At 32.5% G+C, this 72,089-nt stretch overlaps 3 protein-coding genes and 2 pseudogenes across 5 annotated transcripts; all 5 read left to right on the top strand.

Annotated features, from left to right (window-relative positions):
- Positions 1 to 4,014: 4,014 nt before the first annotated feature.
- LOC107405893 (cytochrome P450 CYP72A219) lies at positions 4,015 to 9,050 on the top strand. The gene is made up of 5 exons (XM_048466177.2): positions 4,015 to 4,384; positions 5,881 to 6,098; positions 7,078 to 7,322; positions 7,753 to 8,140; positions 8,489 to 9,050. Exons 1-5 carry the CDS (start codon positions 4,105 to 4,107, stop codon positions 8,915 to 8,917), a joined length of 1,560 nt encoding a protein of 519 aa, XP_048322134.1. The 5' UTR covers positions 4,015 to 4,104; the 3' UTR covers positions 8,918 to 9,050.
- Positions 9,051 to 17,018: 7,968 nt separating this feature from the next.
- On the top strand, positions 17,019 to 22,066 carry LOC107405958 (cytochrome P450 CYP72A219). The gene is made up of 5 exons (XM_048464818.2): positions 17,019 to 17,432; positions 19,016 to 19,233; positions 19,642 to 19,892; positions 20,486 to 20,873; positions 21,507 to 22,066. The coding sequence occupies exons 1-5, from the start codon at positions 17,153 to 17,155 to the stop codon at positions 21,933 to 21,935; spliced, it is 1,566 nt and encodes a 521-aa protein (XP_048320775.2). The 5' UTR covers positions 17,019 to 17,152; the 3' UTR covers positions 21,936 to 22,066.
- A 5,304-nt stretch (positions 22,067 to 27,370) lies between these two features.
- LOC107414308 (cytochrome P450 72A397) lies at positions 27,371 to 33,548 on the top strand. 3 transcript variants are annotated; one of them, XM_048464803.2, is made up of 5 exons: positions 27,371 to 27,800; positions 29,898 to 30,115; positions 31,124 to 31,374; positions 32,038 to 32,425; positions 33,069 to 33,548. In XM_048464803.2, exons 1-5 carry the CDS (start codon positions 27,521 to 27,523, stop codon positions 33,495 to 33,497), a joined length of 1,566 nt encoding a protein of 521 aa, XP_048320760.2. In that variant the 5' UTR covers positions 27,371 to 27,520; the 3' UTR covers positions 33,498 to 33,548. The 3 variants fall into 3 exon arrangements, with proteins under 3 accessions (XP_048320760.2, XP_048320761.1, XP_024927589.2); XM_048464804.2 differs by having other exon boundaries at positions 27,662 to 27,800; positions 29,898 to 29,984; XM_025071821.3 differs by lacking the exon at positions 29,898 to 30,115 and having other exon boundaries at positions 27,665 to 27,800.
- A 6,380-nt stretch (positions 33,549 to 39,928) lies between these two features.
- LOC107414285 (cytochrome P450 CYP72A219-like) lies at positions 39,929 to 44,802 on the top strand (annotated as a pseudogene).
- An 8,629-nt stretch (positions 44,803 to 53,431) lies between these two features.
- Positions 53,432 to 65,180, top strand: LOC107414331 (cytochrome P450 CYP72A219-like; annotated as a pseudogene).
- Positions 65,181 to 72,089: the final 6,909 nt, after the last annotated feature.

Raw genomic sequence — 72,089 nt, 5'->3', positions numbered from 1 at the left:
CTTCTCAATCTGTTTACGTTGCAGGGTGGAGGTAATTAAGCTACTAGAACTTAAAAATTAATATCGATCTCCCAATAAATCAAAAATTGATTAGTTATTTCCTTCTCAATGTATGTAAAAATAATAATAAACTATAAGCTTGGTTTTGTTGACTATATATGTATAGGTTTCTGTCTACAAAGATGAACAATAGAACGATGGAAATTGACAACGAAATACAAGCTTTCCTCAAGGATATAATCAACAAAAGAGTGAAAGCAATGAAAATGGAAGGTGGACTAAAGATAACTTACTAGGCATACTTTTGGAATCCAATTTCTAAGAAATCCAACAACGTGGAAGCAATAACAAGAAAAAATGTTGGGCTGAGTACCAAAGATGTGATGAACAAAAGAATGGAAGAAACTAACAAACAAAATCGAAATTCACTCAAAGACACAATCAACAAAAGAGAGAAAGCAATGAGAGCTGGTGAAGAGACTTAAGATGATTTCTTAAGCATACTTATAGGATTCAATTTCTAAGAAATCCAACAACAACAACGTCAGGATGAGTATCGAAGATGTAATTAAGGAGTGTAAGCTATTTTACTTTGCAGGCCAAGTGACTACCACAGCATTGCTTGCTTTGACTATGATGTTATTGAGTAGGTTTCCAAATTGGCAAGATCGAGCAAGAGAAGAGGTATTGGTGGTCTTTGGTAACAACAAACCAGATTTTGAAGGGCTAAATAACCTTAAAGTAGCAAGTATATATAATAAAACCTTTTTAATCTAAAAAAAAAAAAAGTCTTTAATACAAAGTAGTGAATATCATTTTCTTGGACATTGGTTAACATGATCTAATATGAGGTTCTGAGATTATACCCACCAATAGCTTATCTGGGTAGAACAGTTGAAAAGGAAACAAAATTGGAAAATTGTCATTACCAGCAGGAATAGAGGTCTCCTTGCCCATAATCCTTCTTCACCATGACAAAGAGCTATGGGGGATGATGCAGACAAGTTAAAATCAAAGAGGTTTGGGGAAGGGATTTCAAAAGCAACACAGGGTCAAGTTCCATTCTTTCCATTTGGGCGGTTCCCACAATTTGCATTGGCTATATATTTGATCTTAAAGAATTTCACATTTGAGCTTTCATCTACCTACCTACCTATGCGCATGCTCCTTTCTCTGTTGTAACGCTTCAACCACAATATGGAGCTCACATTACTTTACACTAATTTTTAAGGCCTAAAAATACCAATTGCTGTGAAGCAATATTTTGGCATTGTAGTTTACTATTCAGATAACCACCCAGATGTAAAAATTCTATACCCTATAGAATAAGTGAGCTACTAGTTAGAATTCATTCCCTTGCCAAAAACATTAAAAATTCATTCTCAATCTTCAAAATTTTTAGTTTTTGGTTTCTCCAAGTTAAAAAATCGAAAAAATAAAAAAAATAAAAAAATAAAAAAACATATACATATAACACAGACATATATTTATTTCTGAAAATAAAAGAAAATAAGATAGAGAAAGAATAAAACCTTTGTATCCATCTAAACCACTTCAACTGCCTTGCTGTGTATGCCAGCAACGGAACATCAGCGCCATTCTTCGTGCTCAGTTCTCTCTCCTTGCTGTGTGTGCCAGCCTCATAGGCACCTGAAATTACAAATCCAACCCCCTCGCCCCAGCCCTCACACTTCACTCTTATTTATGTCTGGGATTCTTTTCGTTGCAATGTCTTCTTTGCCCTTCCTCTTCTCCATAAATCACAACTGTCACCTATCTTCATCTTCTTTTTCTTTTTCTTTTTCTTTCTCTGTTTCTTTTTTTTTCTTTTTTTTTGGGTAATATTCACCTACAGTTTTTCCAGCAAATATCTATTAAATCAGCAAGAACTGAAACATTATTAAAAGCTTTATAGATGAAGGAAATCACTCACTTTTTTTTTTTTTTCTTTTGGTTCTTCTTGTATTTGTATTTTTTTCCCCTTAAGAATATATAAGTTCTAGCCTGGTTTTAGGGAAACTTTTTTTTTTTTCCCATTTTATTATCTATTTATTTTATGTTATTTTAAAAGCATTATTAGGCTATATCATATTTCGTGTTTGTTTAAGAAGTACAGCATCCATTTCCCATTATAAAACACAGTCTCATAAGCTAATCAATGAGCAAGAGTTAAGTCACCTACCTCCAAACATTAATGAGGATATTTGAAGCTTTCTCACCTGTACAATTGAACACCCAGAACTGTTAACAGAACTGTCGATGGACACAACTCTCTTTAATCTTCTTCTCTTCCTTTCACAAAAACAAGCACACTTGTGTTCCAAACCCAAACAAATCGTGTATCTCCTTATGCAAGAGACAAAGAGAGTGTCACACATATGCACAACCATATTTTTATGTCCATAAGATAATATCATATACTAATCACATATATCATTTTTTTTAAATAGAATTAAAATTTAAAATTTAAAAATTCATTTATAATTATTTAGGTCCCTACAAATTTCATTTTATTCTAATATGAATTTCATATATTACTTATCCATATAAAATTATAATATTTTATTGTGTGTTTATCGAATTATTAGAGAAAAATACTACTACAGAGTTTGAATTGTTGTACACCCAATACCAAAAAAGAAAAAAAAATAACAAAAAAATAATAAAATACCACAATATCATATTACCTCGCCACCGATTTAAGGCATAGGCCACTGCGAAGGGGCCCCAAAAATATTATATAAAAAATTATTATATATTGTTTATATATTTTAATCTTTATTTAATAAATAATATAGAATAACCTTTTTTAGAAAATATATAAATTAATTTTTATAATTTTACATTAACTGTAATTTACTATTTATTTTTGGAACATACCATCAATCAATCTATAATTTATAAAAAAAAATTAAATTCTTTATTTTCTATATTTATATTAATATTTTAATAATTGAAAAGAAAAAGATAGATTAAAAATCTCTCAATTTATGAGTTTTATCTCATATTATTTATTATTTGTTATTTATTTAATAATTTTATATTGTTTACTCTCAGGTATATTTTTCTATGAATTCATATATGTAGTTTTTAATATTCTAGTTTTATCAGTGTTTATCATATAAAAACAAACCATATATGTAATTGAAACTTGCATTCTCTAATTTATTTTAGAACAATTGATTAAAACTTATCACTTAAATAATTTATTATCAATAAAAAAATTACTATCAAAATTTTTCCTCAAAAATTAAGAAAAAAAAAAGCATATATTTAAAGTTAAAAATTTCAATTTTAAAAAAAATACTAACAACATTCGATACAGGCCTTCCAATAATTTTTGCCTACAACCACGTAGAGAGTTGTGACTAGAGGTAGCAATTCGTGTTCACGTGTCGGATTCATATCGATCAATTTAATAATCGTGTAAAAAATGCTCAATCTTAATCTGATCCATTTATTAATTGTATCAGGTATCTAAAACACTAACCCGACTTGTTTATAAACAAGTCAACCCGATACGATCTGTTTAACACGATTACTTTAACAGATCGTGTTGACCAGTTAATCTATTAACCTGAATATTGACCTGTTAACCTAAAAATTAACCTATTAATTGAAAATTAACCTATTAATAAAAAAATTTACTTTTAAAAATTTATCTTTAAAAAATTAATAATAAAAAAATTACTTTTATAAAGTTTTTAAATTTGTAATATTTTTTACTTGTTAAATAATATATTATGGCTAAAATTATAATTTAAAATTAAATTTAAATGGGTCATAGCGTATCAATTTCGAGTTAAATGAATCAACCTAAAAATGACACGATTAATAATCATGTTAAACAGATTACTCCGAAACCTATTTATTTTATGTGTTTTTTGAATTGTATCACCATATCATAACCTGCCATTTCTAGTTGTGACACCTGCCTCAATAGATGGTTATACGTGCCTCGTACGTTTCTCCACGTCACCAAAATAAATACTCTCACCCATATGTACCCCAATTGATAAAAACAGGTTCACTGCTCCTTGGCCACTCATATAGAATCCACCTCTGCTTCTTTGCCTCTACCTTCCCTCCATCTCTTATCTCCAAATGGAAGTTTCAGGTGCCAGAGCCGCGGTCTATGTGGGTTTGGTTAGCATAGTGATTGCGTTGGCATGGAGGGTGTTGAACTGGGTTTGGTTCAGGCCAAAGAGACTAGAAAGGTTCCTGAGACAACAAGGTCTTTCTGGCAATTCGTATCGATTTCTATTTGGAGACTTGAAGGATAGCTCCACGATGACGAAGGAAGCAAAATCAAAACCCATGAATCTCTCACATGATATAACTCCACGTGTCCTCCCATATCTCCATCACACGGTCAATACTTTTGGTAACTATTATTCTCTTTCACTTCTCATATATACTTTCATTGATTGCTATATGAATATGTGTGTGTATATATATATATATATATAAAATATTACAGCCAACTAGATGGGTGTCGAAAAATTTCACTAAATCATTTTTACGCGTACGATCGATAAAATAAACCATAATTTTAAAAATTAATTGTATGCTTAATTTGCTCTTCCAATTATTTAAGTTATAAAAAGAGTTAGTGTTTTTGGATAGATCTAAAAGAGTTAATTGAAAATGGCCTAAATTGTGAGATTTCAATTGGGTTGTGTGAATTTGTTCTAATTAATTAATTTGTATGATTACGAGTACTTTTTTTTTTTTTTTTTCATATTGGGGTGTAAAACAAAAAAAAAAAAAAAAAAAAAAAGAGAAAAGAAAAAGTCGTTGGCAATCCCATAGGAACATGTATAAGTATTTTGTATAATTTTATTGTAGAATATAACGTATATGTATATATCCCTTTAGAAAGTCACTTTTTTTTTATTTTATTCGGGGATCCTCTGGCTGCTAGTTTTTCCAACAAAATATTTTTTTCTTAAAACGAAAAGCAATTAATACTGAAATAATAAATTTTATTATTTGATTTTTTTTTTTGGTCAAAGAAGAAATATTTTATTAAAGAGAACCTAAATTACAAAAAAGATCTTAACAAAATATGAGATTACATCATAATATTTTCCAAGATCTTACAAATAACATTAGCTAAAAGCCTAAATCAATACTAGGAACCTCATCCTTAGCTCCTTAGATTATCTTCCAATACTCTAACTTCTGCAAATACTTTAGAACAATAATTTAGCCAGGGTTTATAGGAGATAAGTGTCCTCGAAGTTATGATGCTCATTACTTAAGCTCCTTCGACTAATTACTTTCAAAAAGTACAAGATTTCCAAATGTATAAATAAGGAGAAACATTCTCCAAATATTTGACAAAATAAGAAAACATTTTTTTTTTTTGGGTTAATTTTCTTAATATTGGGTAGGGGATTCTCTTTACTAAAGAAAATTATATAGTAGTTTTGTTATTAGATTGTATTTCTAAAAACAAATAAACATTGATTTATTTTTAAAAGTTAATAAATCTACTGTTTTTTTAAATAAATAATAAATGTATTTTTAATGTGAAAATTTTGTTATTTATTACTATTTGCCATAAGCAAAGAACTCATGTTAAAATGGTAGATATTAATTGGATATATTTAATTAATATATCACTTTCTATGCTAAAAATCTAATATAAAAAATTAAATCCAAATGATTCATTTGTTAAATGAGAATTAGATTATTTTATATAGAATCTAATTTGATTGGATAAGATTTAAAATAGTTTAATCCAATTCATTCTACGTTCAAAAAAGGCCAAATTTATAGGTCAGGATTAATACTCCATACATTTCTTCTTATGTGTGTGCATATATATATATATATATATATATACACGATAACTAATTAAATAAAGTAATGTAGGTAAGAATTGTTTTATATGGGATGGCCCCAATCCAAGGACGATCATTACGAATCCAGAAGATGTTAAGGATGTCTTCGCCAAATATGACGACTTCCAAAGGCCCAATTCAAATCCACTTGTACAGTTGCTAGCAACAGGTCTTTCAAGTTACGAGGATGAGAAATGGGCCAAACACCGCAGGATTATCAACCCAGCATTCCACATTGAGAGGTTGAAGGTATTCCAGTATTTTATTATTATTATTATTATTCTTAGTATTAAAAATTGAAGCCAATTTGACACTTGCTGAAAGGTCTGTTTTTAAATGTCTTCATCTAAACATATCTACCTCTAGATACGTGCAGTAGTTTTTTATATACATACATATTTTACTAGCATATAGAAAGTCTACGGTTGGAATAGAGGAACAGAGGAAATAGAGAGATAGTAGTAGGGATATAGATAAATAATATAAAAATTCGTCAAATATAGCAGGGAGAAAATAATTGGAAGAGAGTTTGGAACCCTTTTATCATCCTTGAAATACTAGCTTAAGTAATGGCTTGTTAATATTTAGAGTTTATGTTATTTGTCACTACTATTAATTATTATCCCTAAAACTTATATATATTTATTAGAAAAATATTAAGATTAATATTTAGAATTTTGTTATTTGTCACTACTCCCTAGAATGTATATATATTTATTAGAAAAATATTAAGTGGTTACATTAATATTGTTTTATTTTTATTTTCTAATACCAAACATTTATTATGAAAAAGTAAACTTTTAATAGTAGCTTATTAAATTATCATATATTAACATAATGTAAGCATTAATAATGGATCACCAATTATGATATATAGTATTGTAGCTGGTTATTTCAAATAGGCCAACCATTTATGGACTTAAAAATTAGATTTTTATAGGAGTTGGTATGATTTTTACCTTGTTGAATTACATAGTATTTTTAAAATCTTAAGCTGCTGTTCAATGAAGAAATTACAAAAATAAGATAGGATCCGTTTTAGCAATCAAAGAAAAATTAATTGATCTAAAGTAAATATTTGACAGTAATATTTACCTTTCTATCGATCCCAATTTTAATCCGAATCTAAGGTTCCCCATGCAGTTGATAATTATTACAATTTTTTTTTTTTTGTTAATAAATGGTTGATTATTATAACTAAGGTTCCCCATGTGTGCGATTAATGTAGAAAATGGTACCAGCGTTTGATGCATGTTGCAGCGAGATGATTAGTAAATGGGAGGTTTTGGTGTCAAAAGAAGGGTCATGTGAGTTGGATATATGGCCTTATCTACAAAATTTGTCAGCTGATGTGATCTCCAGAGCAGCCTTTGGGAGTAGCTACCAAGAAGGACGAAAAATATTCCAACTGCTAACAGAGCAAGCTCAACATGTAATGAAACTTCTTCAGACTGTTTACATTCCAGGATGGAGGTAATTAGTCAATAAACATAAAAAACTAATTAATATCTCAATTCCCTTATCTATATATATATATATGTATATTGGTTATGTTGACTTGTAAGTTGTACGTCCACACCTTATGATAGGCATCGACCATAACAAATTTTATATGTATATATATACATGTGTGTGTATAAAATAATGATTCGTTAGAAATATATTTTTAATATAATATAAGAATTTAAAGACATATCGAATGATGAAAATGTCATATCAATTAATAATTTAAAACTAACAACTTTTAACATTTATCATATCAATAGATGTTCAACATAATATAATAATTATGTTATAGCAATAGATCAAAACTGTACAAATGCATCTATGTGTATGTGTTCAAATAATATTTAATAATATAAAATAACAAATTAATTACTATGGTAGTGGTTTGTGTATATAGGTTTCTGCCTACAAAGATGAACAAGAGGATGAAGGAAATTGACAAGGAAATAAAAGCTTCACTCGAGGACATAATCAACGAAAGAAAGAAAGCGATGAAAATGGGAGATGGAACTAAAGATGACTTATTAGGCATACTTTTGGAGTCCAACTTTAAAGAAATCCAACAACATGGAAACAAGAAGAGTGTTGGAATGAGTACTGAAGATGTGATCGAGGAATGTAAGCTATTCTACTTTGCAGGCCAAGATACCACATCAGTGCTGCTTGTTTGGACCATGGTTTTATTAAGTATGTATCCAAATTGGCAACACCGTGCAAGAGAAGAGGCTTTGCAAGCTTTTGGTAACAAGAAGCCTGACTTTGATGGCTTAACCCACCTTAAAGTTGTAAGTATATTATAATACATTATATATATAGATATAATCTACTTGGCTTCACCAGGCAATTTAGATTGAGTATATATGTGGCTTATTAACAGTAGATGATTTATATATTAGGTAATCTGTACTCATCCTTAAACGTTGGATATGTATAGAGTTATTATCACATCTAGATATCTGGATTTTAACAAATTACATGTAATCATTCCTAAATATATGGTATATTAATTTTGTTACAATTCAAATATCCATATGTGATAATATTTTTGGTATATCCAAATGTGATAATTTATATATATATATATACAGTGCATATTAAGCTTACGAGTGAGAATTGAAAATCGTCACATGCAGGTTACAATGATTTTGAATGAGGTGCTTAGGTTATATCCACCGGTGCTTACATCTGATCGAAAGGTTCACAAGAAAACACAACTGGGAAAGTTGACAATACCAGCTGGAGGGCATATCTCCTTACCAACAGCGCTTTTTCATCATGACAAAGAACTGTGGGGTGCAGATGCAACCGAGTTCAATCCAGAAAGGTTTTCTGAAGGAGTTTCAAAGGCTACGAACGGTCGAGTTTGTTTTTTCCCTTTTGGCGGGGGACCCCGGATTTGCATTGGACAAAACTTTTCCTTGGTGGAAGCAAAAATGGCTTTGTCAATGATTCTACAGAACTTCACATTTGAGTTATCCCCATCCTATGCTCATGCTCCTCATAGTGTCATTTTTCTTAAACCACAATTTGGAGCTCATATTATTTTACACAAACGTAATTAATACTAAAAAATTACGAATAACAAATATATTTATATATGTACTATTCAGATACATGTTTGTATCAATTAAAACATATGGATTTTGGATGTAATTGTTATTATATATATATATATATGTGCATATATTTATAAAATTCTATGTTGTCTGATGTTAAGACATATGTTATCTTTGAATTTGTGAAAAACCACCTCGGTTGTCCATCCAGAGATTGGGCACCAAATTGATTATTCAATGATGTAGCAAAACAAAAGTCATATTAGGATGTCCATATGTTTATAGCATCTTGACAAAAAGGTGTACTTGGGGCTATATGAATTTAATTAAAATACTAAAATCTTTAAAGGGCAAAGTAAACTGGTATAAATTCATATAAATCCCAAATATATTTTTAAATTTCAACCCTCAAAATAATCCAAGACTAATAAGAAAGGTTTTCATAAGAAAGGTTTTCATGGTTTTCTATCAGGATGCCCTAACTTAAGAACTCTGTATGTATGATAACAACATAGAAAGAAGGCAGAGATGGGTTTTATTAATTCATGTATCTTGAAACGTTCATTGATATTAATTAATCCTTATGAATAGCGTGATAAACAAGGAAACTGTCTTATGAAAATTCCTAAAACAATGGAAAGCCATAAAAATTACATAAAAATAAATAAATAAATAAAACCGTCCCCTACATTAATATCATACTAGTTGTTCAGTCCCTGGTCAGCGGTAAATGGAAGTATCAATATCTAAAATCTGTGTCTATAGCATTTGTAATTAGCATACTAACATGGACATGGAGGTTGCTCAACGGGGTGTGGTTCAGGCCGAAGAAGCTCGAAAGATGCCTAAGACAAGGTGGTATTACAGGCAATTCCTATTGGCTTTTCTTTGGGGACTTGAAGCAGAGCTCCATCATGTTAAAAGAAGCAACATCCAAACCCATGGAGTTCTCCGATGACATAGCTCCATGTGTCCTTCCTTTCATCCATCAAACGGTGAAGAATTATGACAAACATTTTTCAGTTTTGTTTTTTTTCATTTTGTCTATTGTCTTCAAATTTTTTGAAATGATACAATGCAGGTAAGAGTTCTTTCATTTGGATTGGTTCCACTCCAAGTGTCAACATCATGAAGCCAGAATATTTGAATGACGTCTTCACCAGGTTTGGTGATTTTCAAAAAGCCCAATACAAATCCACTTATCAAGTCCTCTGCTGCTAGTCTTGCGAACTATGAGGGTGAGAAATGGGTTAAACACAGAAAGATCATGAATCCAGCTTTCCATCTAGAGAAGTTGAAGATGTTTTTACTCTTTCCACTCAATTATAGAACATAATTATTAAAGAAAAATTTCACCAAGAAATATGTAATCGTGCTTGTGTTCTAATTTATATGATCAATGTGGTGCTGACCCTTCAGATTTTTTTTTTAAAATTTTTTTTTTATTTTGCTTAATTTTTTTTTAGAGTATGTTGCCTGCATTTGATCTAAGTTGTAATGAGATGATGAACAACTGGATGAAATACATGTCTAACCAAGGTACATGCGAGTTAGATGTATGGCCCGATCTTCAAAATTTATTGGGCAATGCCATCTCTCGAGCAGCATTTAGGAAGAAGAATATTTCAACTCCAGAAGGAGCAAGCTCAACTCACATTTAAAGCTGTACAACCTGTTTATATTCCAGGATGGAATTAAAAGTACATAAAAATTTAACCTTGTTTAAGTGTTGTATATCTTGTATAAACCAAGTAGGTTTCTGCCAACTAAGATGACCAAAAGAATGAAACAAATTGATAATCAAAATCAAAATTCACTCAGAGACACTGTCAGGACCCGTCCAGAATTCCTTCCCTGGAACCCTAAACAGCCCTGATCCCAGGGAAACCCTACCGAACTCTCCAACGGAAAATCCAGCAGAGCCTCCCCTAAGGGATTTACTTACCACAAACTACCTGCACTGAAAACACACTTCTAAAAATATCCCCTTATTCCTCCCACAATACTACAAATTGATTCCACAAATTGCAGCACTTCAAAATAAATACAGTAATCCAGTGCAAGATAAATACAACAAGAGTGAAAGAAATAGTACAACTGCAATAAAGAAGAACAGGGTACTTCACGAAGTAAAACAGCGATGAAGATCAAGTCCGCTCTGGATGAACACCGACAACCTGGTACCTAGAGGAACGGAATTTAAGAGTGTGAGATGCTAATCATCTCAGTAAGCGACCCTACTACTATACCATATAATATCACAGTAATAAGTATAAATAATAATTATTTGGAAATAATAATTTCTCTCAAAACCCTTACAATTCTCTCAGTTGGAAAGGTTCCCCTTTTAAAATCTTTTCACAAAACCCTTTGTTCGTATTCCTCGAAAACCAAGACATCAAATAAATACCAGAACAATAACAATTATAATTTTAATTCCAATACAGTTTCTAAACATTTTATTTTTAAAACACAGTTCTGAAAATCATTTGATGCACCAACTATATACCAGTGGCACCAACAGTACCCAGCGTCCCAAGGTACCGCCAGACAGGAGGTTATAGAGAGAAACCGGCATACGGTCGCGTGGCGTCCCACTGCGCCGCTGCTAACCTGGTGTCCCGGCCATGGGGGGTGGCCACCCTCTCCGATGGCATCCACAGGACACCCTCATAATATCAACCGCGTGCTACTCACACCCACCTGCACGCTAATCACAACCGCGCGCTACTCACACCCACCTGCGCGCTAATCACAACCGTGTGCACACTAACCATATCACATATACCATATCACATAATCAGAACACCAGTACGTGCACGGTGCATCTAAAAATCATAAAATCCACAAATTTAAATTATAAAACAATTTTCACATTTTTCATAAGCATAGCGGGCATAATCCATCCGCTTGAACCCGGAAATCCTCCGTAATTTCTTTATAATCAACACCATAAATTCCATGATTTTCACATCCACCAACTCCCAAATCCATCAATTCAAATATCCACATTTTTTCCAAACATAAATAATTTCTCGAAATATCATAATCAAATCTCATAATATTCCATGGGCATATTTTATAAAAATTGAAATTACCAACATAACCAAATATTTTCCTTGAAATATTTGAAAATCAAATCGTGCCCAATTTACCATTAAAACCACACCAATTTCAAAATCCTCAAAACCATAAAATAATTTCACATGGCATAAATTTATATAATGCACATTTTCTTAAATCCAATAAATTCATAAACAATTCCACAATAAATCCAATAAATATTTGGCACATAGGAATTAAATTCCAAATATTTAAATCACACATAATATATTCACCAATTAATTTCCCAAAATTAATTTGAAGGTGGGTCACTCACCTGGAGCACGCAATTAACCCACGATCCACTACGGGATCAATTCTACGACTCACCGGTGCTCCTAGAACAAAATTCACAGGCAGTCAAATAAATTAATATTTTATTCGGGTAAATAATACCCGGTACCCGGGGGGTCAAAACACAAACGATATCTAGAATTTACGAGTTATATACCGAATCGAAGCTCGCGTGATGAGGATCACGGATTCGGTCTTACTTTCCGGTGATCGGAATCTCGCCGGAAAGCTTTTCGAGTTTCGGCTCCGCAATTCTCCCAAACCGTCGCGAATTGGCGGAAACGGAAGTCGGATTCGGGTTCAAGAGGTCGAACACAGCGGACTGGAGCTGGCCGGAATTTCGGGTACTCGCCGGAACAGTAATTTCCGGCGGGCCGCCACAGTCACCGGCAACCGTCGCCGGCGGCGGCGCGTGCGGTGGCCGTTGGCTGTGAAATTTTGCAGACTTGTAGATCGTGAGGAGAGCAATCCAACGGGACCGGCGGTGAGCAAAACGGAGGTCGGACGGCGGAGAAATCACCGTTTGAAGATTTCCGACCCCTCGCAGGAAAACGCTCCGATCCCGGCGCGTCGGTGGTCCAATGGCCATGATTTTTGGTGGATAGGCCGGACTTGAGGAGAGGATCAAGGCTAGCTGGCGCGTGTACTGTAGATCGGCCGGAACAGGGTTGATTCGCGGTGGCCGGCGGTGGAGGGGGAAAAATCGCCGCCAAACTTCGGACGTCCGATCCGGGCGCGTCCGGCGGCCGTTCGCCGTGAAATTTGGAGGTTTTGCCGGAAATGAGGTGGGCAATCTGGATGGCCGGCGCGTGTACAGTAACTAGGCCGGAAAACGTGAAAATGACCGGCGGCCGGTGACTCTCTCTCTCTCTCCTCTCTCTCTTTCTCTCTCCTCTCTCTCTTTCTCTCTCTTCCCCGAGTGTTTTAACAAATAAAACCCCTGTGTGACACTGTTCATGCCACGTGGACCAATCAGAAGCTGACACATGGCCTTTCACTGTTCACCGACCCAAAAACATTAAAATAATACGGTATCCGGTAAACTTCAAACGTCCATAACTTTTTAACCGGATGTCCGTTTTGAGCGTGCCGCTAGTCTGTGAACTCGTATCGACGAGCACTTCACAACCACACACGAGTCAAAGCTCAATTCCCCATAAACAAAAAGTCAACTCCGACACCCCCTGGACAGTTTGGACTGCAACTTGTTTCGTCCATAACTTCCAAACCGTAGCTCCGTTTTCGACGTGCTACCAGTCTACGAACTCGTGGCATCGTGCACTTCGCCACGGTACCCTAGTCAACTCAAAATTCTCACGAGTCATAAAGTCAACTTTTGACCCCCTTCGGTCAACGGTCAACGGTCAACCTCGGTCAACGTGCACGGATTCCGGTGCGATTTGGGACGGGGTGTTACAGACACAATCAACAAAAAAAGCAATGAGAGCTGGTGAAGAGACTAAAGATGACTTATTAGGCATACTTTTGGAAACCAATTTCTAAAAAACCCAACAACATGGGAACAACAACAACAGTGTCAGAATGAGTATCGAAGATGTAATTGAGGAGTGTAAGCTATTTCACTTTGCAGGCCAAGAGACTCCCTAAGCATTGCTTGCTTGGACTATGATCTTATTGAGTAGGTTTCCAAACTGGCATGATCGAGAAAGAGAAGAGGTATTTGTAGTCTTTGGTAAGAACAAACCAGATTTTGAAGGGCTAAATCAACTTAAAGTAGCAAGTATATATAATATAACTTTTTTGATCTAAACAAATGTCTTTGATACAAAGGAGCCAGTATCATTTTCTAGGACATAGGTTAACATGAGCTTATATGAGGTTCTGAGATTATACCACCAATAGCTTATCTGGGTGAACAGTTGAAAAGGAAACAAAAATTGGAAAATTGTCATTACCAGCAGGAATAGAGGTCTCCTTGCCCATAATCCTTCTTCACCATGACAAAGTGCTGTGGGAGGACGATGCAGACTAGTTCAAACCAAAGAGGTTTGGGGAAGGAGTTTCAAAAGCAACAGAGGGTCAAGTTCCATTCTTTCCATTTGGGTGGGGTCCCAGAATATGCATTGGACAAAATTTTACAATTATAGAAGCCAAATTGGCCATGTCTTTGATCTTAAAGAATTTCACATTTGAGCTTTCACCTACCTACCTACCTATGCGCATGCTCCTTTCTCCGTTGTAACGCTTCAACCACAATATGGAGCTCACATTATTTTACACTAACTTTTAAGTCCTAAAAACACCAATTGCTGTGAAGCAATATTTTGGCATTGTTGTTTGCTATCAGATAACCCAGATGTGAAAATTCAGCATTTACGAATTTCTTATTTATTTATTTATTTTTATTATTATTTTTTCATAAAAGCTTGAAATAATAGAATGTTAGAATTGATTCCCTTAGCCAAAGACATTAAAAATTCATTCCAATCTTCAAAATTCCAGTTGTGGTCCCCAAAGTTAGAAAATTGGCCCCAAAAAAAAAAAAAAAATATATATATATATATATATATATATATATATATGCACACAGATATATATTTATTTCTGAAAATAAAAGAAAATAAGATAGAAAAAGAATAAAACCTTTGTATCCATCTAAACCACTTCAACCGCCTTGATGTGCATGCGACGGAACACCAGCGCCATTTTCTTTGCGCTCTGTTCTCTCTCGTTGCTGTGTGTGCCAGCCTCATGGGCGCTTGAAATTGCAAATCCACCCCCTTCGCCCCAACCCCAACACTTCACTCTCATTTATACCTGGGATTCTTTTCATTGCAATGTCTTACTTGCCCTTCCTCTTCTCCATTAATTACAACTATCACCTATCTTTCTTTTGAATTTTTATTTTTTCCCTTAAGAATATATAAGTTCTAGCCTGGTTTTGGGAAGCTTTTTTTTTTTTTTTCCCCATTTTATTATCAATTTATTTTATGTTATTTTAAAAGTATTATTAGGTTATATCAAATTTTGTGTTAGTTTAATCTTCCTAAAAAATACAATTTAATTTCATTTTCAAACATCTACTTAATTTTCATCAGACTAATTTTATGAAACTTCAAAATAATATGAATATATTACGATCTCAAATGTAGCATAACAAATTTTTTTCCAAATTTGGCAAATTCATACAAGTAGTGATAAAAATTATATAGTATTACGATGATTATTTAAACACAATCCTATAGCTTATACAGGGATTTCCTTAGATGAGTAAGGATCAGGTTTTAATCAATGTTTTGCCACTGTAATTGGGTTCTCAGGAGAAACAAACTTAAGAGTAGCACTCCCGTGATTGAACGGCTGCAATGCTAACGGGATCCAGAGGGTCCTTTTAAAGAAACATGTTTTTTAGGTGGACTTTGCCATGTGGAATATTTCACACATTAATCGATCCACAAATACAGCATTCATTTCTCATTATCAAACACATAGTTTCATAAGCTAATCAATGAGCAAGAGTTATGTCACCTACATCCAAACATTAATTATTATATTTAAAGCTTTTTCGCCTCCAAACAGATAGTATCTCCCCATGCAAGAGACAAAGAGAATGTCACACATATATGCACAACCATATTTTTATATCCATAAAATAAAAATCATATGCTAATCACATATATCATTTCTTTTTTAAGTGAAAATTTAAAAATTTATTTATAATTATCTAGATCCTTACGAATTTCATTTTATTTTAATAAAAAATTTATATATCATTAAATCCATATAAAATTATAATATTTCATTATGTACTTTTCAAGTTATTATAGAAAGATACTACTGTTTGAATTGTTGTACACCCAACACCAATATATATATATATATATATACAACAAATACCACAATATCAAATTGGCTCACCGCAGCCCGGCTTCAGACATAGGCCATTGGCCCATATGAAGGGGCCCAAAAAATTATATTAAAAATTCTTATATATTATTTTATATACTTTAGTGTTTATTTAATAAATAATGTAAAACAATTTTTTTAAGAAATATATAAATTGATTTTTTTGAATTCTACATTAACTGCAATTTATTATTATTGTTTTTATTTTGGGAACATAGCATCAATCAACTATTCATTGTATTTTATCAAAAAATTAATTTTTTTATTTTCTATATTTATATTAAATTTTTAATAGTTAAAAAGAAAAAGATAGATTAAAAACCTCTTAGTTTATAAGTTTTACCTTACATTACCTATTATTTGTTGTTTATTTAATGATTTTACATTGTTCACTCTCATAATATATATATATATATATATATATTTTTTTTTTTTTTTGCTGTTTACTCTCATAATATATATGCATATATATTTGTTTATTACGAATTCACATTTCTAATTTTTAATATTCCAACTATACCATCGTTTATCATATAAAAATAAATCATATAAGTATTTTTAACGTGTATTATCTAATTTATTTTAAAACAATTAATTAAAACTTGTCACATACATAATTCATTATCAGTAAAAGAAATATTTATTATCAAAATTTTACTTAAAAATTAAACACACAATATATATATATATATATATATATATAGTGTTAAATAAAATTAATTTGAAAAAAAAAATACTAACAATATTTGATAAAGGCCTTGCAACAACTTTTTGCTACAACGTCGTATAGAGTTGTGACTGGCCTGCCTCACTAGACGGTTATATATACCTCTTTATCCGTTTCTCCAGGTCACCAAAATATAAACTTGTGAACCATATGCACCACAATTAATAAAAATAGGTCCACTGCTCTGGCTACTTGTATAGAATCCACCTCTGCTTCCTTGTCTCAAGCTTCCCTCCATCTCTTATCTCCAAATGGAAGTTTCAGGTGCCAGAGCCGCAGTGTATGTGGGTTTGGTTAGCATAGTAATTGCGTTGGCATGGAGGGTGTTGAACTGGGTTTGGTTCCGGCCAAAGAGGCTAGAAAGGTTCCTGCGACAGCAAGGTCTTTCTGGCAACTCTTATCGATTTCTATTTGGAGACTTGAAGGAAAGCTCCATGATGACGAAGGAAGCAAAATCAAGACCCATGAATCTCTCCCATGATATTACTCCACGTGTCCTTCCCCATCTCCATCAAACAGTCAAGAATTTTGGTAATTTATATATATATATACATATATTTGTTTATATATGTTATATATTTGTGATTGTGTGTGCACGCGCGAATTATTCTCTTTAACTTTTCATCTATGGTTCCATTTGATTGATTGCTATTATATATATTACAGCCAAATAGATTGTGTCTAAAAATTTCACCAAATCATTTCTACACACAACGGATAAAATAAACCGTGAATTTACAAATTAATTGTATAGGCTTAATTTGCTCCTCCAATTGTTTAAGTTATAAAAAAGGTAATTTTTTTTGGATAGATCTAATTGTGAGATTTCATGGGTTGTGTGAATTTGTTCTAATCTGTTATGGAAAAAGAAAAAATTGTTCTGATTAATTAATCAGTATAGTTATTTTTTATATTAAAATATGGTGATTTAAATTTGTAACCGTTGGTTGTCCCATAAGAATATGTATAAGCATTTTGTATAATTTTATTGTAGAATAATACTAGATGCGCTTGGTATACGCAAGATAGGAAAATATATTATTTCAATTGGATTTGATGTGATAGAATGGAATGGGATACAATTTAATCCAATTCTCTATTTGAAGTCATTTAGATTGGACTAGTTTTTTTTTTTATATTAATTAATACAATTTATTATTTTTTTGAATTAAGTAAAATGTTTTGAATTGAAAAATTTTTATCTAGAAAGTTATATTATTAATTTTAATTACAAATATTTCAAGCAAAAAAAATTAATTACAAATATTTTATATATTTAATTTGCAAAAAAAAATAAAAATAAATTATGACTCAAACACTGTAGCATAGGAAATGGATAAACAATTGATAAAAAGTCAAAAAAAGGAAAAAAAATGTCCCACTTGAAGTTGTCCGGACATTCATTTTTTCAGGGCTATTTAAATATCTGGAAATTTTTAATCCTGTCACCCACCTTAATTCAAACACGGGTTTGGGAGTATTTTAATCCTATCCCATCTTAATCCTATTACCAAAAACGCCCCATGTGTAACACACATCTTATTTCATTTTATTGGGACATCCTGCCACTTTCTCAACAAAAATATTTCACAAAATAAAATATTTTTTTATTGTTAATTTTCGAATATTGGGTAGGGGACTAACTCTTTATAAAAAATATTTCACAAAATAAAATATTTTTTTATTGTTAATTTTCGAATATTGGGTAGGGGACTAACTCTTTATAAAGATGATTATATAAGTCATTTTAGTGTTAGATCGTCTCTTTAAAAAGAAATAAAAAATTAATTTATTTTCAAAAGTTAATAAGTATACTGTTACTGTCAAAACTATCGTACTTATCACTATTAATAATAAGTATCTATGGAATCTATATTAAAATGACAAGTATTAATTTGATATATTTACTTTAAAAAATTGATATATTTAATCAACGTATAGACTTATTATCAAAAAAATTGATATTGATACTTTTGTTAAAAATCTAGTATTAAAAAAAGTGAATCATTTTAATCAATGGGAACCGCTGATACTCCAACGTGACAAATAGGGTTTTTTTTTTTTTTTTTTTTCAGTATATTTGTTGCCATGACTAATTGCATAAAGTAATGTAGGTCACAACTCTTTTATATGGGATGGCCCCAATCCAACGGTGATCGTTAGCAATCCAGAAGATGCGAAGGATGTCTTTGCCAGATATGGTGAATTTCAAAAGCCACATTCAAATCCACTTGTAAAGTTGCTAGCAACAGGTCTAGCGAATTACGAGGATGAGAAATGGGCTAAACACCGCAGAATTATTAACCCAGCATTTCACATTGAGAAGCTGAGGGTATTAACCCTTGCTTGGTTTTTACCTTGTGAATTATGCACTATTCTTAAAATCTTAGTTGTTTTTAAACGAAGAAATTTAAAAAATTACATATGGATATGTTTGAACAATAATAGAAAAAATATTTGATCTAAATTAAAAATTTGACGGTAATATTCACTCTTCTATCTATCCTAATTTTAGTCAGGAGCTAACGGTTAGTTAATATTATTAATATTTTTTTATTTTATTATCCCCTATGCCCCTACCCGGTTATAATAACATTCCTAACCAAACTAGCCCACTTCATCTATTATTATTATTATTATTATTATTGGTAAATGGTTGATTATTATTAATTTTCTTTTTGGGCTGAATTTGATTATTATTACTTATTTGTGTTATACATTATGTGTGTGATTAATGCAGCAAATGGTACCAGCATTTGATGAATGTTGTAGCGAGATGATTAGCAAATGGGAGGCTTCGGTGTCAGAAGAAGGGTCATGTGAGTTGGATGCGTGGCCTAGTCTACAAAATCTGTCAGCTGATGTGATCTCCAGAACAGCCTTTGGGAGTAGCTACCAAGAAGGAAGAAAGATATTCCAACTCCTAATACAGCAAGCTCAACTTGTAACGACACTTCGTCAGTCTGTTTACGTTAACATTCCAGGATGGAGGTATTTAAGTCAATCAGCATAAAAACAACAAAACAAAAAAATAATAATAATTAATATCTCAATTTCCTTTTTAATATATATATATATATATATATATATATGTGAGAATTATATGGTATGCACGATTTATAAACAGATTATATCAAAAAAATATCAATTTTAATGTATACAGTATACAATAAAATTGACATTTAAAAAATAACAATTTTAAATACATTGCATGCAAACCGTCTGCATTTCTAAAATCATTTATATATATATATATATAGGCCTCGTTATGTTACACCCATTCTATAATTGACATCATTCATAACAAATTATATATATATATATATATCTCTATGTAAAATAATGATATGTTAAGAAAATTTGGAAAATATAATATAATATAAAAATATGAAAATGTGTTAAATAATGATAGTATTGTATCGATTAATAATTTGAATCTAATAATCCTTACTTTTATCATATTAATAATATCCAAGTAAATGAGAACTATATTGACATATATTATAGGAATAGATCGGAACTGTCCAAATGTATATATGTGTATGTGTATAAATAGTATTTAATAATATAAAATGTGCGTGTAGTTTTCTGCCTACAAAAATGAACAGGAGGATGAAGGAAATTGACAAGGAAATAAAAGCTTCACTCAAGGACCTAATCAACAAAAGACACAAAGCGATGAAAATGGGAGATGGAGCTAAAGATGACTTCTTAGGCATACTTTTGGAGTCCAACTTTAAAGAAATTCAACAACATGGAAGCAAGAACAGTGTTGGGATGAGTACCGAAGATGTGATTGAGGAATGTAAGCTATTTTACTATGCAGGCCAAGAGACCACCTCAGTGTTGCTGGTTTGGACCATGGTCTTGTTGAGTATGTATCCGAAATGGCAACACCTTGCGAGAGAAGAGGTTTTGCAAGCTTTTGGAAACAACAAACCAGACTTTGATGGCTTAAGCCAACTTAAAGTTGTAAGTATATTTTGCCAGCCTTTGGAAACAACAAATTTATTATATAATCAATTAGTTTCTTATAAGGATATTTTGATGGAAAAATCATTAGAATCTTTATTTTTAATTTTTAAATTGCTTCATGGATTAAGATAGAAAATTATTTTGGTTATTTTAAACCTCAAATATAATTTTATATCTCATCTTTTGAAATAATTTGAAGGAATCTAGGTTATGATGAAAAACTCATTAGAAAATCTTGATAATATTCTCCATTATATCTATATCTATATATATAATCTATTAGACTTCACTTGATAGTTTATTTTTAATATACATGTGGCTTATTATCAGTAATAGATAATAAGAAGTTAAAATGCCCAATATAAACTAGTTGTTTGCATGCATAGATAATTTATATATGTATACACTTTGCACTTTATACTCATTTTAAAACATTGGATACATATATAACTGTTTTCACATTTAGATATCTAGATTTTAATAAATTACATGTAATCCTATCTATACACGATATTTTGATTTTGTTAAAATCGAAAAAAAAGAAATTCCAATAATATATATGTGTATACATATATTTTATGTGCATATATATTGACTTGACAAGTGAGAATTGAAAATTGCCATATGCAGGTTACCATGATTTTGAATGAAGTGCTTAGGTTATATCCACCCGTGTCTACATTTTATCGAAAAGTTCATAAGAAAACACAATTAGGAAAGTTGACATTACCAGTTGGAGGGCACGTCACTGTACCAACACTACTTGTTCATCATGACAAGGAATTGTGGGGTGAAAATGCAACTGAGTTCAATCCGGAGAGATTTTTGGGAGGAGTTTCAAAGGCGACAAAAGGTCGACTTTGTTTTTTTCCTTTCGGTTGGGGACCTCGGATTTGCATTGGGCAAAACTTCTCGCTGGTGGAAGCGAAAATGGCTTTGTCAATGATTTTACAAAGCTTCACATTTGAACTATCCCCATCCTATGCTCATGCTCCACATGTTATCCTTATTCTTAAACCACAATTTGGAGCTCATATTATCTTACACAAACATAATTAATGCTATAAAATTACAAATAATAAACGTGTTAATGTATGTACTATTCATATACATGTTTGTATCAATTAAAACATATGGGCTTTGGATGTAACTATTATATATATATATGCCTATATTTATATTTATGTATATGTAAAGTTTTTGCCTTGTTGAGTTGTACTACAACAATAACCAAAAAAACAAAAAAAAAGGATTTTGAAATTATTGTTGTGGAATCCGAAAGATGCTAAGAAAAAGTGGTCTTACAGGCAATTCCTATCAGCTTTTTTCTTTGAGGACTTGAAGCAGAGCTCCATCATGTTAAAAGAATCAACATCCAAACCCATAAACCTCTTCGATGATATAACTCCACGTGTCCTTCCTTTTGTCCATCAAACGGTGGAGAATTACGACATCCAGCTTTTGGATTCCTCTTACTTTTTTTCCCCCCTCAAAATTGCAGGTACGAATTCTTTTGCATGGATTGGTTCCACTCTAAGTGCGAACATTATGAAGACAAAAGATTTGAAAGAAATTTTCACCAAGTTTGGTGATTTTCGAAAGCCAAATACAAATCCACTTATCAAGTCTTCTCAGCTGGTTTTGCAAACTGAGGGTGAGAAAATGGGCTAAACACAGAAAGATCATCAACTCAATTTTCCATCTACAGAAGTTAAAGGTGTTTTTACTCTTTTCACTCAAATCATAGAATACAAATATACGAGAAAAATGTCAGTACTAAAAGATGTGTAAATGTTCTTGTGTTCTAATTTATATAATCAATGTGGTGCTGACCTTCCGATCTTTTTTCCTTTTTTTTTTTTTTAATACTTCATTTTGCTTAGTTTGTATTTTGAATATGGTGCCAACATTTGATCTAAGTTGCAATGAGAAGATTAATACATGAATGAGGTCCCTGTCTACAAAGATAAAGGACCTATTACCACTTGGCGACTATGAAAGGAGCCACAAGAAAGAGATTTGTACCAACTCATTATTATAGGTTGCTGCATCAAAGGCTTCAAGCATTATCACAAGGAAGTATGACCGTGGAGGACTACTACAAAGAGATAGAGATGCTCATGATTAGATTGAGCATGAATGAGGATCGTGAGGCAACCATGGCACAGATTTTGGGAGGTTTGAATCAAGATATAGCCAACCACGTGGAGTTACAACAATATGTAAAATTGGAAGAGATGCTTCATGTGGCTATTAAAATTGAGAACCAAAGCAAGAGGAGGGGTACAAGCTCACCGTTTGGAGGAGTTTCCAACAGCAGGAGGTCTAATTCAAGTTTTTGGAGAAGTAATCCCACATATGACGCACGGCCAAAACCAAAGCAAGGAGAAGAGAGCTCCAATTGGCCAAGGAGGGATACAAGGCAGGATTCAATTCAATCACCCAATTTGGAAGGTAAATCTGATCTTAAATCCTCAAGAGCTAGAGATATTGTCTGTTTTAAGTGTCAAGGACTAGGATATATTTCCAGCTAATGTTCGAATAGAAGAATTATGGTGTTGAAAGGCAATGGAGAGTTGGAGTCCGAAAGTGAGGAATCCGAAGCTGAAATTGAATTTGTAGATGAAGCAATTGAGGATGAAGAACAAGATGAAGCCAAGCCTATCAAAGCTTTAAAAGTTGAATTGAGTTTGGTGGCAAGGTGAGTCTTGACTGTGTACAAAGACAATGATTAAATCTTAAGGGACAACATCTTCCGCACTCGATCTGAAATTCAATATAATATTTGTAGCATGATAATTGATAGTGGAAGTTGTGCTAATATAATTAGTAATGTGGTGGTTGAGAAATTAGGATTAACAACTATTAAACATCCTAAACATTATAGATTACAATGGCTTAATGATAGTGGTGAGATGAAAGTAAACAAACAAACCAAGATAAAATTTAGCATTGATAAATATGTGAATATTGTATTAAGTAATTTTGTACCTATGCATGTTGATCATATTTTATTGGAAAAGCCATGTCAATTTGATAAAGACACCATACACTATGGAAGAGAGAATGTCATTGTATTCCGATTCAAATGTAAGAAAATTAAGTTTGAACCATTAACACCAAAAGAGGTATTTAGAGACCAACTACAAATGTAATAAAGGAGGGAGGCTGAACGGCTTAAGGACAAAGCAAGCATGGCACCCATGGCTTCACCATTTGTGAAGGAAGGGAAGGCCGACTCATCCATCCAAGGTAAGTGTTCTAAGGAAGGGAAGGCCGACTCATCCATCCAAGGTAAGTGTTCTAAACTCGAAATTGAGGGGAAAAATAGAGAGGAAGCCAAGAGGGAGAAACAAAGTGAAAAGGCCGAGAGTGTGAGAAAAGGTGAGGTGGCCGAGAGTGGGAAAGAAAAAGATAGGAAAGAAAAGAAAAAGAAAATTTTTTATCTTAGCCTAGGTGAGGTTAAAAAGGCAATTTTGAGTAAGAAACCATTGCTGGTCAAGATTAAAGATGTTTACCTAAATGATCAAGCTAACCTTGAAGAGCTTGAATTGCCAAGTTCTATTTCTTCTCTTTTACAAAGATTTAATGATGTCTTTTCGACGAAAATTCCTACCTATTCGAGGGATTGAACATTAAATTGATTTTATTCCTGGAGCTGCAATTTCTAATAGGCCTGCATATAGAAGTTATCCCGAGGAGACAAAGAAATTACAAATCCAGATAAGTGAATTGCTTGAAAAAAGTTACATTAAAGAAAGCATGAGTCAATGTGTTGTCCCTGTTTTATTAGTACCTTAGAAAGATGGATCATGATGAATATGTATTAATTGTAGAACTATAAATAACATAACTACTAGTCCTAAAATATTGATGATTTTATGCCATATTTATAGTTTAATATTTGTTAGATTGTGTTAATTTGTTATGTAAAGATACGTAAGTATGTATTTTTCTTAATCTAGGTGAAGGAGAAAGAATTTCAAAAAAACAACCATAAAAATAAATTCCTTGGTTCAAATTACGGTGGAAGCAAAAATAGAGCTTAAACAGACCAAGCATTGAAAAGATTTCAAAAAGATTAATATAGATTCTATCAGGAATTTCATGGTGGAAGTGGATGTCATATGAATCATTACAATATGACAATCTCAAATGTCTTATTATTTTTGGATTTCGATATGCGAGCAAAAAATTATCGTCATTTAAAGTTTGGAATTTATAAAAATGAATATTCTAGTTAAATCTCCATCATTGATTAAAAAAGAAGATCAAGACAATTTAAGGATCAAGATTAGGACAAGTGGCAATAATTGATTAAATTATCATTAATGAGGTACATGTCATGTCACATGTTTCATTACAAGTAAATTAGACTAATTAATTATTTTTTTAGAAGGAATTAGAAAAAATAAAAGTAGTGACGAGTAAGTAATATTAAGTTTTCTTTTTACATATAAAATTCGTCCAACCCTCTTGATAGCTTAAAAAAAATATCTTACAAGACTTCCACATTGAAAATAAAAAAAGAAAAAAGTTCACAAGATTCTATATATATAACTCCCACCATATTAAAAGAAAATATATAAATTTAGAAAATTAATTAAGCCAAACTAACTATATCTTTGATCTTACTGATTCTAACCTTCCAACCACAATATGGAGCTCAAATTATTTTACCCAAACTCTAGTCCTAAAATCACCAATTACTGTAAAACAATAATTTTTGGCATTATTGCATTTCAGATAAGATAACTTAAATGTAAAAATTCAGCATTCACAAATCGTCCCCTTATATATATATATATATACACACACATAAAAGGGAGAAATTATTATAAAAACGGGTCAATACAATATGCAAGCTGCCATTTCTAATTGGTTCCCTTCTAAATATAAAAAGAATCGCCAAAAATATTAAAATTCCTTTCTCAATCCAAAGCTTCATTAGTTGCAAAATTGAACCCCCAAAGATAGAACAAAAAAAAATATATAAATAAAAAAATAATGAATCAGTTTCCACTTCAAAGATCTAGGTAAATAAAAGCAGCGGACTTTTTTGTAAAATATAATAAAATTTATTTATTTATTTATGAAAAAAATGAAATGCACAAAGCCTTTGTATTCATCTAAGCCACTACAACAGCAAAGACGAACATTGATGAAAGGAACTTAAGGAAGGTTGCTGTTTGCCCGCTTTGGAACACCATGGCCATTTTCCTCGTGCTCTGTTTTCTCATATGCACTCGAATTCTTTTTACCGTAATGTCTATTTTCCCCTTCTTCTTTTGATTAAATTACAATATTGCAATTGGGGACCTTGAGTTGTGGGTTGGACTCATATTCATGGTCCAAAAGGGCCCAGTTGGGCCTCACAACTTGCACATCCGTCCGATGGTTTTTAACAAATGTCCATGAAATCCACAAGAACAGACAACTATTAAAAATATTTTTTGATTTCGGCACCCACTGACTTTTTATTCTTCTTCTTCTTCTTCATTTGGGGTTTTTTTTTTTTTTTTTTTTTTTTTTTTTTTTTTTTTTTAATAAGTTTTGTCTGATCCTATAAAATACAATAAATCATTTTAACAATTAAGTAACCTTTTCTTATGTATTTTTTTTTTCTTAAGAATATATAAGTTCTAGCATGGTATGGGGAAACCTTTTCTTTTCCCATTTTATTATCTTCTATATTATTTTAAAACTATTATTAGGTTATATTAAATTTCTTGTTAGTTTAATTTTCCTAGAAAATACAATTCAATTACACTTTCAAGCACCACCTTAATTTTCATTTGAAAACAAGATGCAGTAATATGGAATCATGAATAACGATTTTAACAATGATTAAAGGATTTATTTGGTACACAGAACTATACTGAATTAATTATATCATATTGGATAGAATCCTGTTGTAATATACTACACTAGTTTTTTCCTACCAAAAAAAAAAAAAAAAAAAGTTAACAAGAAAAAAATTAGGCAAATTTGATTTATTATTATTATTATTATTATAGAATTTTTATTTTCTACGAATTCATATATCTAATTTTTAATATTCCAATTATATCATTGTTTATCATATAAAATAAATCACATATGTATATTTAATGTGTATTATCTAATTTATTTTAAAACAATTAATTAAACTTGTCACATACATAATTCATTATCAGTAAAAGAAATATTTATTATCAAAATTTACTTAAACAAAATTAAACACATATATATAGTGTTAAATAAAATTAATTTGTAAAAAAAATACTAAGAATATTTTATAAAGGCCGTGCACGCCGTGCAACAACTTTTTGCTGCGACCTCGTAAAGGGTTGTGACTGGCCTGCCTCACTAGATGGTTATGTATACCTCTTATCCGTTTCTCCACGTCACCAAAATAAAAACTTGTGAACCATATGCGCCACAATTAATAAAAATAGGTCCACTGCTTTGGCTACTCAAATATTCTTTGCCTGCCTCACTAGATGGCTATATATACCGCTTATGGGTTTCTTAAAGTCACCAAAATATAAACTTGTGAACCATATGCACCACAATTAATAAAAATAGGTCCACTGCTCTGCCTACTCATATAGAATCCACCTCTGCTTCCTTGTCTCAATCTCCCCTCCATCTCTTATCTCCAAATGGAAGTTTCAGGTGCCAGAGCCGCAGTGTACGTGGGTTTGGTTAGCATAGTAATTGCGTTGGCATGGAGGGTGTTGAACTGGGTTTGGTTCCGGCCAAAGAGGCTAGAAACGTTCCTGAGACAACAAGGTCTTTCTGGCAATTCTTATCGATTTCTATTTGGAGACTTGAAGGAAAGCTCCATGATGACGATGGAAGCAAAATCAAAACCCATGAATCTCTCCCATGACATAACTCCACGTGTCCTTCCCCATCTCCATCAAACGGTCGAGAATTTTGGTAATTTATATATATGTATATATATACATATATTTGTTTATATATATATTACATATTTGTGTGTGCGTGTGTGTGTGCGCGCGCGCACGAGCCCCAAATATTCTTTTTACTTTCATCTATGGTTCCATTTGATTGATTGCTATTATATATATTACAGCCAAATAGATTGTGTCTAAAAATTTCACCAAATCATTTCTACACACGACGGATAAAATAAACCATAAATTTACAAATTAATTGTATATGCTTAATTTGCTCCTCTAATTGTATAAGTTATAAAAAAAGTTAATTTTTTTTGGGATATGTCTGAAAGAGTTAAAGTGAAATTGGCGAAAATTGTGAGATTTCATGGGTTGTGTGAATTTGTTGTAATCTTTTTTAGAAAAAAAAAAATTGTTCTAATTAATTAATCTGTAAGGGTATTTTTTATATTAGGGTATGGAGATTTAAATTTATAACTGTTGGTTGTCCCATAAGAGCATATATGAGTATTTAGTATAATTTCATTGTAGAATAATTCTAGGTGGGCTTGGTATTCGCAAGATAGAAAAATATATTATTTATATTGGATTTGATGTGATGGAATGGAATGGGGTAAAATTTAATCCAATTCTCTATTTGAAGTCAATTAGATTGGGCTAAATTTTATATATTAATTAATACAATATATTATTTTTTGAATTAAGTAAAATGTTTTGAATTGGAAAATTTTTTATCTAGAAAGTTATATTATTAATTTTAATTACAAATATTTCAAGCAAAAAAAAAAATTAATTACAAATATTTTATGTCTTTAATTTGCCCCAAAAAAAATATATATATATGACTCAAACACTGTAACATAGGAAATGGATAAACAATTGATAAGTTAAAAAAAAAAAAAAAAATGCTCCAACTTTAAGTTGTCCGACATTTTTTTTGTCAGGACTATTTAAATATCCGGGAAATTTTTAATCCTATCCCCCACCTTAATTCAAACAGGGGTTTGGGAGTATTTTAATCCTATCCCATCCTAATCCTATTACCAAAAACACCCCATGTGTACACATCTTATTTCATTTTACTGGGACATCCTCTCCCAGCTAGGGATGGCAATGTGCCCTGCACGACCCGATATCCGAGGTGCATCGTCCCTAATAGGGCGGTTTTTTCCCGAAAATTCGGGGATGCAGGGCGGATTCGGTACAAATGTCTAAAAACCGAGTCGGGAACGAGGAATATATATATATATATTTATTATTTTTTTTTTACAAAATTTTATTTATGTAAAATTATTTTCTTCTTTTTTTTTCATTTATTTTTTTAAATATGTATTTTATTATAATTGTAAATTTGTTCTTTGATGTATTTTATTATATTTTTATTGCATTGTAGTCATTTTTTTATATTTTAATCATAAAATAATTTTTTATATAAATTTCTAAAAAAAATATCAATTAAAAAACAAAATGGAAAAAACCGTCCTGCCCCGTCCACGCCCCTCAAAATCTCCAATCCCGCCCCGCACCTAAAAAAATAGAGAAAATCGTGGGAATGAGATGTAAAATTCCCTACGGGGACGGGGACGAAATTTTAAAAATCAGTCCCGTCCCGCCCCGTTGACATCCCTACTCCCAGCCACTTTTTCAACAAAAATATTCCACGAAATAAAATATTTTTTTATTATTAATTTTTGAATATTGGTTAGGGGACTAACTCTTTATAAAGAAGATTATATAGTCATTTTAGTATTAGATCGTCTCTCTAAAAAGAAATAAAATATTGATTTATTTTCAAAAATTAGTAAGTATACTGTTATTGTCAAAACTTTTTTATTTATCACTGTTAATAATAAGTACTGATGGAATGTATTTTAAAATGATGAGTATTAATTTGATATATTTACTTTTAAAAAAATGATGTATTTAATTAATATATTGACTTATTATAAAAAAAATTTAATATTGATACTTTTATTGAGAATCTAGTATAAAAAAAAGTGAATCATTTTAAACAATGGGAGCCACTGATACTCCAGCGTGACAAGTAGTTTTTTGTTTTTGTGTTTTTTTTTTTTTTTTTTTTTTTTGCCATGACTAATTGCATAAAGTAATGTAGGTCATAACTCTTTTATATGGGCTGGCCCCAATCCAACGGTGATTATTAGAAATCCAGAAGATGTGAAGGATGTCTTCGCCAGATGGGGTGAGTTTCAAAAGCCACATTCAAATCCACTTGTAAAGTTGCTAGCAACAGGTCTTGCAAATTACGAGGATGAGAAATGGGCTAAACACCGCAGAATTATTAACCCAGCATTTCACATTGAGAAGCTGAGGGTATTAACCCATAATTTTTTTTTTTTTTTTTTCTGAGCTGGTTTTAACCCATACTTATTATTATTATTATTATTATTATTAAAACTAATTTGACTCTTGCTCAATGGGCAGTTTCCAAATATCTTCATCTAGACATCTAGATATATGCGGTAGTGTTTTTATACATACATATTCTACTAGCATTAATTCACCCAAAAAAAAAAAAAAAAAGAAATTGCATATATAAAATATGCACAATTGGGCTAGAGGAACAGAGGAAAAGAGAGAGATAGTAGAAGGGTAGGGATAAACATAATATGAATCCATTGGTCCAATATATAGCAGGAAAAGATCAGCAGAAGGAAAGTAATTGGAAGAGAATTTAGAATCCTTTTATCATTCTTCATTGGAATATCAGCTTAACTAATTAACTAATGGAAAGTAGGTTTTTACTGTTTATATTTAAAATTTTATTATATGTTATCATTATTATTCATTATGAGACTTATACTCATTAAGAAAAATATTAATTATTTAAAATTGTTTTATTATTATTTTTATAATTAAAAATTTATTATAAGAAAGTAAACTTTTAATTGTAATTTATTAAATTATCATATGTCAACAAGAAGAATCCATTAATCAGTGATGAGATATATGTACATTGATTTAGAACTATTTTTTTCTTTTACGTAGGCCAACTAGTTTTTGGACTTAAAAATTGGATTTTTACACCAGTTAGTTTGGTTTTTACTTTGTTGAATTAGGTACTATTCTTAAAATCTTAGTTGTTTTTAAATGAAGAAATTTTAAAAAATACATATGGATCTGTTTGAGCAATAATAGAAAAATTAGTTGATCTAAATTAAAAATTTGACGATAATATTCAAGTTTCTATCTATCCAAATTTTAATCTGAAACTAACAATTATTATTTTTGGTGAATGGTTGATTATTATTAGTTTTCTTTTTGGGCTGAATTTCATTATTATTACTTATTTGTGTTATACATTGTGTGTGATTAATGTAGCAAATGGTACCGGCATTTGATGAATGTTGTAGCGAGATGATTAGCAAATGGGAGGCTTTGGTGTCAGAAGAAGGGTCATGTGAGTTGGACGTGTGGCCTTGTCTACAAAATTTGTCAGCTGATGTGATCTCCAGAACAGCCTTTGGGAGTAGCTACCAAGAAGGACGAAAGATATTCCAACTCCTAATACAGCAAGCTAAACTTGTAACGACACTTCTTCAGTCTGTTTACGTTAACATTCCAGGATGGAGGTATTTAAGCCAATCAGCATAAAAAAAATTAATTAATATCTCAATTCCCTTCTTAATCTCTCTCTCTCTCTCTCTCTATATATATATATATATATATATAGCCGCGTTATGTTAGACTTCTACTCCTATTCTATGACTGATATAGTTCACAATAAATTTTATATATCTATATATATTATATGAGTTTTTTTATAGAATGGATGGTCCACATGCGAAGGTATTTAAAATTGATGATTTTTGGATTAAAACGTCGGTTTTGCTTATATTGTATACATTAAAGCAGATGTTTTTATCTAAAAAACATTGATTTTAGATGTGATCCATATACAAATTGTCTGCACCGTAGAATTCTCCTATATTATATATATATATATATATATATATATGTGTGTGTGTGTGTGTGTGTGTATGTGTAAAATAATGATATGTTAAGAAGATTTGGAAAATATAATATAATACAAAAATGTGAAAATGTGTTAAACAATGAAAGTATTATATCAATTAATAATTTGAATCTAATAATCTTTAATATTTATCATATTAATAGTGTCCAAGTAAATGAGAACCATATTGATATATGTTATAGCAATAGATCGGAACTGTACAAATGTATATATGTGTATGTGTATACATAGTATTTAATAATATAAAATGTGCGTGTAGTTTTCTGCCTACAAAAATGAACAGGAGGATGAAGGAAATTGACAAGGAAATAAAAGCTTCACTCAAGGACCTAATCAACAAAAGACACAAAGCGATGAAAATGGAAGATGGAACTAAAGATGACTTATTAGGCATACTTTTGGAGTCCAACTTTAAAGAAATTCAACAACATGGAAGCAAGAACAGTGTTGGGATGAGTACTGAAGAAGTGATCGAGGAATGTAAGCTATTTTATCTTGCAGGCCAAGAGACCACCTCAGTGTTGTTGGTTTGGACCATGGTTTTGTTGAGTATGTATCCGAAATGGCAACACCTTGCGAGAGAAGAGGTTTTGCAAGCTTTTGGAAACAACAAACCAGACTTTGATGGCTTAAGCCAACTTAAAGTTGTAAGTATATTTTGCAAGCCTTTGGGAACAACAAATTTATTATATAATCAATTAGTTTCTTATAAGGATATTTTGATGGAAAAATCATTAGAATGTTAATTTTTAATTTTTAAATTGCTTTATGGATTAAGATAGAAAATTATCTTGATTATTTTAAATTTCAAATATAATTTTATATCTCATATTTTGAAATAATTTGAAGTAATTTAGTGATTAGAAAAAAAACTATTAAAACTTTCTGATAGGAAAATTCTCCATTATATATATATATATATATATAATCTATTGAGCTTCACTTGATAGTTTATTTTTAATACATATATGGCTTATTATCACTAATAGGTAATAACTTAAAATGCCCAATATAAACTAAATGATTGAATCAATAGATGATTTATATATGTATACACTTTATACTCATTTTAAAGCATTGGATACATATATACAATTGTTTTCACATTTGAATATCTAGATTTTAATAAATTATATATAATCCTACCTAAATATACAATATCCTGATTTTGTTAAAATTGAAAACAAAAAAAAATATATATATATATATATGTCCAATAATATATATGTGTGTATATATTGTATTTGCATATTGACTTGACAAGTGAGAATTGAAAATTGTCACATGCAGGTTACAATGATTTTGAATGAGGTGCTTAGATTATATCCATCCGCGGTTACATTTAATCGAAAAGTTCACAAGAAAACACAACTAGGAAAGTTGACATTACCAGTTGGAGGGCGGGTCATTATACCAACACTGCTTATTCATCATGACAAGGGATTGTGGGGTGAAGATGCAATTGAGTTCAATCCGGAGAGATTTTCAGGAGGAGTTTCAAAGGCGACAAAGGGTCGGCTTTGTTTTTTTCCTTTTGGTTGGGGACCTCGGATTTGCATTGGGCAAAACTTCGCCCTAGTGGAAGCAAAAATGGCTTTGTCAATGATTCTACAAAGCTTCACATTTGAGCTATCCCCATCCTATGCTCATGCTCCACATGTTATCCTTACTCCTAAACCACAATTTGGAGCTCAAGTTATTTTACACAAACGCAATTAATACTATAAAATTATGAATAATAAACGTGTTTATACATGTACTATTCGTATACATATTTGTATCAATTAAACCATATAAATTATGGTTGTAACTGTAATATATATATATAGGAATATTTTACTGTACGGACCGTCCACAGAATTAGTCTACATATATATATATATATATATTTATATATATGTCTATATTTATATTTAGGTATATGTAAAGTTTTTGCCTTGTTGAGGTGTGTTACAACAATAACAAAAAAAAAAAAAAAACAAAACAAAAAAGGACCGGGGGGGGGGGGGGGGGTGGAATTTTTTTTCCTTCTTCCAAATTATGGTTGTGGAATCCGAACTTTGAATTTGTGAAAAACCATCATGTTGTCCCTGCGATACTAGACACTGAATTGATTATTCAATGATGTGGCAAAACAATAGTTTTATTAACCATTTTGATGGTCAAAAATTTATTATAAATAAATACTCAATTATCTATTAAAATTTCCATATGATTTTAGTAGCATTACCTAAAGTACAATTGATATATATGAATTTAGTAAAATATTAAATTTTTGAAAATAAAGTAAACCTTCAATATAAACACATATAATTTTTAAATATATACTTAAATTTTAATCTTTAAAACAATTACAAAGTAGTAAAATAGACTATGATCGTTTTTATTAGGATTCTTATCTAAAGACAAGTTTTATTATTAACCACATAGAAAGAAAGTAAAAATTATTTTCATTAATTAATTTATCTTCAAACATTCATTGATATTAATCAATCCTCATAAATAGAGTGCTAAACAAGGAAACTTTCTTATAAAAAGGCATTAAAGTAACAATTAAAGCATCCTCTTCATTAATAGCATAATAGCTATTAGCTTATGTTTTGCTTAAAGCTTGCTCACAAATGGAAGTGTCAATAGCTAAGATCTCAATGTCTATAGATTTGTAATTAGCATACTAAGTGTCAGGACCCGTCTAAAATTCTTCACCGGAACCCTAGACAAGTCTTGATCCCAGAAAAATCCTATCGGACCTTCCAATGGAAAATCCGGCAGAATCTCCCCTAAGGGTTGGACTTACCACAAATTTCCTGCACTGAAAACACACTTCTATATTCATCCCCTTATTCCTCCCACAATACTACAATTTGATTCCACAAATTTACAGTACTCCAAATGTATAACAACAATCCAGTGCATAATTAATACATAAATGTCCGAGACCGTATACAGAGCTTCATGAAATACTATTAAGTATAGAAATTACACAACAAGGATGAAAGGAATATTACAATAAAATAAATGAAGACAAGGAGGACTTCTTGATTTACGACAGCGATGAAGATCAAGTTCGCTCCGGATGAGCACCGACAAAACCTGGTACCTAGAGGAACGGAATTTAAAAATATGAGATGCTAATCATCTCAGTGAGTGACTCTATCTACTGTACAATTTTAATACCACGATAATTAAGTAGATAACTAATAATTAATTGGAAATAATATTTTCTCTCAAAACCCTTACGATTCTCTCGGTTGGAAAAGTTTCCCTTTTTAAAACATTTTCACAAAACCCTTCATTCGTATTCCCCGAAAACCAAGAAATCAATTTATTCAACTAAATATCAAATAAAATATAATAAATCAAGCATTCAAAGTTTATAATTAAAAGAAATTAATTTATTGAATAATTTAGTAAAGGGAAAATTAAATCAATTTAAAATCCCCATTCAAATAAATAATAAAAACAACATTAATTATATTCTTAATTCCAATACAATTTCAAAATATTTATTTTAAAATTCCAGTTCTGAAAATCACTTGATGCACCCACTATATACCAATGGCGCCAACACTACCTAGCATCCCGAGGTAATACCCGACAGGAGGTTATAGAGAGAAACCGGCATACGATCGCGTGGCGTCCCACCGCGTCACTGCAAACAGGTGTCCCGGTCATGGAGGGGCGGCCTACCCTCATCCGATGGCAAACACAGGATAACCCCATAAATCACCTGCACGCTACTCACACCCACCTGCGCGCTAATCACATCCATGTGCACACTAATCACATCCATATATCAGAACACTAGTACGTGTATGGTGCATCTAAAAATCATAAATTAATACATCTCAAAATCTCAAATTTTCCATAAACATACTGGGTTTATTCCATCCGATTAAACCCATAAATTTTCCACAATTTCATTATAATCATCACCATAAATTCATCACATAAATACCATAATTTTTTTCAAATCCACCAGCTCTCAATTCCACCAATTTAAATATTCAATTTTTCCAATGGCATAAATATTTTTGAAATACAATAAATTAAATCACATAATGTCCTATGGGCATAATTATAAAAATTGAAACCACCAACTTAAACAAATATTTTCCTTGAAATATTCAAAAATCAAATCATGCCCAAAAATAATATTAAAATCTCATTACAATTAATTAATGAAAATACCTTGCTCATGCATAATAAATATAATTAAATCACAATAATAATAATCAGGAAATTCTTAGTAACCCAAAATCTCGTTTGGCATCAATGGGTATATATATATAAAATAATATCTTTTTCATAATTATATTTAAATTCCACCACATGAGCAAATTCTAGATATCAAATTAACACAAAATAAATATAATTAATCACCCCAAAATAGTTTTAAAGGTGGGTCAGTCACTTGGAGCACGTAATTAACCTAAGATCCTCCATGGGATCAATTCCACGATGCACACGTGATCCTAGAACAACAATTCACACACAGTCAAATAAAATAATATTTTATTTGGATAAATAATACCCGGTACCCGAAGGACTAACGCAAACGTTAACCAAAATTGATGAATAATATACCGAATCGAAGCTTGAGTGACGAGGATTACGAATCCGGTCTTACTTCCCAGAGATCGGATCCGAGGTAGTCGGAATCTCGCCGAAAAGCTTTCGGCCTTTAGAGCCTCGATTCTCCTAAACCGTCATGAATTGGAGGAAAAGGACCCCGGATCTGAGTTTAGAGGGTCGAAATTAGTGGGGAGGGACCGGCGGTGCAACTGGGTACTCGCCGGAACTGGATTTTCCGGCAAGCCGCCGCGGTCACCGGCAATCGTCGCCGCCGGCGGCCGATGACTGAGTTTTTTGGGGGTTTTGTAGATCAAGGGGAGAGGGTTCCAACAGGACCGGCGGTGAGGCAAACGGAGGCCGGACGGCGAAGAGATCTGGGTTTGAAGGTGGCGGCTCCGCCGCCGGAAAAAGCTCCGATCCGGGCGCATCGCTGGTCGGTTGGCCATGAAATTTTGGGGTTTGGCCGAAAATGAGGACGTGGTGAGGGGTGGCTGGAGCATGTGGCCTGAAAATGGTCGGAAATGGGTCAAACGGCGGTGGCCGGTGGTGGAGGGGAAAAATCGCCGTCGCTCCGATCCTGGTGCATTACAGACCGTTTGGCCGTGAGATTTGGATGGCCGGTCGGAATTGAGGAGGCGAAGACAGTGGGGTGGCGCGTGTAGGGAAAGGGTGGCCGGAAAATGGCTAAATGGCAGTGGCCGGGCGTTTCTCTCTCTAGCTCTCTCTCTCTCTCCTTTCTCTTTCTCTCTCCTCTCCTCGTTTTGCCAAAATAAAAGCCACCGTGGGTGATCCTGTTCACTCACGTGGACCTCTCAGATGTCGACACGTGGCGTTTCACTGTTTATCGATTCAAAAATATTAAAATATTACGGTATTCGGAAAACTTCACATGTCCATAACTTTTTAACCAGATGTCCAATTTAAGCGTGTCGCTAGTCTATGAACTCGTATCGATGAGCACTTTACAATCATACAAAAGTCAAAGCAAAATTCTACAACCATAAAAAGTCAACTCCGAGCACCTTTTGGACAATTTGAATATCGTTTTGTTTTGCCCATAACTTTCAAATTGTAATTCCGTTTTTGACGTGCTATTAGTCTACGAACTTGTGCCAACGTGTACTTCGTAACGATACCTCAGTCAACCTAGAATTCCATCCGAGTCAAAAAGTCAACTTTTGACCCCTTCGGTCAACGATCACAGGTCAACGGTTAACCTCGGTCAAAGTTGGAAAATTTCCGTTGTACTTTGGGACGGAGTGTTACACTAAGAGCATCCCCAAATGATTCTTTATATTTTTATTTTGAAAAGCCAATATGTAAAAACAGTCTCAAATCCACTCTGCATTTAACTTTTTAAAATACATAATTTGTTTGGCTTTCCAAAATAATAGCCAAAAACACTTTTCATTATTCAATAATTATTAAATTCCAAGACCACTATGTTAATGTATTTAATGATTTGGTTGGATCTATGAAAAAAAATAAAGAAAAATAACAAAATAATTAAGACAGAATTTTCGTAAAAAAAACATAAAAATGAGAGAAAGAAACATAACAATAAATGTTTATTGAAAAAATAAAAATAAAAAATATAATATAAAAAATGTTGTTAGAAGAGATTTTAAAGTTTAACTTCTTTAAATATAAAAATGCTATTTATCATATAAAAAATACTTTTTTATTTTCAAAAAATACTTGAGGATGCTCTAACATGAGCATGGAGGTTGCTGAACTGAGTCCAAAAAAGCTTGAAAGATGCTAAGACAAAGTGGTCTTACAGGCAATTCCTATCGGCTTTTTTCTTTGAGGACTTGAAGCAGAGCTCCATCACGTTAAAAGAATCAACATCCAGACCCATGAACCTCTCCGATGATACAGCTCCATGTGTCCTTCCTTTCGTCCATCGCTGGAGAATTACGGTATCCAGCTTTTTTTTTTTTTTTTTTTTTTTTTTTTTTTTTTTTTTCTCTTTCTTGTTTTGTCTGATCCTCTAAAATATGAATACAATAAATCATTTTAACAATTAAGTAACCTTTTCTCATGCATTTTTTTTCTTCTTAAGAATATATAAGTTCTAGCATGGTATGGGGAAACCTTTTCTTTTCCCCATTTTATTATCTTCTATATTATTTTAAAACTATTATTAAGTTATGTTAAATTTCGTGTTAGTTTAATTTTCCTAGAAAATACAATTCAATTACACTTTCAAGCACCTCCTTAATTTTCATTTGAAAACAAGATGCAGTAATATCGAATCATGATTAACGATTTTATCAATGATTAAAGGATTTATTTGGTATACAGAACTATACTGAATTAATTATATCATATTGGATAGAATCCTGTTGTCATGTGCCGCACTATGGTTTTTTTCCCTTAAAAAAAGAAAAAAAAAAGTTAACAAGAAAAAAATTAGACAAATTTGATTTTTTATTATTATTATTATTATAGAATTTTTTTAACTAATAACTACATTATTTAAAATAGATTAAATCTATTTTTGTATTTACTACTCGTGTAATTTTTCTAAATAATTACATTATCCATAATATTAAATAGAGCTTTTTTTGTTATTTATGATAACTAAAAAAAAAATTAACATTTTCAAAACTATTACATTATCCATAATACATTAAAATGAGCTTTGATTATTATTTATGATAATATTTCATTGTTAAATTTTTTTTTAATGATATTACATTGTTACTGTTATATAATATTAAGAAAATTAAGGGAAAAAAAATTTACATCGAAAAATAGAAAGCAACTTTTTAGAAAAATAAAACTCCATAAGTATTAAATTTTCCAACTTATCATGACAAAAACAAAAAACGACGTTTTAAGTGGGGAAAAAAAAATCAATCAGCTGTAAAATTTTCAAGCAAAAATAAAATTAAAAAAAAAACAAGGGGCAAAAGCTAAGGCAGTGATTTTCGGAGAAAAAGAAAAACAGTGATAAAAAGCCAATCCAGCCTAAATCCAACCCGATAGGTTTATTTTATATAGTGTACATTCGATAAGATAAGAAGGGGACTTCTTTCAGTAAAGGTTCAGTATTGAATTTTTCTTCTTTTTTTTTTTTTGTTTTTTGTTTTTTGTTTTTTTTTGTTTTTGGTTTTTTTTGGGAATGGGATGGTAAGCTGAATCCCTTTATCGTTAGAGCATCCATTTTTATCATTCATACAATTTTTTTTTTCTTTTTTGGTAATTCATTCGCACAACACCCTTGATAAAGTGTAAATTGATATTTTCAAAACCAGCATAGTTTAATTGAAATAAAAATAAATCAAATACCACATTCCTAAGGTACAACCCAATGGTAAATTTATAATTTTCTCGCACAATAATTCCCAATTTAAATAGTCATACTCTAGGTAAAAAAAGATAACAATAATAATAAAAATTTAAATATCACACAATGTTATATATAGGCTTATTAGACTGTACTGTTATAATGACGATTAGTTTCAATGTTGAGCATATTTATCTGAGTTTCTATTTGTATTTGGATAATTTATAAATTAAATGATTTGTAAAAAAAGAAAACAATACGATTATATATAAATACACCTCTCATCCGCACATCACCAAAATATTTCTGACAACAATTAATAAAAATAGGCCCACCAACCAAACTGCTCATGTAAGTATAGAATCCACCTCCTTCTTCCTGACACTAAAGCTCCCTCCATCTCTTCTCTCCAAATGGAAGTTTCAGGTGCCAGGGCCGCAGTTTATGTGGGTTTGGTTAGCATAGTGATCGCGTTGGCATGGAGGGTGTTGAACTGGGTTTGGTTCCGGCCAAAGAGGCTAGAAAGGTTCCTGAGACAACAAGGTCTTTCTGGCAATTCTTATCGACTTCTGTTCGGAGACTTGAAGGAAAGCTCCGTGATGGTAAAAGAAGCAAAATCAAAACCCATGAATCTGTCCCATGATACAACTCAACGTGTCCTCCCCCATCTCCATCTGACGGTCAAGAATTTTGGTACTTTATACATATATATATATATATATATATATTTATATATATCTTTCACTTTTCATGTGTACTTCCATTTTTTGCTATTTAATTACACACACACACAGAGAAGTGCGAAAAATTCCACTAAATCATTTCTACAAGTACCATCGATAAAATAAACCATAAATTTAAAAATTAATTGTATATGCTTAATTTGCTTCTCCAATTATTTAAAGTTATGAAAGAGTTAATTGAAATTGACCAAAACTGTTATATTTCAATTGTTTTTTATGAATTTGTTCTGATTAATTAATTCGTATGAGTTTTTTCTTTTTTATTATATATTGGGGCATGGAAATTCAAATTCAGGAATTTTTTAAGAGGAAAAAGAAAAAAAAAAGCAATTGGTTATCTGAAGGAATGCTACAAGTATTCTATATAATAACTATATATATATATAAATAATATTTTGTGAATGAGTTTTGTATATAGTTTAATTGTAGAATAATACTCTATATGTATATACCTTTACGAAGTCTCTTTTTTCATTTTATTGGGGATCCTCTGGAGGCTTATTTCTCAACAAAAATATTTTTTCTTAATAAAAAGCAATTGATATGATAAACTTTATTATTTGATTATATATATATAAATATGGAGAAATGTTCTCCAAATGTTATTTCTATGTTGTTAAAATCTTAATATTGGGTAGGGGATTCTATTTGGTAATAAAAAAAAATAATAATAAAAAGTAGTTTTGCTATTAGATTGTTTCTGTACAAACAAATAAAACGTGGGTTTATTTCCAAAAATTAATAAGTGTGTTAAATTTTTTTGCTAATTATCAATATTAATGATAATACAGCGTGGGGTTCATATTAAAATGGTAAAAACTAATTGAATACATTTAATTATTTATTATTTTTTATATTAAACTTAATATGAGAAATTGAGCCAGTTTAAGTCAGGCAATTAAATTACTAAAGTACATAAGAATTTCATGGTGCTTCATGATAGTGGTGACAACTAATGCATTTCTTCTTACCTAAATTCATGGATTTTAAATAATTGAGTTTATTTATATTCAACATAAAGAGTTAAAAATATCATCTATATATATATATATATATTCATAACTGACTATATAAAGTCATGTAGGTAACAATTGTTTTACATGGCTTGGCCCCTATCCAAGGGTAATCATTAGAAATTAGAAGATGTGAAGGATGTCTTCGCCAAACATGTTGATTTTCAAAAGCCAAGGTCAAATCCATTTGTAAAGTTGCTAGTAACAGGTCTTGCAAATCACGAGGACGAAAAATGGGCTAAACACCGCAGGATTATTAATCCAGCATTCCACATTGAGAAGCTGAAGGTATGATCCATATATTATTATTATCATCATCATCATCTCAGCATCATCAAAACCAATTCGACTCTTCCTCAAAGGGCAGTTTCCAAATATCTTCATCTACTTCTAGATATGTGCAGTAGATTTCTATATACATACATATAATTCACTGGCATAAATAAAATCTACAGTTGGAGTAGAGGAGTAAAGGAAAATAGAGAGACAGTAGTAGGGATATATATATATATATATATAAACAACATAAATTAATTGGTCTAATATGGCAGGGAGGCAGGGAGAATATTAGTAGGGAGAAAATAATTGGCAAATTCTTCTATCATCCTTTGAAATATTGACTTAATTGGTGTTTACATACAGAGTTTATTATTTGTCGTCATTATTGATTATCGTTAATGAAATCTATACTAACGAAGAAAATATTAATTGATTGCATTTAATATTGTTTTTAGTTTTTAAACTTAACAACTGGTGTTAGAAAGTAATTTTTTAAAAATAATCTATTGAATTATATATTATATGTCAACACAAAGAATTTATTAATGATGGGTCATCAATGGTGGTGTTAAATAGTATATATATATATTGAGTTAAAACTATTTTAACACAGGACAACCATTTTTGGACTTAAGAATTGGATTTCTACACGAGTTGGTTTGGTTTTACCTTGTTGAATTACGGACTGTTCTTAAAATCTTAAGTTGCCATTGAATGAAGAAATTTTAAAAAATAGATATGGATCTGTTTGAGCAATCGTAGAAAAATAAATTGATCTAAATTAACAATTTGGCGTAATAGTTCATCTTTCAATGAATCCTAATTTCAATCTGAAACTAAGGTTCCGCATGCAGTTTATTATTATTACTTTTTATTTATTTATCAGATGAATGGTTGATTTTTATTCCTTATTTGTGTTATACATTATATATGTGTGGTTAATGTAGCAAATGGTACCAGCATTTGAGGTATGTTGTAGCGAGATGATTAGCAAATGGGAGGATTTGGTTTCCAAAGAAGGGTCATGTGAGTTAGAAGTATGGCCTTCTCTACAAAATTTGACAGCCGATGCGATCTCTAGAACAGCTTTTGGGAGTAGCTACCAAGAAGGAAGAAAAATATTCCAACTCCTAACAGAGCTAGCTGAACTTGTCACGAATCATATTCAGTCTGTTAGTGTCAACATTCCTGGATGGAGGTAATTAAGTTGTTAAACGTAAAAATTAATCAATATCTCCATTTCCTTCTTAATATAGATATATATAGGCCTGCTATGTTAGACTTGGACATTCATCTTATGACAGACATTGCCTATTTACATCCGTTAAACAAGTGATTTGTGTCTGCGATATATGCAGGCGTAGTTTTTCATAGCAAATTATATATAAAAATAGTAATGATCTGTTAAGAAATATTCACAACATAATATAGAAATATATTAATGTATTCTAAAGATGCTGCATCAATTAATGACTTGAAAAATAAAATCCTAGCTAAACAAATGACACCCTTTAGTACTTGTCATATCAATAGGTGTCCAAAATAAGGATGAACCATGTTACCAGTATTTCAAAACTGTACAAATATATGTAAATGTGTTTGTAAAAATAATAGCAATAATATAAAGTAACAAATTAATTACAACGGTGGTGGTTTGTGTATGCAGGTTTCTGCCAACAAAGATGAACAAGAGGATGATGGAAATCGACAAGGAGATAAAAGCTTCACTCAAGGACATGATCAACAAAAGGGGGGAAGGAATGAAAATGGGAGATGGGACTAGAGATGACTTATTAGGCATACTTTGGGAGTCCAATTTTAAAGAAATCCAACAGCATGGAAACAAGAAGGGTGTTGGGATGAGTACTAAAGATGTGATCGAGGAATGTAAACTATTTTACTTTGCAGGCCAAGAGACCACCTCAGTGTTGCTTGCTTGGACCATGATTTTATTGAGTACGCACCCGAATTGGCAACGCCGTGCAAGAGAAGAAGTCTTGCAAGCTTTCGGTGACAAGGAGCCAGATTTTGATGGCTTAACCCGCCTTAAAGTCGTAAGTATAATATATATATATATATATATATAATCTTGATCACAATAAAATATTTCAATTTTAATTAATTTGGAATCCACTAAAATTATATGCAATCTCTTTTATAAAATATTTCAATTTTAATTAATTTGGAATCCACTATAATTACATGCTTTCTCTTTTCACCAAGAGATTGATAACCAATCTCCTTACTCTTACGCTACATCCATATATTATGTTAAAATTAGGATATTCTAACAATGATAATTTTCTGCATGTATATAATATATATATATATATATATATTTTATTTATTGGACTTCATCAAACAATTTATTGATTTTGAGTGCATATGTGTCTTATTACAAGCAATAGGTAATAGGTAAAATAGGACATTAAAATGCTCAATATATATATATATATATATGTATTGGATGTATATATTATACATATTAAGCTGACAAGTGAGAATTAAAAATTGCCACACACAGGTTACAATGATTTTGAATGAGGTTCTTAGATTATATCCACTGGTGGCTGCACTTAGTCGAAAAGTTCACAAGAAAACACAACTTGGAAAGTTGACATTGCCAGCTGGAGTGTACGTCATCTTACCTCTGCTGCTTGTTCATCATGACAAAGAACTATGGGGTGAAGATGCAACTGAGTTCAATCCGGAGAGATTTTCCGAAGGATTTTCAAAGGCTATAAATGGTCGAGTTTGTTTTTTTCCTTTCGGTTGGGGACCTCGGATTTGCATCGGACAAAACTTTGCCATGGTGGAAGCAAAAATGGCTTTGTCAATGATTCTACAGAGATTCGCCTTTGAGCTATCCCCATCCTATGCTCATGCTCCTCACACTGTCATTACTCTTAAACCACAGTTTGGTGCTCGTATTATTTTACACAAACGTAATTAATACTATAGAATTATAAATAATAGATATAAATATAGTGTGTATATATATATATATATTTATTTATATATACTATACTATACATATACATTTTTGTATCAGTTAAAACTTAAGAAGTTAGGATGTAATTGTTATTATATCCATTAAGTTCTTTCTTATTATTGATAAATTGGATAGAGATTTTAGCACTAAGCAATGGGTTATTCAAAAAGGAAAGGGCGCTACTTAGCCCGACCTTAGTAGAAGTCAACGGCTGAGTTAGCCTAGCCTAATAGCGATGGGTTTCTATGGAGCATCCAGGAACAAGAAGGTTCAATCGGACGACGAATTCTTACGTCCCGAGCGGCCCGCGAGCGAGTGTTTCCTTAGCTGAGTTGCTTTACAACAACAACAACCACCCACAAAAATTATTAAAAATAAATAAATAAATAAAATAAAAATTTCCATAAAAACAGCACACACTATTTGATATTATAGGTGTTGAGAATTTGAATTTAGAATCATTGTATGAGCAAAACCATTATGCAATCCACAAAACTAGACACCAGGTTGGTTACTAAATGATCGAGTAAAGTTTTTTTTTTTTTTTTTTTTTTTAAGTAAATAAACCTCAAACCATGTGGCATGCATTTTACATGTTTACAACCACTGAACCACAGTTTTGAAGCCATAATGTAATCCTAAGAAAAAAATAAAATAAAATAAAATAGATAAATAAATGGGATTTGTAAAAAACAGTCTTTTAGTCTCAGAAGTCACTTAGCCAAAGCCTGCCAAATGAGCCCTAAATGATGTGGCAAAAGTATTATCATCTTATTAATTTGAAAATTAGTGTAAAGAAGCAAGTTTTTGCCAAGACTCAATGATGTGCACTATCAGTATTACCAAAAAAAAAAAAAAAAAAAAAGAAAAAAGGAAAAAAGAAAAAATGATGTGCACCGTCGAAACCAGAGAGAGAGAGAAGACAGAGAAGAGTTTTTATTAATTAATGTACGTTGGACGTTGGAAAAATCCTCATGAAGGGGTGCTATTAAACAAGAAAACGGTTTTATAGAAATTCCTAAAATTATAGAAAGCCATTTTTATTTTTTTGGTAAAACTATAGAAAGCCATAAAAAGGCAAAAAAGGTATAAAATGATTAAAACCGTCTTCTACGTTCATAGCATACTAGCTTTTTTTTTTTTTTTTTCCTTTTGCTCAAAATTAGTAGCATGCTAGCTCTCAGATTATTTTAATTACTCACCAAATATTTATTTATTTATTTTTTTTTTGTCATTTCTTCACCAAATTTAAGATTAATTTCTTCTCTTTTACCCAAAAAATTTAAAAAAAAAAGAAAAAAAACATTTCTTTTTGTCTCCATGTTTTCGATCCTCAGAGCCTACTGGTAAATGATTGATTTCTTCTCTTTTACACAAAAAATTAAAAAAAAAAGAAAAAAAGTAAAAACAGGGCATCGACGTTGCTTAAGGCAAGGTGGTCTTGCAGGCAATTCGTATAGGCTTTCCATTAGGAACTTGAACCAAAGCTGTCAGGACCCGTCCAAGATTCCCTCTCGAAACCCTAGACAAGCCCTGATCCCAGGGAACTACCACCGAACCTTCCAACGGAAAATCCGGCAGCACCTCCCCTAAGGGTAGGACTAACCAAAAATTTTCTGCATTGAAAACACACTTCTATATTCATCCCCTTATTCCTCCCACGATACTACAATTTGATTCCACAAATTTACAGCACTTCAAAATAACAGTAAATCAGTGCATAGATAATAACTACACGTCCAATATAGTATACAGAGCATTATACAATAAATGTGGAATTTACACAATGACAGATAAAAAGTAATACAAGATGGAGAGGAAAAAGGGAAGAAATACTACTTGGACTTTCGGCAACGAACTGAGACGTTGGGCTCGCCCCGGACGATCAACGTCTCCCAACCTGGACCTAGGGGAACGGAATTTAAAAACGTGAGATGCTAATCATCTCAGTGAGTGACCCTATCTACTGAACACCTTTAATATTAATAATATACCAAATAAAAGGATTTAATTAATCAATACCGAACAATTAAATAAATAAATAAATAAACAATTGAGATAATAATTTCTCTCAAAACCCTCACTATTCACTCCGTTGGAAATGTTCCCCTTTTTAAAACATTTTCACAAAACCCGATAATCGTACTTCCCGAAACCAAGGGATCAAATAATTTAATAAACAATAAATAAATAAATACCCCAAATATAAATAAAATGTAATAAATTATAATAAATAATTATTGTACTCTTTGGGGTTTGAAATTTCTATCCGAAAAATTTGTAATTGACGCACCACACCATATACCAGTGATGCCCTCCGATACCCAGTGTCCCGAGCACCGATTGGCGGGGAGATTAAAGAGAGAAACTTGCAAACGGCACTTCGGCGTCCCGACAGTACCGCTGTTGAAACCATCATCCCTGCCAAGGAGGGGGGCGGCTATGTGCACTATATCAAACTTGCCTGCCCACGGTCCAATGGCAACTCACGGGAGACATAATACTTGCGCGCTAAACCACATATATACCAGAACACCAATACTATGTGAATGCGTCTAAAATAATTATTAAATCAACCGTACCGTTTTCCAAAATTACCGTGGGAAATATACCAAATTTTCACACTTACCATCCCACATATTTTCATTCAACAAACCGATACGAAAACATCGATAACGAATAAAAATAATTTTTCTCGCAACACACGGTTCAAAAAATAATATACCACGGGCATAATTATGAAAATTAAACCACCAATTTGAACAAATAATTTTCTTAAAATATTCAAACCAATTATACCCAAAAATAATATAAAATCCAAACACAACGAATTACTGAAAATACTTGCTCATGTGTAATAAATACCATCTAATCACAATAATAAAAATCGGGGATTTCATAATAACCCAAAAATTTCATTTAGCACCAATGGGTAAATATATATAAAATAATATTTTTTCCGATTATATTTAAATTCTACCACATGAGCATAATTTCCAGATATCAATTTAATACCACATAAATATAATTAATTACCCCAAAAATATTTTCGAAGGTGGGTCACTCACCTGGAGCACGCAATTAACCCATGATCCACCATGGGATCAATTCCACGACTCACCCGTGCTCCTAGAACACAATTCACACACAGTCAAATAAATTAATATTTTATTCGGGTAAATAATACCCGGTACCCGAGGGTCAAACACAAACGTTAACCAAAATGGTCGAATAATATACCGAATCGAAGCTCGTGGAACGAGAATCGCATTATTGGTCTCCATCGACCCCAATTCCGCCGGAGGTGGCCGGAATTTGGCCGGAAAATTTTGGCCGGTCTTGATTCCTTCGCATCTCACAAACCACTTCGAATTTTGGAAATTGGAGGCCATATTTGGACTCAGAGGACCCAAAATAGAGGGAGAGGGGTGACAATTTGGACTGAGCTGGCCGGAATACGGCGGAATCGCCATAAAAAATTCAATCCGCTGCCGCGACTTCACCGACCGGATCTGGGCGCGTCGCCGGCCGGCGGGTCGCCAAATTTGGCTGGTGAGCTCGCCGGCGTGTGGGCTTGGACGGTGGCCGGCGCATGTAGCTAATGGTGGCCGGAGAAAAATAAACACGGGAGAGAGAGGGATGGCCGGAGGGGCAGAAAATGAAGGAGAAAGAAGAAGGAGGAAGAAGAAGGAACGGCCCCATGGCCTTTTTTCCCACGTGGGGAGAAGAAAAGAAAAAGAAAAAGAAAAAAGAAAAAAAATAAAAATAAAATAAAATAAAAATAATTAAATAATATTAAAAATAATATTATTATATAAAATAACAATAATAAAATAATAGGGTATTAAGCATGGTTGACATGTGACATCTCCACATGGTGACACATGGTCACATTTATTAAGTCACACGTCGCACATCGTTACACGTTCAAAAATAATATTAAAATAATATGGTGTTTCAAAAATTCTACAGGTCCATAACTTTCAAACCACATGTTCAAATCGGACGTGCCGCTAGTCTACGGACTCGTATCAACTAGTACTTCACAACCATACATGAGTCAAAGCTCAACTTTGCATGAATAAAAAGTCAACTCTGGCACCCCTTGGACAGTTTGGACCTCAACTTGTTTTGCCCATAACTTTCAAATCGTCGCTCCGTTTTCAACGTGCTACTAGTCTACGAACTCGTGCGAACGTGTACTTCGTAATGGTACCTCAGTCAACCTAGAATTCCAACCGGAACAAAAAGTCAACTTTTGATCCATTCAGTCAACGGTCAAAGTCAACGGTCAACGGTGAACCTCCATCAACGTGCACGAATTCCGATGTGATTTGGGACGGGGTGTCACAAGAGCAGCATTCGGAAGTAGCTATCAAGGAAGAAGAATATTTCAACTCCAGAAGGAGCAAGCTCAACTCACAATTAAAGCTGTTCAATCAATTTACATTCCAGGATGGAGGTAAAAGTAAAAATTCAATCTTGATAAATTGTTCTATAACTTGTACAAACAATAACGAGATTGTTTTTGTATAGTATTCTGCCAACTTAAGATGAACAAGAGAATGAAACAAATTGACACACAAAAAACAAGCTTCACTCAACAAAAGAAGAGCTGGTGAAGAGACTAAAGACTACTTAGGCATACTTTTGGAACCCAATTTGAACGAAATACAGGAAAATGGGAGCAACAAAGTAGGGATGAGTATTGAAGATGTAATCGAGGAATGTAAGTTATTCCTCGATTAATTTTGTGAAACTTCAAAATAATGTGATTATATTATGGTCTCAAATGTAGCATAACAAAATTTTTCCCAAATTTGGCAAATGCATACAAGTAGTGATAAAAATCAATCGTATAGCTTATACAGGGATTTCCTTAGATGAGTAAGGATCAGGTTCTAATCAATGTTTTGCCTCTGTAATTGGAGAAAATCTTGCATGCAGCGGAGTTGATACCACTTAAGTCATTTTATGCCATATGTAAGAAAATGCCATGTCATAACAGCTCATCATCTCATTTAATTTTCTTTTTGGAAAATGTAAATCTTTTGCACACGCTCTACTACTTTTTCCATCTCTATAGCCATTTTCTATAGATCTCTGGTCCTCTCCTGATCGATTTCTTAAGAAATTGAAGAACACCAAATTGTTATGGGCTTATAGTAATGGTGGGTTTTTGAAGAACAAAAAAACCAAGAAAATATAAGATTCAACCAAAGGCTCCTAAAAACAGAGCTCAAATGAAAAGGGTAAAAAGACAGTGGGTTTTGTTTGTTTAAATTTGAGAGGCCAAAAAATGAATACTCCTTTTTTTGTTCAAACAACCTTAGCTTCACTAGATTTAAACCTCAACCAAACCCTTTCTTTTTGGGGCTTTTTTTTTTTTCTTTTAATAAGTATAATCTATAACAGAGCAAAAAGAAAAAAAAAAAAAATGAAGAACGCATAGTATCCCTGCAATGGGTTTGAACGGAGCAGACAAGATTAGAAATACAGAGAGATAGGAAGAGTTAAGTTGTGAAGCTTTATAAAAACAAAAAAATGGTAATAAAGACATAGAAAAGTGAAGAATTTTTTATTAAAAAAATAACAAAAAATCAAACAAAGGCACATCAAAGCATATTAATAATACTATTTTTCTTTATTTTCTTACTTTGATTCTTTTAAAGGATTTGAAAGGGGTTTGTAAATTAAGCTGAAATGTACCAATTAACAGATAAGTGGATATTGGATATGTAAGCCTGGAAGGGAAGGATGAGGAAGATAAACCGGCGTGTGCAAAAAGATTTTATCTGTTTTTTTATTTATCTTGTTATTTAAAACTATCTCACTCATCATTTTTACTTTTTAGAATAAGTAAAATATATATATATATATATATAATAATAATAATTCATTTAATTTACGAATTATTATTATTATTTTTTATTATTCGAATTCGTATTTTCAACACAAATAAAATTATTTTACTATTGGAACTATCATATATATATATATATATATATTTTTTTTTCCAAGGGCTCTTTTCTCTTTCATAATAACCCCATTTATGCAATTTCACAAGTAACTCCAGCAGTAGTCGTCGGAAATAATAACAAACATGTAAACCAGATTTCACACGCATAAATCTTCCATGGAGAAACCAAACATTAATGATGATATTTAAAGCTTTTTCACCTGCAAAATTGAACACCCAAAGCTCTGAATGGGCTCAAGTTTCTCTAACATTTTTCTCTTATTGTTTTCACAAAAGCAAGCACACTTGCGCTCCAAACCCAAACAACCCGTGTATCTTCCTATGCAAGCGAGAAATAGAGTGTCATAGACTTATGCATAATCATACTTTTATGTCCACATGACAAAAATCATATGCTAATTACATATTTTCTTCTGCTTTTCAACTTTTAACTCGTTTTAAAAATCCATTTATGATTGATTATATAGGTCCTACAATTTTCACTTTATTCTAATAGAAATTTCATATATTATTAAATCCATATAAAATTATAATATTGTATTATATGCTTTTCAAATTATTAGATAACGATATTACTGTGTGGTTTGAATTGTTGCACATCCAATACCAAAAAATAAAAAAAAATAAAAATCAAATACCCCAATATCATATTGCCTCATTATAAGCCCTGTTTACGGCATAGACCTTTGCCCCCAATATAAAGGGGCCAAAAAAGATTATATTAAAAATTATTATATATTGTTTTCTATACTTTAGTCTTTATTTAACAAATAATATAGAATAATTTTTTTAGAAAATATATAAATTGATTTTTTTGAATTTTATATTAACTGCAATTAATTATTATTTTTTATTTTTGAAACATAACATCAATCAACTATTCATTGCATTTTATCAAAAAATTAAATTCTTTATTTTCTATATTTGTATTAAAATTTTAATAGTTGAAAAGAAAAAGATAGATTAAGGACCTCTCAATTTATTTTTATTTCATATTACCTACTATTTGTAATTTATTTAATTATTTTATATTGTCCACTCTTATAATATATATATATATATATATATATATATATGCATAGTATTTGTTTCTTACGAATCCATATCTGTAGTTTTTAATATTCTAATTATATTATTGTTTATCATATGAAACTAAATCACATATGTATTTTAATATGTATTCTCTAATTTATGTTAGCATAATTGATTAAATTTTTTACTTACATATTTCATTATCAGTAAAAAATATATATATATATATATATATATTGATTATCTAAATTTACCTAAAAACTAATATATATATATATATATATATATAAAGTTAAAAAAATTAAAAAAATACTAACAATATTTGATACGGGCCCTCCAATAATTTTTGCATGCAACCACGTAGAGGGTTGTGACGGGCCTGCCTCAGTAGATGATTATGCGCAGTGAAGAAAATATCGATGTCGATGAAAATATCGAAGGTATGAATTTACAGAAATATCGATGAAAATATCGATAAGATTATGAAAACTGTAAATTTTTAATTTAAAATACAAATTTTGAGATATAAAATAATTAATATAATAAAATAATATAAAAATTCAATAATTAGAGTACAATAATAATAAAATATAATAAAATACGCATCCAATTAAATATATATACTAAAATCTTATATATTATATAACAAAAAAAAAACTAACAATATTATTTATTTATTTTCACATAGATAAAATTAAATTTATTAAAAAAATAAATAAAATTAAATTAAACACTAAAATAAAAAAATAAAAAGATGTATATTAAAATATTATCATAGTAAAAATCAAGCATATTAAAAATGATAACTAAAAACAATAACATGAATTAGATGAGGTAAAAGCTAAGAATATAATTGAATTAGTTGCTTCTCACTTTTTCATACCACCACGACAAATCACCATCACATAGATTTTTATTTATTTTTTTATTTTATTCTTTCTCTTTCCTTCCCCCACATGAAAGAAAGATTTCTTTCTTATCTTTTTTTTCTTTTCTTCTCTTTTTCCCTTCCCCCACGTGAAAGAAAGATTTCTTTCTTATCTTTTTTTCTTTTCTTCTTTCTCTTTCCCTTCCCCCACGTGGAAGAAAGATTTCTTTCTTATCCTTTCTTCTTCTTCCTCTCTTCCCTTCGTCTTCTTCCTCCCTCTCTTCTGTGCCAGATCAATTAATAACCAAAAACAAAAAAAACCAAAATTTCCAATTTCGGCCCTCTCTTTTCTCTTCTCTTCTCTTCTCTTCTCCCTGTGTATCCCCATCTTTTCCCCCTTCAGTTTTTTTTCGACCGATTACCACAAACCAAACACACACATAAATCAACACAAACACACCCAACCAGTCCAGCCGACATATCCCAAAAATTTCCACCTTTTCCTGTCGACAACCGACCGATCTTTCCATCTTATCCACCCAAAACCCAAAATCTTCCCCGACAATGGACAATTCCGTCGACTTCCATCGATTCCAGTGACAAATCGACGACACACGTGCAAGAAACTTCTTTCCCCCCTGGTCGGTGTCGGACGGGGTCGACAACGGAAACTGTCGCCGACATTTCCACCGTCTCGACGATTTTTGCTTCCCTGATTATGCGGACCTCTCATCCGTTTCTCCACGTCACCAGAATAAATACTTCTTACCCATATGTACCACAAATGATAAAAATAGATCCACCGCTCTGTAGCCACTCATATAGAATCCACCTCTGCTTCCTTGCCTCTAGCTTCCCTCCATCTCTTATCTCCAAATGGAAGTTTCAGGTGCCAGAGCCGCAGTCGCAGTGTATGTGGGTTTGGTTAGCATAGTGATTGCGTTGGCATGGAGGGTGTTGAACTGGGTTTGGTTCGGGCCGAAGAGGCTAGAAAGGTTCCTGAGACAACAAGGTCTTTCTGGCAATTCTTATCGATTTCTATTTGGAGACTTGAAGGAAAGCTCCATGATGACGAAGGAAGCAAAATCAAAACCCATGAATCTCTCCCATGATATAACTCCACGTGTCCTTCCCATCTCCATCTGACGGTCAAGAATTTTGGTAATTTTTATATATACAAATTTGTGTGTGCGCGCGCGCGCCAATTATTCTCTTTCGCTTTTCATATATAGTTCCATTTCATCAATTGCTATTTATATATATATATATATATATATATACACATAGCCAAATAGATTGTGTCTAAAAATTTTACGAAATCATTTCTGCACACTACCGATAAAATAAACCATGAATTTACAAATTAATTGTATATGCTTAATTTGCCCCCCAAATTGTTTAACCTATAAAAAAAAAGTTAATTTTTTTGGGATGGATTTGAAAGAGTTAATTGAAATTGGCCAACGTTGTGAGATTTCATGGGTTGTATGAATTTGTTCTAATTTTTTTTTTTAAATTGTTCTAATTAATTAATATGTATGGATATTTTTTATATTGGGATATAGAGATCTAATATCGATGGAAATATCAATAAAATTACAAAAATTATAAATTTTTAATTTAAAATATAAATATTTAGGTATGAAATAATTAATATAATAAAATAATATAAAAATATAATAATTAAAATAAATAATAATAAAATATTTTATAAATATTACAAACCATTTATAAATAAATAAAATATAATGTTATTTTTTACCGTTACACTTTCATTAACATTTTTTTTTTAAATCAAAAAAAGAAAAAAAAACTATTTATGAGTCATGGCTTGAGGTTGGCTGCTCGTGGCTAAGTAATATCCTTCAGGCTGACATTTGTATTCTGGTCTCTTAATTAATAAACACCTATGTTTTTATCAACCAAAAAAAAAAAAAAAAAGAAAAAAGGAAACCAAAAAAATTTCCATGTCTTCCTTCCTCCTCCCTTCAGCTCTCTTTCCCTTTCGATCACAACACACACACACACACACACACACACACACGCAAGTTCTCGGCCAGCTTTTTCCACCAACAGAAGGAAATTTCCACTGATTTTTTAAGATTTCGACGACTTCTCTCGATTCTTGCTACACATCGGTGGCATTTCTGACAAAAAACTCCCCCCCCCCTATCGGTGTTGACGGCGGCCGCCAATTGAAATTATCCCCGATTTTTCATCGATTTTGACGACTTTTGTTTCACTGCCTATAAGAACATGTATGAGTATTTTGTATAATTTTATTTAGAATAATATTAGGTGCGTTTGGTATACGCAAAATAGGAAAATGATATTATTTCAATTGGATTTGATGAGATGGAATGGAATGGGATAAAATTTAATCTAATTCTCCATTTGATGTCAATTAGATCGGATTAATTTTTTTTATATTAATTAATACAATTTATTGATTTTTTGAATTAAGTAAAATGTGTTGAATTGGAAAAAAAAAATGATAAATCATGTTGAAGAAGGGATAGGAAGGGAAAAATAAAGAAGAATAGCACTTATTTTTAACTTCTCAAAATAAATCCTGTTACCAAACACACTCCATGTGTACAGATCTTATTTCATTTTATTCGGACATCCTCTCTCAGCCACTTGTTCAACAAAAATATTCTTTTTGGAAAAAAAAAAATTGATTCTCCAAATATTTCACCGAATAAAATACTTTTTTATTGTTAATTTTTGAATATTGGGTAGGGACCAACTCTTTAGTAAAGAAGATTATATAATTATTTTACTATTAGTTTTTCTCTCTAAAAAGAAAAAAGAAGATTAATTTATTTTCAAAAATTAATAAATGTACTATTACTGTCAAAACTTTTTTATTTATCACTGTATGAAAACGATATTAAAATGATAAGTATTAATTTGATATATTTACTTTTAAAAAAATTGATGTATTTAATTAATATATTGACCTATGATCAAAAAAATTAATATTGATACTTTTATATTAATATTAAACTTTAATATGGGACCCACTGATACTCCAAGGTGACAAATAGTAGCTTTTTTTTTAATTTTTTAATTTTTATTTTTTATGACTAAATACATAAAGTAATGTAGGTCACTACTCTTTTATATAGGCTGGCCCCATTCCAACGGTGACAGTTAGCAATCCAAAAGATGCGAAGGATATCTTCGCCAGACATGGTGATTTTCAAAAGCCATATTCAAATTCACTTGTAAAGTCACTAGCAACAGGTCTTGCAAATTACGAGGATGGGAAATGGGCTAAACACCGCAGGATTATTAACCCAGCATTCAACATAGAGAAGCTGAAGGCATTCCATACTTACTATTATTATTTATCATTATTTTTAAAACCAATTTGAAATATCTTCATCTAGACATCTACTTCTAGATATATGCAGTAATTTATACATACATATTCTACTAGCATTTAATTCACCAAAAAATTTACTACTAGTATATATAAAATATACACAATTGGACTAGAGGAACAGAGGAAAACAGAGAAATAGTGGTATGGTAGGGATATACATAATATAAATCAATTGGTCTATTATATAGCAGGGAAAAGATCAGCGGGAAGAAAATAAACGGCAGAGAATTAAGAATCCTTTTATCATTCTTGATTGGAACATCAGCTTAACTAATGGAAAGTATGCTTTTACTGTTTATATTTAAAGTTTTGTTATTTGTCATCGTTATTATTCATCATCAGACTTATACTGATTAAGAAAAATATCAATTAGCTACATTTAATATTGTTTTAAATAATTAAAATTTTAATATGAGAAAGTAAACTTTTAATAGTATTAAATTGTTATATGTCAACAAGAAGAATTCATTAATAATGAATCACCAATGGTGAGATATAACATTCGTCTTGTGTATATATTGATTTAGAGCTATTTTTTACATAGACCAACTGTTTTCCGACTCAAAAATTGGATTTTTACACTAGTTAGTTTGGTTTTTAACTTGTTGAATTACTCACTATCCTAAAATTTTAAAATCTTTACTGTTTTTAAATGAATACATATGAATCTGTTTGAGCAGTCATAGAAAAATTAATTGATCTAAATTAAAAATTTCACTTTTCTATCAATCTAAGTTTAGTCTGAAACTAATGGTTAATTACTATTATTACTTTTTTTTTTTTTTGGTGAATGGTTGATTATTATTAATTTTTTTGGGGCCTGAATTTGATTACTATTACTTATTTGTGTTATACATTATGGGCGTGTTTGGTAGGGCGATTAGGATGTATTGGACTGTAATGTATTACTTAATACGATGTTTGGTGATAGATGACACACGAAGGATATTGTATTATGTAATACCCTTCCGTGTTTTTTTCCTTGTATAATCTAATACAAAGCTTTTGTCTTGTATTATCTAATACAACGTTCGATCTACTCCGCTTCTTCTCCCCCGATCTCTGTCTCTGGTAAGTCTTCTCCATTTTTTTTTTCTCTTCAATCAATCTGCTCTTTTTTTTTTCTTTCTCCTTGTATTATTATTATTATTATTATTTTTATATCTCATCTATCTTCCGTGTTTTTTCCTTTTTCCTTGTATAACCTAATACGCAACTTTTTCTCCATCTATGCTATTTCTCCCTGCTGTCTCCTCCTCCACCGGTCTCTATCTCTGGTAAGTCTTCTCCATTTTTATTTCCTTTCAATCAATCTGTTATTTTTGGATTTCTTTTTTTTTTTCCTTGTATTAATTTTTTTTTCTCTCATCTCATCTATATGCAATCTCCTTTCACCAATTTCACCCAATTTTTCTTTTTCGATCTTCAAAAAACCATCTAGTTGATGGTTTTTATATTATTCTTTTTCTCACTCTCATCTTAAATTTTTTCCCTCTTTTGATCTGCCAATTACAATGAAAAGCAGAATATTCGTGATCTGTCTCACGTCGATTGCAAGTAAATCTTCTCATTTTCTTCCTTTCTTCATGGGCAGCTGCTAATCTGTATTTCTTTTCCTTTCATGGCCGACTGGGTTGCAACCACTGGTTTTTTTTTTTTTTTTGTTTTTTTCCCCTTGCATAACCATAAACAGAATTAAAAAATGAAAGCATTGCTTTTATTATTGTTTCAGTTGTATTTTATCGTTTTCTATTGTCTTTTCTATTTGTTGGGGAGAAGAAAACCATGTAATATGAGAGTGATAACAATTGTTTAACATTGCATGCCAGCTGTTCGATAAATTATCTATGACAATTCCATGCTTTGCCAAGTTCTGCTGTGTGTGAGAATTGCTGTGTTTACTTGGCTCTCTGCCGTGTGTGTGCGAGAGAGAAGACTTCACGGGAAGGTACTTGCAATTGCAAAGCATTATGACCCACTCACTTTAATTCTCATGTGAGCTGGTCATTTGGTTTCTTTTAACTGTTTGACACTTCTTTTTTTTTTTTTTTTTTAATGGAAACCAATTGCCCAAGAAATAGTTTCTGATATTTAATGGAATGTAAGAAAATTGCCAATTTAGTAATTTTTAAGTTTTTTTCAAAGTAATATTTTATTTTTTCAAAAATGAAAATAATATGGAAAGAGGAATATAAGATATTTTTGTAATGTGTATTTTTATGAAATAAAAAATAATACAATATAATATACTGTTGTATGAACCACTGTATTATTTTATACAATTCAGCACCAAGCACAGCATAGGTATAATATAATATATTTCAGTACAATCCAATACTGGGTACCAAATGAGCTCTATGTGTGTGATTAATGTTGAAAATGTTACCAGCATTTGATGAATGTTGTAGCGAGATGATTAGCAAATGGGAGGCTTTGGTGTCAAAAGAAGGATTATGTGAGTTGGATGTGTGGCTTTTTCTACAAAATCTGTCAGCCAATGTGATCTCCAGAACAGCCTTTGGCAGCAGCTACCAAGAAGGAAGAAAAATATTCCAACTCCTAATAGAGTAAGCTCAACTTGTAACGACCTTTCTTCAGTCTGTCTACACCCATCACATGGTAGACATCATCCATAACAAATTATATTTATATATATATATATAAAATAATCATATGTTAGAAACATTTTGAAAATAAAATCTGAAAATATAAAAACGTGTCAAATAATGATAGTGGTGTTACATTAATTAATAATTTGAAATTGATAATTCTTCATATTTATCATATTAGTAATATCCAACATAATATAAGAACTATATTATATCAATAGATCGAAACTGTACAAATGTATATATGTCTATATGCACAAATAGTATTTAATAATATAAAATGTGCATGTAGTTTTTTGCCTATAAAGATGAACAAGAGGATGAAGAAAATTGACAAGGAAATAAAAGCTTCACTCAAGGAAGTAGTAGAAAAAAAAAGAAAAAAGAAAAAAAGAGAAATTCATGAAAGTGGGAGATGGAAATAAAGATGACTTATTAGGCATACTTTTGGAGTCCAACTTTAAAGAAATTCAACAACATTGAAGCAAGAAGAGTTTTGGGATGAGCACTAAGGATGTGATTGAGGAATGTAAGCTATTTTACTTTGCAGGCCAAGAGACCACCACAGTGTTGCTTGTTTGGACCATCGTTTTGTTGAGTATGTATCGAATTGGCAACAGCTTGCAAGAGAAGAGGTTTCGTAAGCTTTTGGAAACAACAAACCAGACTTTGATGGCTTAACCGAACTTAAAGTCATAAGTATATTTTGCAAGTTTTTGGCAACAATAAACATATTATACAATTAATTAGTCTTTTATCAAGACGTTTTGATTGGAAAATCATCAAAATCTTTATCATTACTTTTTGAATTGTTTCAAATATTAAGATAGAAAATAATTTTGGTTGTCAAAATGAGTTGAGGGATGTATTAAAATCCTTTTTATATATCAACCTTTGAAATAATTTGAAATAATCCAGGTTATGAAAAAAAAAAAAAAAATAGGACGTCTTGATAGGAAAATCTTCATTATACATATATATACATATATATATATATATATATGTATAATTTATTGGGCTTCTCCAGTTTATTTTTAATAGGCATGTGGCTTATTACCAATAATAGGTAATAAGACATTAAAATGCTCAATATAAGCTATTTGATTTGAGTCAGTAGATTATTTATATATGTATACACTTTGCACTTTATTCTCATCCTATAATGTTGGATATATATATATATATATAGAGTAATTCTACGGTGCGGACTGCATAAAAAACCGGCACTTTTTGAAAAAAAAACGTCTGTTTTGGTGCGGATCCGCATATGGATGGCCCACACTATAAAATATCTAAATTTTAACAATTTACATGTAATCGTGGCTAAATATATGACATCCTGATTTTGTTAAAATCGAAAACAAACTATCCTAGTTTGACAGTATATATATGTATATATGTGCATATTGACCTGACAAATGAGAATTGAAAATTGTCACATGCAGGTTACTATGATTTTGAATGAAGTGCTTAGGTTATACCCACCCGCGTTTGCATTTCATCAAAAAGTTCACAAGGAAACACAACTAGGAAAGTTGACATTACCAGCTGGAGGGCAAATCATTGTACCAACACTGCTTGTTCATCATGACAAGGAATTGTGAGGTGAAGATGCAAATGAGTTCAAATCGGAGAGATTTTCGGGAGGAGTTTCAAAGTCCACAAAGGGTGCATTTTGCTTTTTTCCCTTCGGCTGGGGACCTCGGATTTGCATTGGACAAAATTTCTCCCTGGTGGAAGCAAAAATAGCTTTGTCAATGATTCTATAAAGCTTCATATTTGAGCTATCCCCATCCTATTGTCAGGAGCCGTCCAGAATTCCTTCCCCGGAACCCTAGACAAGCCCTGATCCCAGGGAAACCCTACCGAATCCTCCAACGGAAAATCTGGCAGAGCCTCCCCTAAGGGATTTACTTACCACAAATCACCTGCACTGAAAACACACTTCAAAAATTCATCCCCTTATTCCTCCCGCAAACTACAGATTGGTTCCATAAATTGCAGCACTTCAAAAGAAACAACAGCAGCAACCCAGTGCATAAAAACAACAATACAGTATACAGAGCATTATACAGATACATATGGAATTTATAAAATGACAGATAAAGAAGCAATACAAGTTAGAGAGGAAAAAGGGAAGAAAAACTTATTGAACCTTCGGCAACGAACTGAGACGTTGGGCTCGCCCCGGACAATCAACGTCTCCAACCTGAACCTAGGGGAACGGAATTTAAGAGTGTGAGATGCTAATCATCTCAGTGAGTGACCCTATCTGCTATACAATATAATATCACAGTAATAACGTAGATAAATAATAATTAATTAGAAATAATAATTTCTCTCAAAACCCTTACAATTCTCTCAGTTGGAAAAGTTCCCCTTTTAAAACATTTTCACAAAACCCGATGTTCGTACTTCCCGAAAACCAAGGGACCAAATAATTTAATAAACAACAAATAAATAAATAAATAAATAAATACCCCAAATATAAATAAACTGCAACAATTTATAATAAATAATTTTAGAACACCTTTGGGGTTTAAAAAATTATTTGCAATTTACACCGACGCACCACACCATATACCGGTGATGCCCTTCGATACCCAGCGTCCTGAGCACCGACTGGCGGGGGGTTAAAGAGAGAAACCTGCAACGGTCACTCCGGCGTCCCGACAGTACCGCTGCTAAAACCATCAACCCGGCCAAGGAGGGGGGCGGCTGTGCACAACAATAACCTTGCCTGCCCACGGTCCAATGGCAACTCACGGGTGAAGTAATAACCGCACGCTAAACCACATAATAACCGCGTGCTACCACGTGTCCATACACCATACACCAGAACACCAATACTGTATGAGTGCGTCTAAAAATAAACAATAATAACCAACCGTACCGTTTTCCAAAATTACCGTGGGAAGTATACCAAATTTTTCACAACATACCATCCCACATATTTTTATTTAACCAACCCGGTATGAAACCTCGATAACAAACAAACCACAATTTTCTCGAAGTACGAGATGCAACCATAAAAATACCGCGGGCATAATTTATAAAATTTAAACAAATATTTTCGTAAAATATTTAACCCAATTATGCCCGAAAAATTAATACTGAAACCACGTACAAATACTACCGAAATACACTTTGCTCATGCATAATAAATAAATTAAACCACAATAAAACCATAATTAAACCACACCACATGAGCATAATTTAAATACCAATTTAAATACCAATTAAACATAATTAATTACCCCAAAAATATTTTTAAAGGTGGGTCACTCACCTGGAGCACGCAATTAAACCATGATCCACCACGGGATCAATTCTACGACTCACCGGTGCTCCTAGAACAAAATTCACAGACAGTCAAATAAATTAATATTTTATTCGGGTAAATAATACCCGCTACCCGGGGGGTCAAACACAAACGTTAACTAAAATAGGCGAATAATATACCGAATCGAAGCTCGTGGGACGAGGAGTGCATTACCGGTCTCCATCGACCCCAATTCCGCCGGAGGTGGCCGGAATTTGGTCGGAAAGCTTCGGCCGGTTTTGATCTTGAGGGATCTTTCAAACGGTGGGGATTTTGGGCAATCTAACCCCGGAAATGGACTCAGAGGGGTCGAAAATAGTGGGATAGAGGTATGGGACGGGCTGGGTTGGTCGGAAACGGCGAGAATCGCCGGAAAAATTTCACCTTGCCGCCGTGACTTCGCCGGCCCGATCTGGGCGCGTCCGGCGGCGGCTGGAGGGGAAACTTGGTGGCCGAGGTCGCGAGGTGGCGGGCTTGGACGGTGGCCGGCGCGTGTAGCACTCCGGCGACTGCAATCCGGCCAACAGGGAGAGGGTGAGAGAGTCAAAGGAGAGAGAAAGGGAGAAAAAATTTTCTGCATATTTTGTCTTTCGGGCTCGGGGAAGAAGAAGGAAAAAAGAAAAAAAGAAAAAAGAAAAAAGAAAAGAAAAGGGAGGTGTTTTCCCACGTGGGGAAAAGAAAAAGAAAAAGAAAAAGAAAAAAAGAAAAGAAAAGGAAAAGAAAAAGAAATAAAATAAAAATAATTAAAATATTATCATTTAAAATAATAATAAAAAAATAATTTGATTTTACACATGGTTGACATGTGGCATTTCACCATGATGACACATGGTCACCTTCATTGAGTCACACGTGGCACATCGTTATACGTGTAAAAATAATATTAAAATAATACAGTATTTGAAAAACTTTACAGGTCCATAACTTTCAAACCACATGTCCAAATCGGACGTGCCGCTAGTCTACGGACTCGTATCGACGAGCACTTCACAACCATGCATGAGTCAAAGCTCAACCTTGCATGAATAAAAAATCAACTCCGGCACCCCTTGGACAGTTTGGACCTCAACTTGTTTTGCTCAAAACTTTCAAACCGTAGCTCCATTTTCAACGTGCTACCAGTCTACAAACTCGTGCCAATGTGTACTTCGTAACGGTACCTCAGTCAACCTATCATTCCAACCGGGTCAAAAAGTCAACTTTTGACCCTTTCGGTCAACGGTCAACAGTCAACCTCGGTCAACGTGCAAAAATTTTCGACATGGTTCGGGATGGGGTGTTACACTATGCTCATGCTCCACACGTTTTCCGTACTCTTAAACCACAATTTGGAGCTCATATTATTTTATATAAACATAAGTAATACTATAAACTGATGAATAATTAACGTGTTTATATATGTACCATTCATATACATGTTCTATGATAAGTGTATATCAAGTTTGTCTAACAATTTACACATTTCAAGATTACATTAATTAATACAATGAATTTCTGCTTTCTTTCCATGTGGTTGGTAATAAAAACATGTCTTTATAACAGAATTCTTAAGTTAGCATATTCTAATTAAAAAACCATCAACCCAGCTTTCCATCTACAGAAGTTGAAGGTGTTTTTGATCTTTTCACTCAGTCATAGAACATAAATATAGAAGAAAAATGTCACTACTAAGAAATGTGTAAATTGTTAGACAAGCTTAATGTACGTAATAAATTTCATCATAACATTTTAAGCTTTTGATACTAAGAAATGTATAAATTGTTAGACAAGCTTTTTGAGATCAATGATAATTTAATATGATATCCTAGCATAATATCCTAACATCTTAAACTTTTTAGACTAATAATAATTTAATATGGTACCAGAGTTTAAAATGGCCTACAAGTAAGTGGAATATTAGACAAGTTAAATATATATAGTAATCCACATCTAATAGCTTAAGTTTTTGGAATGTAATTTAATATAAATGTTCTTGTGTTCTAATTTATATGATCAATGTGGTGCTGACCCTTCCGATCTCTTTTTTTTTTTTTTAATACTTCATTTTGCTTAATTTGTATTTTGAATATGGTGCCTGCATTTGATCTAAGTTGCAACGAGATGATTAACAACTGGACGAGATCCTTGTCTAACCAAGGTACATGTGAGTTAGATGTATAGCCTGATCTTCAAAATTTGTCTGAAAATGCCATCTCTCGAGCAGCATTTTGAAGTAGCTATGAAGAAGGAAGAAGAATATTTCAACTCTAGAAGGAGCAAGCTCAACTCACAATTAAAGCTGTACAATCTGTTTACATTCCAGGATGGAGGCAAAAGTAAAATTCAATCTTGTTGAAGTCTTCTATATCTTCTATAAACAATAACAAGGATTGTTTCTGAGGAGGTTTCTGTCAACTAAGATGAACAAAAAAATGAAAAAAAACTGAAACAAATACGAAATTCACGCAAAGAAATAATCAACAAAAGTGTGAAAGCAATTAGAGCTGACGAAGAGACTAAATATGACCTATTAGGCATACTTTTGGAATCTAATTGCAAAGAAATCCAAAAACATGGGAACAACAACAACAACAACATCGGGATGAGCATCGAAGATGTAATTGAGGAATGTAAGCTGTTTTACTTTGCAGACCAAGAGACTACCTCAGCATTGCTTGTTGGGACAATGATCTTATTGAGTAGGCTTCCAAATTGGCAAGATCAAGCAAAAGAAGAGGTATTGGTAGTCTTTGGTAACCAAAAACCAGATTTTGATGGACTAGATCACCTTAAAGTAGTAAGTGTGATAAACGTTTTTAATCTCAAGAACTATCTCTTTTTTTCTTTTTCTTTTTTTTGTTATAATTTTTATAAATCCAGAGAGAATCATTTTCTTAGGTTAACATGATCTTATATGAGGTTCTGAGATTATAGCCACTAGTGGCTTATCTTGAACGAACAGATGATAAACAATCAAATATTGGAAAATTGTCATTACTAGCAGGAATAAAGGTCTCCTTGCCCATAATTCTTCTTCACCATGACAAAAAGCAATGGGGGTATGATGCAGACAAGTTCAAACCAGAGAGGTTTGCAGAAGGAATTTCAAAAGCAATAGAGAGCCAAGTTCCATTCTTTCCATTTCGGTGGGGTCCCAGAATTTGCATTGGACAAAATTTTTGCAATTATAAAGCCAAATTGGCTAGATCTTTGATCTTACAGAATTTCACATTTGAGCTTTCGCCATCTTATGCTCATGCTCCTTTCACTATTGTAACCCTCCAACCACAATATGGAGCTCACATTATTTTACTAGAACTCTAGTCCTAAAATCACCAATTACAATGAAGCAATGATTTTTGGCATTGTTACAATTCGGATAATATAACCAAAATGTAAAAATTCAGCATTCACGAATTGTCTTATATATATATATATATAAGCTACAAATTATTATAAAAACGGGTCAATAGAATACGCTAGCTATCACTTATAATTGGTTCCTTCTAAATATAAAAAGCATTGCCAAAAACATGAAGATTTGCAAAATTGAACTCCCAAAGATACAACAAAAAAATAAAAAAAAAATAAAAAAAATAAAAAATAGTGAATCATTTTCCACGTCAAAGATCTGGCAAAAGAAAAGCGGCTGACATTTTTGTAAAATATAATAAAATTTATTTATTTGAAAAAAGGAAATGTACAAAGCCTTTGTATTCATCTAAGCCACTACAACTGCAAAGACGAACATTGAAGAAAGGAACTAATTGAAGGTTGCTGTTTGCCCGCTATGGAATAGCATCGCCATTTTCTTCGTGCTCTGTTTTCTCTCTTTTTTTTTTTTGTTTTTTTTGTTTTTTGACTAAGGGCTCAAACTCAGCTCACAAGTTTGAGGGCTCGAACCCAGCTCACAGGTTTGGGTTGGTGGTACTCTTACCATCAGAGCTACCACATTACCACTCGGCCTCGTGCTCTGATTTCTCATGCGCACACGAAATTACAAACCTTAAATTCCCTCTTATTTATAGGTTGGATTCTTTTCACTGCAATGTCTATTTTGTGATGGGGACGTGAGTCTGCATGGGTCATGCAAAGGGAGGGGTTGTTAATTAGGATAGTTTATTAATTGTTCTTCTGGTTCATTGACTCATGCAAAAGGAGGGGTTGTTAATTAGGATAGTTTATTAATTGTTCTTCTGGTTCATTGACCAGGTCCTTTGGCAAGTAGTTGAATAAGCACGTTTTATCTTTTGTTATTTTTTTTATATCTGTTAGGTTGTTTCACTTAGTAGGCTGTTAGGTTTCACTTAGTGGGTAGTTGTTTTTTCTATTTCAGTTGTTATGTGCCTATAAAAAGGCTTCGGATTATTAATAAAAGGGCATGACTCAAGTTTCAAATACAACCTTCTCTTTCTATCCGATTTCCTTCTTCTAGTTCTTGACATTTATTTATTTTCTCTCTCTTGTGCTGTTTTCACTTCTCAAAACAGGGGTATTTTCTCCTACTTAAACTAAGGTGTGCAACATTTTGGTATCAAAGCCAGGTTCCGCATTCCATGGAGACCCGAGGGAAGAGCAATGCAGAGTTCCGTAACGAAGTTAACGAAATGTTGGCTAGGCATGAGTCTAACTTCGATCAAGTACACTCTACATTACAACAATTAATGACTGAGGTGCAACATCTACGGCTCCAAAATTCTCGTAAGAGTGGGGAAAGCCAGGATGTTAATCTTTTTGCTCCTGCTGAATCCCATCAGCCGCTTTCTCTACCATGAACCGATTCTTCAGGGATGGACCAAACTCTTCAACTCAATCTATCCTTTCCACGGTTCAATGGCAAAGAACCTTTGGCCCGGCTTTATCGAGCAGAACAATATTTCGAGTTTAAGAACATACCAGCAGATCAGATTGTCCAACTTGACTCCTTCCACTTGGATGGAATTACTCTGCAGTGGTACCGTTGGTTAACGAAATTCCAAGGTCCATTAACATGGCCAGAGTTCTCTAAGTTGTTGCTTCATCGTTTTGGTCCCACTGACTATGAAGACCCCTCGAATGTGTTAACCCGGCTTAAACAAACCACTACTGTGGAAGCCTACCAAGAATCCTTTGAGAAGCTTTCTCACCAAATGGATGGGTTACCCAAACGATTCTTGGTTGGATGCTTTATAGCTAGTCTTAAGGATGACGTCCGACTTGACGTCAGAATTAAGCATCCACGTTCTTTAGCTAAGGCCATTGGTGTAGCCCGACTGATAGAGGAACGAAACCATTTACACCATCAGACTATCACGAACTCAAGAACAATACCCACCACCATAACCACCAAGGTTAGCATAAATTCGGCACCTAGGCTTTTAGGACCCCCACCAACGACCAGAAGCAACGTAGCAGGAGCTGGTCTTATTGCCTGGCGAGTCTCTGAGCAAGAAGCTTGGGAGCGACGAGAGAAGGGCCTCTGTTATTACTGTGATGAAAAATTTGATCCAGGACATCGGTGCATGAAACCTCAATTATTTATGATGGAAGACTCACAGGAGACGGAGGAAAGAGAGAACTCATCGCACGATGACGGCCAAGAGGTTATTCGCAAAATTTCCTTCCATGCCATAGCGGGAACTGACCATTCGCAGACTTTCTGAGTGGCAAGAAGAATTAGGAACCGGGATCTCGTGGTACTCATCGACGGAGGGAGCTCGCATAATTTTATCGATCAATCAGTGGTACAAAGGTTGGGCTTAATTATGAATCATAACAAGAAATTCAGTGTGATTGTCGCCAACAAGGAACGCATAGAGTGTGCTGGAGTGTGTCGCTCGATTCCGTTATAGGTACAAGAATACACCATTTTGGCTGATTATTATGTACTTCCATTTGCGGCCTGTCCACTAGTTCTAGGAGTTCAATGGTTGGAGACTTTGGGCCCTATAAAGGTGGACTACAAGCACTTAACTATGACATTCAAGCAGGGAGAAAAAGAGTATACGTTTCAAGGGATAAAACAGCAAGGTTTGGAAGCACTAAAAGACAGGGAAATTCAAAAATTAAATGGCATATGTAGGACTGGATTTTTAATCTAGCTCATACCCACAATCTTCTCAACAGAAAATCAAGTTTATCCAATTGAATTGGATAATCTCTTATCTCAATTCCAGCAAGTATTTGAAACACCCAAGAATCTTCCAACCCATTGTAGCCAAGATCACAATATCCCTCTCCTGCCAAATTCAAAACCAGTCAATGTACGTCCTTATCGTTATCCGTATTATTAGAAAGTTGAAATTGAACATCAAGCGCAAGAACTTTTGCAAACTGGTCTCATCCGGCCAAGTAGAAGTCCATTCTCTTCTCCAGTTTTGCTTGTTAAAAAAGTCGATGGTGAGTGGCATTTCTGTATTGATTATCGTGCATTGAATAAGATGACCATCAAAGATAAATTTCCGATACCTGTGGAGGATGAGCTCTTGGACGAACTCCATGGTGCCAAATATTTCTCCAAATTGGACCTTCGTGCGGGTTACCACCAGATTCGAGTTCAGGAAGAGGACATCCCAAAAACGGCATTTCAAACCCATGAAGGTCATTACGAGTTCGTCGTGATGCCATTCGGATTGACGAATGCGCTTGCAACCTTTTAGAGTCCCATGAATGATCTATTCCGGCCGTATCTATGTAAATTTATCCTAGTCTTTTTTGATGATATATTGGTATATTCTAACTCATGGGAAGACCATCTGAAGCATCTCCACATTGTTCTAACGATTCTTATTGAAAACCAGTTATATGCAAAAAAGACTAAATGTTGTTTTGGAGTCACTTTTGTAGACTACATGGGACATAAAATTTCAGCCGAGGGAGTTGCGGTGGATCCTTCAAAGGTGCACGCAGTCATGGAATGGCCCACATCGACATCTGTTCGTGGAGTTCGAGGCTTTCTTGGACTTGCCGGGTACTACCAAAAATTCATTTGGAACTTTGGAACCATAGCTGCTCCTTTAAACCGATTACTGACTAAAGATGGGTTCCAGTGGAATGATGAAACCGAGGCTGCCTTCCAGCATCTGAAAGTGGCATTGACAACAGCTCCAGTCTTGGTCCTGCTCGATTTCTCCAAACCTTTCGTGGTGGAATGTGATGCACGTGGAGTGGGCATTGGGGTAGTGCTCACCCAAGGAGGAAGGGCCATAGCTTACTACAGTGAGGCTCTCAAAGGGACATCACTTAATCTCTCTACATATGAGAAATAGATGATAGTTATTGTGAAAGCAGTACGGAAATGGAGGCCTTATTTGTTGGGTAGATCCTTCATCGTGCGGACTGATCAGCGAAGCTTGAAATTCTTAATGGAGCAGAGGATTACCACCCAACCCAAGCACGGTGGCTTCCAAAGCTTATGGGGTATGACTATACCATTGAGTATAAAAAAGGACTTGAGAACCAAGCTGCAGATTCTTTGTCTAGGAGAGTTGAAATTCATTTCATATTTATCTCAAAACCACAATCAGACTGGTGGACTCAATTATAACAAGAAATCCAATGGGACCCATTCTACCAATCATTCACTCCTACATGCGAGTTGTTAACAGAGATGGAGTTTGGTTTATCCATAATAAAATTCTTCTTAATTTTGCATCCTCTTTGGTTCCTGTGCTGATCACCGAATGTCATTCCTCACCAACTGGTGGCCATTTTGGATTTCAAAAGACACTCGCTCGGCTTTGTAGCGATTTCCATTGGGAAGGAATGCGAAAAATGGTTAAGGAATTTATTCAACAATGTGAAATATGTCAAAGAAACAAGTATGACCATATGTTACCGGCAGGACTTCTCCAACCGCTTCCAATTCCAGAACGAGTCTGGTCCGATGTGTTCATGGACTTCATCGAAGGGTTGCCACTTTCCCTTGGCTGCACAGTCATAATGGTTGTAGTAGATCGGCTTAGTAAGTATGCTCACTTTGCTCCTCTTAAACATCCTTTCACTGCATTGAAAGTAGCTAAATTGTTTGTACACCATATTGTGCAGCTACATGGAATGCCTACCTCCATTGTGAGTGATCGAGATAATATTTTTATGAGCACATTCTGGTAGACACTCTTCCAATTACAAGGGACTAAGTTACAAATGAGTTCTAGCTACCACCCGCAAACTGATGACCAAACGGAAGTGGTTAATCGAACTTTAGAGCAATACTTAAGGTGCTTTGTAAGTGACCAGCCTCATAAATGGGTGGAATGATTACCGTGGGTTGAGTATAGCTACAATACCATGGTTCATTCTTCAACCAAGATGACTCCTTTTGAAGCTGTCTATGGAATTCCTCTGCCCACTCTTCAGATATATACTCTTGGAACTTCAAAGGTGGAAGCTGTTGATGGGTATTTACAAGAACGGGATGCACTACTTCGAACCCTTCGGACTAACTTGCAGCAAGCCCAGGAACGAATGAAAACTTAGGCTAATCAATGTCCCTGGGATGTTATCTTTAGTGTTGGAGATTATGTCTATCTCAAGCTCCAACCTTACAGGCAATCAACAGTTGCATTTCGATGTTCTTTGAAGCTTCCCCTCGTTTTTATGGACCTTTTAAGGTGTTGGAACATATTGGCTAGGTTGCATATCGGCTTGACTTGCCATTAGACTCAAAAATCCATAATGTTTTCCATGTTAGCCTTTTACGCAAGCATATGGGTGCTATTCCTGTTGCCTCCTACATCGGAGAATTCCACTGTCCTTCTGCAACCGGAAGCTGTTTTGGACCAAAGGGTAGTACAGAAGGGACGTTACCGGCCACGGACCAAGGTTCTGATTAAATGGCATGGAGCTCCTGAGGAAGATCCATGTGCGAAAATGCCTGGCGATTAAACTGAACCTATCCTGATTTCATCCTTGGGGAAAGGATTCCTAAGGTGGGGGGAGTTGATGGGGACGTGAGTCTGCATGGGTCATGCAAAGGGAGGGGTTGTTAATTAGGATAGTTTATTAATTGTTCTTCTGGTTCATTGACCGGGTCCTTTGGCATGTAGTTGAATAAGTATGTTTTACCTTTTGTTATTTTTGTTATATCTGTTAGGTTGTTTCACTTAGTGAGCTGTCAGGTTTCACTTAGTGGGTAGTTTAATTTTTCTATTTCAGTTGTCATGTGCCTATAAAAAGGCTTAGGATTATTAATAAAAAGGCATGACTCAAGTTTCAAATACAACCTTGTCTTTCTATCCGATTTCCTTCTTCTAGTTCTTGACATTTATTTATTTTCTCTCTCTTGCTCTGTTTTCACTTCTCAAAACAGGGGTATTTTCTCCTGCTTAAACTAAGGTGTGCAACATTTTGCCCTTCCTGTTTTGATTAAATTACAATATTGCAGTTGAGGAATTTGAGTTGTGGGTTAGACTCATATTCATGGTCTAAAAAGGCAAAGTTGGGCCTCACTATTTGTACCTCCGAGGCTTTTTCGAAAACTAGCCACTCCGTAATATGTTTTTTGAAGAATAGCAAAATTTTTTAAAAAAAAAAAATAGCCATCTTGGGATAAAAATATCATTGATCAAATTGAAAATTACACAATATGTTTTTTTTTACCCTTTCCTTCTTCCTCTACACACCTGTTCATGTTTTGTGCAAAGGTTTCTCTAACAGGCTACAAACACTCTTTGCATCTCATCTACTCTCACTCTCATTTTCTTGTATTTTCTCATTTTTGAAACTAAAGTCAAGTAAAAATTTTATCTCTTTTCTTATTAGATAAAATTGGGGAATTATGGGTATGTATTTTTTTTCTCTTTTTTCTTGTATTTTTTGTTAGTTTTGGAATTTTTAGGATTTTTATTTAATATGGGTATATAAGAAATTAATTTATGAGCTGTTATATATGAGTTTAAAGATATTTAGATGGCATATGGTTTGAAAATGGGGGAAATTTTGTTTAAAACTGAAAAATCACGAAAAACAATAAAAATGGAGAAAATTTGGCGAAAAAGATGAACTTCCGCCATTTTCCTCCAGTTTGTCTATTTTAGCAAGTTTTCCGTTAATTTTTCGCCAGTTTTCCGCTAGTAGGAAAACACTATATTTGGCCAAAAAAAAATAGAATCGACTTTTTTAATACAGTTAATATGTTTGTTTAGTATTATTCAAACTTTTATATATTTATTGATTTAGTTTAACTTATTCATTTAATTTTATAATAAAATGGAAGATTATGATATTGTAATTGCGGTTTTATATAATGGACCA

Source organism: Ziziphus jujuba, chromosome 11, assembly GCF_031755915.1.
Source record: "Ziziphus jujuba cultivar Dongzao chromosome 11, ASM3175591v1".
Lineage (NCBI taxonomy): Eukaryota > Viridiplantae > Streptophyta > Magnoliopsida > Rosales > Rhamnaceae > Ziziphus > Ziziphus jujuba.
This window is presented reverse-complemented; position numbering and strand designations above follow the sequence as displayed.

Excerpts from the sequence above, each read along its gene's own strand:
- LOC107414308 (XM_048464803.2), top strand. The coding sequence starts at position 27,521 with ATGGAAGTTTCAGGTGCCAGAGCCGCAGTGTACGTGGGTTTGGTTAGC. Across the intron at positions 30,116-31,123 it reads TTCACATTGAGAAGCTGAGG|CAAATGGTACCGGCATTTGA; the intron begins GTATTAACCCAT and ends TGATTAATGTAG. Across the intron at positions 31,375-32,037 it reads GTTAACATTCCAGGATGGAG|TTTTCTGCCTACAAAAATGA; the intron begins GTATTTAAGCCA and ends ATGTGCGTGTAG.
- LOC107405893 (XM_048466177.2), top strand. The coding sequence starts at position 4,105 with ATGGAAGTTTCAGGTGCCAGAGCCGCGGTCTATGTGGGTTTGGTTAGC. Across the intron at positions 6,099-7,077 it reads TCCACATTGAGAGGTTGAAG|AAAATGGTACCAGCGTTTGA; the intron begins GTATTCCAGTAT and ends CGATTAATGTAG. Across the intron at positions 7,323-7,752 it reads GTTTACATTCCAGGATGGAG|GTTTCTGCCTACAAAGATGA; the intron begins GTAATTAGTCAA and ends TTGTGTATATAG.
- LOC107405958 (XM_048464818.2), top strand. The coding sequence starts at position 17,153 with ATGGAAGTTTCAGGTGCCAGAGCCGCAGTGTATGTGGGTTTGGTTAGC. Across the intron at positions 17,433-19,015 it reads TCAAACAGTCAAGAATTTTG|GTCACAACTCTTTTATATGG; the intron begins GTAATTTATATA and ends AAAGTAATGTAG. Across the intron at positions 19,893-20,485 it reads GTTAACATTCCAGGATGGAG|TTTTCTGCCTACAAAAATGA; the intron begins GTATTTAAGTCA and ends ATGTGCGTGTAG.